This window comes from Nansenia antarctica (assembly GCF_963989245.1).
Source record: "Nansenia antarctica genome assembly, chromosome: 6".
NCBI lineage: Eukaryota > Metazoa > Chordata > Actinopteri > Argentiniformes > Microstomatidae > Nansenia > Nansenia antarctica.
In genome coordinates this window covers 19,671,425-19,743,513 of record NC_137676.1, presented here as the reverse complement: position 1 = coordinate 19,743,513, position 72,089 = coordinate 19,671,425, and the positions used below count along the sequence as shown (strand labels likewise).

Below are 72,089 nucleotides of genomic sequence, written 5' to 3'. Positions count from 1 at the left end.
GGGTCGAGCTGAAAATAATCCCGACGAGTACGCTCCAGCACTGGATGAAGACACAGTCCAGCCGGCAGACCCTGAGCCTCAAGGTCTCCGGCAGACCAGAACCAGGTCCAACATCAAGCCACCGGAGAAATATACCAAAGACTATGTGACTTAACAATAATATTCCCCCCCCCCCCAAAAAAAAAAAAAAGTTTAAAAAAAAGAAGAGGAATGATAATGGAATGTTTATTATCTTATTTACTGTTCATTGTTTATTGAGTGGCCACTGTAAGGACTAAATGTTTAAGTTCAGTACCTCTGAGAGAATCGCTTCATTGATTATGTGAAAGGAGATGTTACGAGAGTTGACCTGCAGGTGGCACCACCTGCAGTGAGTGTTACTTACCAGTGAGCTTGTTGATTCATTCATTACTATGCTAGCACAGACATAAGATGTACGTTCTGCATTGTCCTTGAACTGAGAGTAAAGACTTTGATTATAACCGTATCCGCATGAACATTTTAACAATGTCAAATGCCTTAAAGCTCATGGACTTATTCAAATTTAAATTGGCACAGTTAATGTATAAAGCAAAGACTCAAGAACTCCCAGGTAACATTAACAAATGATTTATAGAGAGGGATAAGGGATATCATTTGAGAGGTAACCACAACTTTAACAAGGGTTATGCTCGCACCCATCTCAGGAGCAGGTGCATATCATTCTACGGAGTTACCATATGGAATGGGCTAGAGGAAAATATGAAGGAAAGCAGAAATATTGCTCTATTTAAAAAAAGGTTTAAAGAAATTATTTTGGTTAAATACCAAAATGAGGAAAGGGAAGGTTGTTAATCTTCTGGAAACTAAGGTGTGGTTTTCTGTGTCTTTTTCTTCTGTATTACATTGTGGATACTGATGTTTGTTATTTATTTATTTTGTGTTGTTTCAGTATTAAGAATGGAAAAATTATGTTTATTTATTTATTTTGTGTCAATTTTAAGAATGAAAAAGTATTAGAACGGATGATACTGAAATATATGTATTAATTATTTGGATTATATAATGTAAGCATAATTGTTAAGTATAAACAGGGGTAGGACAGGCTTCTTCCTACTCCTTTTCGAACAATTGATAGGACTGTACTCTACATATTAGTTATTTGTTATTTATTATTTATTATTTTTAAATCATGTTCGAAATAAAGATTCATTCATTCATTCTTATTCATTATATGACTGTAACTTGTGTATGACTGTAACTAAGATGTTTTGGTAAACAGCTAAAATAACACAAATTCTGTCTGTGACCAAATATATATGGGCCTAACTGTAGAATCCATTGCTGGAAATGTGTTTATTTGGTTTGTTTTAAAAAACTAAGCATTAAGTGAATAGGACGAAAATTATCTGTCATATCCATAAATCCATTCCATTCCATTCCATTCCATAAATACTTGAAATACGAAAATTATCTATCTCATAAATGATCTATCTCATATCAAAATATCCATAAATACGATCGGTCATATCCATAAGTACTTGAAATACAAAAATGCATCTATCTCATATCGAAATGCATAAATACTTGAAATAGGAAAATTATCTATCTCATAAATGATCTATCTCATATCAAAATATCCATAAATACGATCGGTCATATCCATAAGTACTTGAAATACAAAAATGCATCTATCTCATATCGAAATGCATAGTAAGCGAATGATCTGCCATATCCTTACTTGAAATATGAGGCGATGACGTCGGCGGAACCAAATATGCAAATATGCAGGCGCGGTATGATGACGCGCTCGAACCAAATATGGTTCATCAAGCGTCCGGGTGGCGTCCTAACGATTCCCACCGGAGTTGGGGTAGACCACGCCCTCCGCCACGCCCGCCGCGCGCCCAGCGGGCTCGACTCGCCGCCCCCAGGCTGCGTCCCTATGGAAACCGTGCTCCATCTCTTTCCTCGCTGCAAGATGTCGATGCAAGACTGCCATACTTATGCTGCGCCCGCGTAGGTTTCATTTATCAACGTTTCTAAAGTTAAAATATGAACTCCATGTGCATTGTGAATGAACTTATCCTAGTTGGAGTCCAAAGTACATATTTGGGTCTTTCATTCATGATTTTGGTTATTTGATTAGATGCCTTGATGACTGAACGAGTTAGCTAGCCAGCTCGCTGTTGGTGAAGTTTAACGTTCGTTTACCTAAGGTCCGTTTTCCACAAATTACTAAATAGATGACTGAACGAGTTAGCTAGCCGCCTCGCTGTTGGTGAAGTTTAACGTTAGTTTACCTAAGGTCCGTTTTCCACAAATTACAAAATAGATCAGTCGTTCAAAGTGTAACTTAGGTTATAGGCTCCTACATTTTGAACCTAACACTTCTCCTTGGTAATTTACAGACCAGATCATGCTGAGGACCAAAGCGTTCAACCCTCCGCAGCTCTTTGATATGCTCACCTCCCGGCTGGAGACATACTATGTAGCCCACATCACTGATGTTGCCCTTGGCCACAGAGAGGCTTTCCAGCGTTCCCGCTTCTTGGCTCATGACAGCAGCATTGAAGCCAGCGACATTCAGCAGGTAACAGTTTTAAATACTACTACTACTACTACTACTACTACTACTACTACTACTACTACTACTACTACTACTACTACTACTACTACTACTACTACTACTACTACTACTATTAGATTCACAGAAACTTTCAACACTGAGTTAGTGTTTAAACAGAATCTTCTCTTTCTTAATGTCTGACAGATTGAGGAGAAGCTGTTCAAGGTCAAGGGGTCGACAGCAATGTATGAAGTGGACATGGAGTCTGAGCTATGCACCTGTCCAGCTGGACAGACAGGGGCACCATGCAGGCACCAAGAAGCAGTGGTGCAACACTACCACTGCTTGTCCAACAATTACATTCCCACTACTGCTGAGCAGAAAGCTGAGCTTCTGAAGCTCACATCAGGAGGTAATTTTGGGTTTTTATGATTTATAATGATAAAATAATAATAATTTATTGCATTTATAGAGCCCTTTTCCATCAAACAATGCTCAAAGTGCAGTGGGAGAGGAAGAAGGGGCACACCACATCACAACCAATGTGTAGCGCCCACCTAGGTGATGCTTAGGCTGCAGCTTGTGCACACTACAGCTCACCACACATCAGCTAGTGAAGAGGTGAAGAAGAGGGTAAAAAGGAGAAGGGGGACAAGGAAGGACTAGTACTAGATTATTTGTATGAAGATGTCAGCGGGTACGCAGGCAGGCAGGCATTGGACAGTACTAATGCCCGATCGTGGAGGCAAAGAACCTTAGCTAATTACTGCCCTAATAACACAGTTGCCTACCAAAAACAAAGAAATACTCCTACAGTAAAATATAAATTATTTGTGCTTTGCTATGTTTACGTAACCCAAACAACGTGCCTAGCAACAGGCATTAAGAATTATAACAATTATTATGCTTGGAGTGCTATCATCGCAAAGACCATGGTACAATCTACTGTAGTCTATTAGACTTGCTCATCTCAACATTGTTTTTGTATTTTCAAGCAACCGTATCTGTGGACTTCTTCCAACCTCTGAGACAGTTCAGTCTGCTGGAGGGAACGCCACATCAGTCACTCCTGGGTAGGTGATCACAGTCAGGTTAGGTCACACAATACACTGTGTCAAAGTAGCAACAGGTTCTAGTAGAAGAATACATTTTCGACTACAGCTGTGTTTGCTCTGTGTTCCCTAGTAGTGCACCATATAGTTTGTTTGTCATTCTGTGTGAAGCTGCAGGAGGTCCAGACCAGGATGTTCCCCCAGAGAGCGGAGGTGCAGAGGGGACTGCTGGACAACGGAACCCTGCTTTTGAGGAAACAGGTGTCCTTTTTAAACGGTGTGTGTGTGTGTGTGTGTGGGGGGGGGGGGGCAAATCTGCTCAATCATGTGTGTTGGGTATTCTTTGTGTTGAACCCTCACCTCAGAAATGAATAAAATGTTTTTGGACCTGTGAACTAAAAAAAAAAAAAAAAAAAAAAAGTTCATAATCAATCATGTGGGTGGGACAGACAGTAATACTTATGCACCTTTTTAAAAGCAGTGTGTGCAGACGTGAATGTCCTGCTGATGAGGGAGATTATTTTGGTCCAATGGAAGAGGACCCTGAAGTACATGTTCCTCTGCCTGGTCCGTATCATCCTGTATCATCATCATTGTTAACAGTGTTTGTTAATAGTGGTGAATGTGGTTCAGTGTGACTGCCATACAGACAGAGCACTGTAGTATTCAACGATTCTGCTGAGATTGGGATAGCATTGCGGATAATGGACTTTTTTAGAACTGTTCCTTCACTGTATGTAAATTAATTCAAACCTATTTTCTTCTTGGATATCACAGATTCTGGTGGTGCCTCCATCGTGGAAAACATGATGGAGGATCTGAAAAGAAGAGGCCAAGAGGATCCCCTCTTCTTCGCTGGGTTGGTGAAGATGGCCAAACAGCATCAGCTGCTGAAGAACAACCCAGCTGCACTACTGTCAGCTGTCCACACCTTTGGAAGGAGCAGTACTCTGACCAGCAGACGGGCAGTCACTTTGAGGCGGGCCGCCAAACGGCCAGGCCCAATGATTGGCTGCCAGCCCACAGCTGTGGCACGGAGGAAGCAGAGCTGCGGCTCAAAAAGGCGCTTGTCTGCTGGGCGACCAGTCAAGCGGCACAACTTGACTTCTGCAGTGGCCTCAAACACCAGCCTGGCCAAAAAGCACTGAGGAACTGCCCCTCATCCACTACAGAGGCAGGACGCTACCGTACAGTGCCCCTCATCCACTACAGAGGCAGGACGCTACCGTACAGTGCCCCTCATCCACTACAGAGGCAGGACGCTACCGTACAGTGCCCCTCATCCACTACAGAGGCAGGACGCTACCGTACAGTGCCCCTCATCCACTACAGAGGCAGGACGCTACCGTACAGTGCCCCTCATCCACTACAGAGGCAGGACGCTACCGTACAGTGCCCCTCATCCACTACAGAGGCAGGACGCTACCGTACAGTGCCCCTCATCCACTACAGAGGCAGGACACTACCGTACAGTGTCCCTCATCCACTACAGAGGCGCGACACAGTGGATTACAGTGCCCCTCTCTCATCGTTCCTTCGAGGCAGGACATAATATTTTGGTGCTCCTCTACCCCTTTGTATATATTGAAGACCCAAAGACGGCTCAAAAGGACAGTTTTGACTGCCATTGTATTTAATAGGCCTGCTATTGTCAATCTGTTCACTTCAATCTGTTCATATCAATAGGCCCTTTTCCATCAGTTCATATCAATCGTTTTTTTTCAATCAGTTCATTTCAGGTTCTAATGTTCATTTTTACAAATCTATACAAAACCTGATCTCACATGTTTTATCCTCAAGAGGATACATAGGCAGAACAACTGAACTGAACAACTGTTGCACTTTATGAGCCAGAGGATATGATTGATCTACTTGCCTGTGAATTGTGTGTTGTCTACACAATGCATTCGCTTACACCCCAACCACTGTCAATCTCTGATGTTGGCTTGTAAGCCTACCTTCTGCTAATGTAACATTTCAAAACTAACTGGTCAAATTAACACATTTGATTAGCAGGTGGCTACCTTGTCGATTCACTTAAAAACACAGAATGCCAGGCAATAATTGTAACGAATATGACAAGGACCTCATTTTATTACCTTGGAAATATTGTTAGATAAAACTTTCCTTTCCAATATTCCTTTTCATTGATACTGAAAGACTAATGCATGCTTTACTGGCAGGTTTGACAATTGTAAAGCTCTCCTGTCTGGTCTGGTCTTCCAAAAAAAGTGATTTTAAAAGTTATAGTCAACTCCAACTAATTCAAAATTCTGCAGCACGTGTCTTCACAATGACCAGAAGGGCGGCTCACACACAGGACTTGAGAATGTCTGAAACTATGGAAGTTTTGAAATAAGACCTTTAAACACTGACTTTACCACACAGCTTTATGTGCTTGATGCTCTCATATTTTACTTTGTTTTCCAGTGTTTTCTTATTTCTCACTGTGTGATGTTAGTGTAGTAGCGCAGCCCTAGGCTATATAGCATCTATGTTATCACTGTCTGCTTTACACATGTCTGGACATGCACTATATGACTGTGTGCATGCCGGTATATGTCTTGGTACATATACTGTGTTTTTGAATGGAGTTATAATATAATGACTGACAATTACACTTTGACAAAGATGACAGTAAGCCACACAGTCCTATTGAAGAAGTGGGCTTGCTTGCTGTTGATATCTGAGCTCAAACAGAATGGGGGAGGGGGGTCTGACTGGCTTATTATAACCCATCATATAGGATGGATAGGAGCATTATGAATGGTTGGGGTTGGGGGTCTGTGGTGGTTTAAATGAAACTTTAATCGACTCAAAAACTACTTAGCTGGTGGGATGGACTCACACTCATGGACGCACATTTGCCATGTCTCTCCTGTGATGTTTTTAGCTCTTGCTCTGAGATTGTAATTTAATGTAACTTACCACTCTCTAAATGCTGCTGTTAGACACAAGCTTTTAGACATAAGCTCCAAGAGCTTGTTCGATCGTCTCGTTAAGAGAGGTCAGGGAATATTTTTTTACAGCTCACTTTTCTGGCCCCCTGGTGAAACTTCTGGAATATGTAGGGGTGGGACCCGCATCCCTTGTTCTCTGTAAACGCATTGTGTTGCCTTTGGGTATGAAATGTGCTATACAAATAAAGCTTAGATTGATTGATTGATCTCTTTTAGTAAAGAAACTGCAGCTTCCTGCCTACGGTCCTTTAGAGATGGCACATGCTTACAATGTGTTAGAGCAAATTATTCAATAATGGCAGCCTGTTTCGTTTCAAGATGTATAAGAAAATATATTTAATATTCTTCTGCAGAAGGAGGAAGTTTACAGGTTCGTCAGACGCATCTGAACGATTCAAAGTTCCTCGTAAAGTCCAGATCATTCATTACATGTCAGCATATATGCTCTCAGCTCCCCTCACAAACAAGTCCGCCCCTAGGTGAGGTCCAAACCAATCATTCACAGGGGGTGTGGACCTGAACATTGAGGAAGATGATGGGGATGAAGGCCAGGGGGGAATCTGACCCTCCCTTCCCCACAGCACAACAAAAGTGAGGAGTGGTGACCACAGAGTGAACAATGCCGGGCAATCACTCTGGTGTGACTCAGCATTGTTCTGAGTTTCTATGTAAATGTATGGCACAGGAGAAAACAGGTTTCATTGTAATCATTTAAATGTGTCTGTTGTCTAGCCAATGTCAAGCTTCAAGTAGAGAAACTGGTTTTATTGTGTGACAACAGGAAATCATTTTCTACAGCTTGCTGTAGACATCCAACTTAAGATGATGGAGTTTGAATCTTAAATGTAGCTTATTACACATAATAATTTTCTCTCACAAATGCTTAAGATAATATTTTGCTTTTGGTATTATTGATAATGTTCATGCAAGGTTAAAAATGTCAGTAGGCCTAGTCTAGTAGCCTGCGTCTTATTCATTGCTGTAGCTTCAAGACTCCCCCCTTAAGTGTTAATCAGCCCCAGTCCCCAGACAGAGGAGCCTTGCTGGCGAAACTAGGGTTGCCACCCGTCCCTTAAAATACGGAATCGTTCCGTATCTGACAGTTAAAAGATGCGTCCCGTTTTGAACCAATACGGAACGCTGTTTGTTCCGTATTTTCAATCCACCCGCATTGCGTGATTCCTCCAATATTATCATACAGAGCTGCCTGCCAAGTCTTTTATTTTAGAAATTCCTTTAAATAAAGCTACCGGACACGAGTTTCGTGGCATCTTTCTGCACGCGCGTTAACTTGAGTCTGCAATCGAAGCGGGAGGCGCGCGCTGCTGGAAGAACCTGTGTTCACGCGAGCTGCATGTAAGTCTTAGAACGTAGCAAGCAGTGTTGCCAGATTGGACTACTTATGGTCACACTGGACGGGTGGATTCGGCAGATTTTAGACTGGTTGGGCTGGAAATGGTCAATTCCGTCTGGCAACCCTGGTTGCAAAATATGTGCATGTACGTATCTGGTAGCCTGGTTCTATATCGTGGAGCTCCGCCCCATAGGAGAGCTCTGCTCCTATTGGTTTACCCGCTACCTAAAGTAGCCAATGACTGAATTTTTCAATGCCTGCGCCCGCCTGGGGTGCTATATAAAGGGGTGTACTTCGCTACCTCATTCTCCCAAAAAGTTCAGCACGGGTTTATATCTGAAGACTGAGAAGGACGACTACTAAGACTGGAGAACCCGCCAGACTTTTCCCTTCAAGATATGGATCGTCCGCCGCCTATGGAGAAGTTCCTCCGGGACGCCTGCCGCTGCGACTTCCGAGCAGCGGAGGAGACTTTTCCCTTCAGCGATGGATCGTCCGCCGCCGACCACGAAGAAGTTCCTCCGGGACACCTGCCGCTGCGATTTCCTAGCAGCGGAGGACAAGCACGACTTCTGCCACGTCTGCCTCGGCCCCGAACATGCCGAGGCGGCGTTGGTCGCCTCCCCCAGCTGCCTCCCCTTCCACCTCCTTTCCGTCGCGGAAAGGCGAAAGGGGATGGCCTGGATCAAGGAGAGCGTTTTCCCCTGGCGGGCGCTATCTCGGGGATGCTATCCGACTCGAATAGCTCTGCCGATGATGCGTCCGGACAGGCCCCAGAGCGGCGTTCTGGGCAGGCACCTCCCCAAGTAGGGATGGTCCCGCCCGCTCAGCCGGCCCTGACACCACGCCGCCCTCACCCAGCTGAGTGGTCGGTGCCGGTGTCAGAATCAGAAAGCTCTGATGAGCTCGGTGCGCAGGCGGCGGCGAATAACATCGCCGTGTTTAACGCCGCCATTGCGAAGATCACCACAGACCGACCCAACGGTCTGTCTGCAGCGGAGGCGGAGTTTCTGAGCAAACTCAGTGCCGCGACGACACGAGGCGTTATTACATCAAAAACCCCTCCATGTCTATCAAGACCTGGCCCAGCTCATGAGCGTGCGGCCGGTTCTTTGATTATCAGGCATAATAAACCTGCGTCAATAAAGAGCATTGTTACACATAACAAACACTCTTTACAGACGGTAAGTCAGACGGTAAATCCCTAAGGAGGATTTCCCATGGTATCTACCGGAGCGGAGACCCACCTGCCTTGTCAGAGTGTGGTCGAATCGCTACCGGTTAGAAACGAAGCGGAGACTAGCCCAGCTTACCGGCGTGTGGCCAGCTCTCTGCCTAGCGGACTTACCCCTATCACGACACGAGGCGGTATTTACATCAAAAACCCCTCCATGTCTATTCAAGACCTGGCCCAGCTCATGAGCGTGCGGCCGGTGCTTTAATTATCAGGCATAATAGACCTGCGTCAATAAAGAGCATTGTTTCACATAACAAACACTCTTTACAGACGGTAAGTCAGACGGTAAATCCCTAAGGAGGTTTTTCCATGGTATCTACCGGAGCGGAGACCCACCTGCCTTGTCAGAGTGTGGTCGAATCGCTACCAGTTAGAAACGAAGCGGAGACTAGCCCAGCTTACCGGCGTGTGGCCAGCTCTCTGCCTAGCAGACTTACCCCTATCACGACACGAGGCGGTATTTACATCAAAAACCCCTCCATGTCTATTCAAGACCTGGCCCAGCTCATGAGCGTGCGGCCGGTTCTTTGATTATCAGGCATAATAAACCTGCGTCAATAAAGAGCATTGTTACACATAACAAACACTCTTTACAGACGGTAAGTCAGACGGTAAATCCCTAAGGAGGATTTTCCATGGTATCTACCGGAGCGGAGACCCACCTGCCTTGTCAGAGTGTGGTCGAATCGCTACCAGTTAGAAACGAAGCGGAGACTAGCCCAGCTTACCGGCGTGTGGCCAGCTCTCTGCCTAGCGGACTTACCCCTATCACGACACGAGGCGTTATTTACATCAAAAACCCCTCCATGTCTATCAAGACCTGGCCCAGCTCATGAGCGTGCGGCCGGTTCTTTGATTATCAGGCATAATAAACCTGCGTCAATAAAGAGCATTGTTACACATAACAAACACTCTTTACAGACGGCAGCCCATCCCTTTTCGAAATGACCCCACCTTGGGCTGTGCCATCTCCTCGGTGGGCAGCGGCGGCTGGGGTCATACAGAAATTCAAGCTTTTTCTGTCGACTGCTCCACAACAGACGGCCCAGCCGCTGTCGTTGCTTTATGCAGAATGACTAGAAGGGACAGGTAGTCTGTCGGGCTGGCTTGACAGGACATTGAGGAGGGGATATGCACTACAGTTCATTCAGCCTCCTCCGCCCTTCAGGGGCGTGAGAGAGACTGTTTTTTGTCCTGCCCGATAAAGACACGTGCGCTCCGGGAGGAGATTACGAATCTCCTAACAAAGGGCGCAGTGACATTGGTTCCGAGGGACCAGTGGGACATGAGATGGTACTCCCCGTATTTCCTTGTCCCAAAGAATTCGGGAGACATGAGACCCATACTAGATTTCAGGGTCCTCAAGGAGAGAGTGGCGAAACGCCCCTTTCGTAGATACCTGAGGGTCGCGTATTTCGTGTGCCAATCACAGAGTGGCACAGGAAATTCCTACGTTTTGTTTTCCAAGGGAAGGTTTACGAGTACACGCGCCTGCCCTTCGGGTACGCGCTTGCTCCTCGTTTTTTCTCCAAATGCGTGCAGACAGCACTCGAACCACTGAGGCGTAACGAGATACGCATAATATGCGGATCTCGACGACCTACTGGTCTTGGCCCAATGCCCAAATCGAGCCATTCGGGACGCAACCTCACTGGTGCAGCGCCTCACTCAGCTGGGGTTAGCTGTAAACTGGACAGAGAGTGCTCCGTGGCCGGCTCAACAGTTTTCCTATCTAGGCATTCAGTTGGATACTGCCGAGATGAGGGCCAGTTTATCGGCACCACGGAGAGCGACACTGACGTCAGCTCCCTGGGTGTGTCGAGTGACAAATACAATCACCGCTCTGTCAAGGATGTCCTTACTAGGACTGAGGTCTGCAGCCCATGTAGTGGTCCCCTTAGGCCTGTTACACATGCGCAGACTGCAGAGGCGGTTCGCACGACTGCGACGGGTTCCAGTGAGAACGCCGTCGCAAGTTGATTGTAATACAGAGATCGGTCAAAACCGACCTGAGCTACTGGAGAGACCCGCGCGTCATCGCGCGCGGAGTCGCCTGAGTTCGCTGAAAGCTCTCCACATTCCAGGTCTGCTCAACGAAGGAGCAGATCTGTTATCACGGGGAGGCCCGAGGGACGACGACTGGAGGTTAGCACCCTCCATTGTGTCGCTGATTTGGGCACGGTTCGGGCAAGCAGAAGTGGTTCTGTTTGCGTCACGGACGAATGCGCAGTGTCGCCTTTGGTTCTTCCTGCGCGAACAGGACAACCCGCCATTGGGAGTCGATACATTCGCACACCACCCATGGCCGAGGGTCCTGTTATACGCGTTCCCACCCCTGACATCTATCCTCCCACTGTTGGCACGAGTGAGGTCAGAGAGGCTAGAGTTAATTCTTGTAGCCCCGGACCGTCCCGGAGCCCCGTGGTTTCCGGAACTGATGGAGATGTTGGTAGAGGGCCCATGGCCCATACCTCATCGACAAGATGCACTCTCTCAAGCCAGAGGCTTGGTGAGGGGGCCGCCTATGATGGGGGGCCCCCTCATGGCCTGGTTACTGAGAGGGATTTGTTAGAACGCAGGGGTCTGACAGACGCGGTCATTCAGACCATTCAGAGTGCGCACGCGCAATCCACTGCAAAGGGATATGCGGCGCGCTGGCGAGTGTTTACACAGTGTGAGGGACAGGACGTTGACCCAGTCTGCTGTCGGGTCGAAACATTCTTGTGCTTCTTACAGTCGCTGTTTGACAAGGGATTGGCGGCGAGAACTATTAAAGTTTACGCGGCTGCCATCTCAGCTTGTCATGAGGGTTTTGCGACAACGACACTGTTCAGTCATTCGCTGGTTAAGCGTTTTTTGACTGGAGTGTGTAGGCTTAGACGCCCTCATAGGACTCTAATGCCAAAATGGGACCTGTCGATTGTGCTAGAGGCGCTGTGCGTGCCCCATTCGAACCCATTGACACTGTGTCGTTGCGTTTATTGTCTCTCAAGACGAGTCAGCTCCTCGCCTTGACTACGGCTAAGCGAGTGAGTGATTTATGTGCTCTCTCGACACGGGCAGATTGTTTGATCATATCTGATGACAAAACAAAAGCTGTGTTACGCCCTAACCCGGTTTTTATCCCTAAGGTTAATCGTGGGTTTAGGGTTCAGAGCTGTGCTCTGAGCGCCTTTTTTCCTCCTCCTCACGACGGAGAGAGGGAGAGGCGTTTACATTGTCTATGTCCGGTGCGCGCGTTGGCACAATATGTGAAGCGCACGGCAGGACTGAGATCTTCTCCCCAGCTTCTGATCTGCTACGGCGGACAGAAAGCCGGGGCACCACTCTCGAAGCAGAGGCTGTCCCATTGGATTTGCGAGGCTATTAGCCTCGCATACGAATCGAAGGGGCAGCCCGTGCCGACTGGCATTCGGGCTCATTCCACCAGGGGCATGGCCACATCAGTGGCCATTCTCAGGGGAGTGGGAGTGGAGGAGATATGTGAGGCGGCGTCTTGGTCGTCGCCATCACTTTTTGTACGGTATTACTTGAAAGATATTCTTCCTCATCCTTTTCTCATTCTGTCCTCAGTTTTGCTGATGACTGATGTAGTGGGAAGGCACTTGGATTACCCTGGTCATGGGGATTCTATTCAAGTGTTGTCAGGATGAATACGGATGTGCCTGGGGAGGGGACCCTCCTCCAGGACATGTTCCGTTAGATCAACAACCCTACGTGCTCACGTAAGGGTTAGATCAGTGATATTTCTTCCGCATCCTTTTCTCATTCTGTCCTCAGTTTTGCTGATGACTGATGTAGTGGGGAAAGCACTTGGATCACCCTGGTTGGGGATTCTATTCAAGTGCTGTCAGGATGATTACGGATGTGCCTGGGGAGGGGACCCTCCTCCAGGACATGTTCCGTTAGATCTACAACCCTACTATTCTTCCTCAATCCTTTCTCATTCTGTCCTCAGTTTTGCTGATGACTGATGTTGTGGGAAGGGCACTTGGATTACCCTGGTCATGGGGATTCTATTCAAGTGCTGTCAGGATGAATACGGATGTGCCTGGGGAGGGGACCCTCCTCCAGGACATGTCTGTTAGATCAACAACCCAACGTAAGGGTTAGGTAAGTGATATTTCTTCCTCATCCTTTTCTCACTCTGTCCTCAGTTTGCTGAGGACTGATGTAGTGGGGATGGCACTTGGATTACCCTGGTTGGGGATGCTATTCAAGTGCTGTCAGGATGATTACGGATGTGCCTGGGGAGGGGACCCTCCTCCAGGACATGTTCCGTTAGATCTACAACCCTGCGTGCTCACGTAAGGGCTAGATCAGTGGAGCAGACTCGTGTGGGTTGGGCCAACTTTTTAAGGTTGTCTTGAACCAACATCAGTGGTCAGCTCCGGGTGCCGCTGAGATTGTTTTACGGATTAATAGTCTCAGTGGGGGTACATTTGGCCTCGTTCGCTCCGCCTAAACCAATAGGAGCAGAGCTCCCCTATGGGGCGGAGCTCCACGATATAGAACGATAGTTATGGAGATAGACTCCAGTTCTATGAGTGGAGCGGAGCCCCATAGGGCTGCTGGCCCACTTCGACTCGTTCAAACCCGGCTGTTTTTGTATGTTTGGGAGAATGAGGTAGCGAAGTACACCCCTTTATATAGCACCCCAGGCGGGCGCAGGCATTGAAAAATTCAGTCATTGGCTACTTTAGGTAGCGGGTAAACCAATAGGAGCAGAGCTCCCCTATGGGGCTCCGCTCCACTCATAGAACTGGAGTCTATCTCCATAACTATCGTACTTTCAAATCGCAAGTTGTTTCATCGTCTGTTCTCTTTTTCGGGGTGATGGAGGAGAGATTGGCAGTGAAATATCCATGATGGGACTTTGCTCATCATCCTCCGTCCTCACACTCATGTTTTCCCTGCTCCATTAATCTTCTGTTATTCAACACGAGTGTGAAAACGGATTGTATCCTTTATCTCGAAGACACTATGGCATACCGTTTCTAAAATTCACTTAATATTCACTTAATTTGGGTGAGATGATAGGCCTACGTTGCAACTTTACAGTTTTGGTAACTGTTTTTTGTTTCTCTACTGTAACATAATATAACATTGTTATTATTATTATTATTATTAAATACAATGTACAATACAAATCCAACAATTGGGGGTCCCTCAAAAAAAATGCTGACCAAGGGGCCCTGTTGATGGGGCCCAATTTTCTTTTAGACTCTGTAGGCTACTGTATTTGTTTATTAAGACTTACATAAATATGATGTATTGTCTGAATTTGTCTTGTTTTATCAAATGTTACAATTATTTTTATAATTGTTATAGTTTATTATGAACAACATGTAAAATTGCAGGAAACTAGCACAAATAATTGTGTGGGAGAGAGGGGCACAGTTTTGGGGTTTTGAGGGGCACAGAGGGGCACACGTGCACAGTTTTGGGTCGCTCCACCGCCAAAAAATCTCACTCCAAACTGTTGGTGAAACTTGGCAGCCCTTAAGGCTTTATTGAAACAATGTTTAACTTATGATTTACTAGCACTGGCGCCCCCACCCCGCCCTTGGGCCCGTGGTGGTCGTGGTCCCGAGGAGCGGGGCCCCTACTACGAGGGGTGTCCCTTATTTCTCTGACTGAAAGGTGGCAACCCTAGGCGAAACCAACAAAAACTTTGTGTTGTGGATGCTATTATTTTAGCAATTTATTCTAAGTGTTGGTTAGCTAGCTAGCTATGCACTCGTTGGAGGGCTTTAAACGATTTTAGGTTAAAGAAGACGCTTGAACTAACGTTAGCTAGACTAGCTAAGGCTCACGTAGTCAATGGAGTTTAACATGGTCAGTTATGCTTAGCTAGCACGCTAACGCGTTAGCATAGGCTAACAAGAGAATAAATATCTGATTTGTGTTTCAAGTACATGGTGGACATTCGGAGTACGCTACAGTGACATATTACGTGGTTGATTGAAACGGTAATGTTTAAAATAGCCACGCAGTCCGCGAAAATGTATGCCAATGTATGCCGTTTCCATAGGGATGCAGCCTGCGGGGCGGGGCGGCGAGTCGAGCCCGCTGGGGGCGTGGCGGAGGGGCGAGGTCTACCCCAACTCGGGTGGGAATCGTTAGGACGCGTCCGGGTGATGCGCGTGATGCCTGCAGCTGGATATACTTGTGCTGCGCGGCAGATCAGCCGCATGAACGCGCTCTTGCGCACCAACAGCTGGAAGCGCTGGGAGAGGAATTTACTTCCTCAAAATCCAACTGCTGACTGCTGACTGCTGCATCACTGCAAGCCCCACTAAGTAACTATTTGCCGTCCCCTCAGCCCGAAGGCCCGACGAGTAATCCATCACAACAGTCGACCGACGACGACCACGGCGACTCCCCTCACGAAAACATTCGGAAAGTATCGTAACTCGTACTTTCATTCCGCGTATCGCGTATCGCACGGTTATCACGCCGACACGTGAAAATTCAGTCCCGAACGACTCGTGGCTAAAAGGAAAAACAACACCAAGGGACACGTTTCTTTTCTCTGAAGCTTTCAAACGTTCAGACGTTTGTTTTACAGCTTCATTATCGCACCTAGACCCCTGACCCAGGGAATATGGTTGGGAATTCTATAAAAAAAAAAAAAAAAAAGACTTCGTTGCACAATCAAAATAATGAGCAATTTAAAGTGATAGCCTACAACATCCTCTACCATGGTTGAAATTGAGGACAGTATTAACAGCAGTCAAGAGAGCAGTGATGATTAAGCTTGTAGCATAAATAAATGCTTAGGCTGTAACTTTTTGTTGAAAAGTTGATTTCAGTGTTTACAGAACAGAGCAGTGCTTAACCCTTGTGTGGTGTTCGGGTCAACCGGACCCGTTTTATATTTTTACTTGGTGAGAAATGGTACAAGAATACATTTGATCAATATGAAACTCCATGGCCTTGGCTTATTTTCTATGAAAAACATGTAAAAGTGAAAAAAATAAATTTTTACACATCCTACAATACCCCAACACATTTATGACCTTCATAAGATGTTCGGGTCATTTAGGCCCGGATGCACAGAGACACACAGAAACATACACACACTCACACTGACACTCACTCACTCACTCACACACCTCTGCTCTGGCTTTCCCGTGCCAAGAAGCCGTCTGCTCTCACACTTTTTACCCTTTGAAGTGCAACATTGTAAACATTTTTACATTTTCTTGCACTGTACAGAACGTATGCAGCAACTGCAAAAAGTACATTTGAGGTACACACTGTTACATTCTGTGCTTCATGTGTTGTGTAGACAGGCATACCCATGCACACACAATTGTAGCCAGTGGTATTTCAGAATTATTTGGGATTTTTCAGACATAATACTGTATTTCGACAGTGACAGTGAAAACAGTGTACATTCCGTTCGTGTTTTGTGATTCAGCATTTGCAGACATTTTTGAGAAATGTTTTTCATAGCTATTGGCAAAAACAATCTTAGTTTGGTTCTTTCATTTCTATTCTTGTTCATCACCTGTATTTTCTTTACAGCTTTGATTATAATTAGATAAATGTGAAATTCAATTGAGAATATAAATTCAAAATAATAAACAGCAATGAAAACATTGTTTCATTAACATTTTTCCTAGATAAGTATGATTTATGACACCCAGGTCTTTGTTATAGTGGATTTTGCATTTTCAAAGTTAGGGGCATCATGTGCGTAACAACGCTTCTACTCATCATGCTGTCGTTCGGCCCCACCTATTCCCAGGGGTCTGACACTTTGTGGGTTGTTACTAAGCATCCTCTGCTCCAGCTTCTCCAAAGGGCAGCCCCCTAGATCCACTAGAACAAAAGATTATGCACTTTTGAATGTGTACACAGTACCTATTGTGCATTATTGGGTACAGTACCTGTTTGTGCCCACAGGAGGCGCCCTTTAATATTATGGGCTATTTTGGGGCTTTCTTGCGCCCTGAGTATACCCCCTTGTATGGGTCACCCTTGGGACTAGGAGCACCGTGTCAGGACAAGTGCTTTTAAAACCCCAATGATGTCCCGGGTCAACTGGACCCGAACACTACGAAAGGGTCCAAAACGTGAACATCACACAAGGGTTAAAGAGATGTCAGTTGATTTCATTGTGTTTAAAGAACAGACATTCAGTTAGTGCTTAAAGAGATGTCAGTTGATTTCATTGTGTTTAAAGGAGTCTGACAGACTTTCATGCTTAAAGAGCAGTCATTTGATTTTGCATTTGTTTCTTTTGTTTTGCACACAATAATTAGTTTGTTCATCTTTATTTATGAATAAATGTAGTTTTGCTAATATAAGTTATCCATGTATCCCTTTTTTATCCATCCTGTGGGACGGGTCGTGACTCGCGAGCTCGGGGAGCACCAAGCAGCATCCCTAGGTGCTCCTCTGAGCACTGGCCCCAAAAAGTTATGTGCACCCCTGCTTAATATCCCCAATATTCATTCATCCCAACCACCAGGGGGGAATGACCACAAGGAACAATCTAAATAACATAAAATAGGGAATATAGGCTTAGAAGCAAATATTATCATAATTAAATTAAAGCAATCAATATCATAAATCAATAACTCAAAATTAATATTAGAAGATTAACGTGTAGGACTAAAATGGCTCCTACAGCGCTTTTCCTGCAAACGTTGCAGCTCAAAGTGCTTTAAGTTAGTTTGTAAACCTGCTCAGCCTTTTTTTATTCATTTAGCCTTTCAGAATGGCATATTATGCAAATTAGTTGATTACGTCATCTAGCTACTTTCGGGAGAGCCAACAGCTACTTCCATTACAGAGGAGTTGGCAACACTGCTTGGAGAGATTGTAGTGTCCATCTTATTGAGTCGACAGGCCGGCCAGGGCCCAATATACAGTGGCTGTCGAAAGTCAACACACCCCTTCACTTTTTCCACATTTTGTTGTGTTATAGACTAAATTTAAGGTTAAAGTTGATTAAATAAATAAGAATTGGCATCAATCGAAAAAGACAATACCCCCATAATGACAAAGTGAAAACAAGTTTTTCGAAATGTATTAAAATGTATTAAAATTGGAAAACAGAAATACCTCATGTCACATCTTTTGCTATGACGCTCTTAAAATAAGCAAAAAAAGTCATTAAAAAATCACTCAATAAATTGAATTGTGTCCATCGTAATGCAAGGATAATAGTTAATGTTACATTACATTACAAATTACAGTGTGTCCAGGGCCCAGTGTGTTCAGAACGTTTAATCTGGATCAGAATGATCCTGATTATTTTTTGCTATCCAGGATCAGATCTATCTGGCTGATTTTGAATCATGTAGAGGAAATCAGCCAGCTCCATCTGATCCTGGATCAGAGAAAAAAGAATCCGGATCTTTCTGATCCAGATGAAATGTTTTGAACAGCTGGGCCCAGATGTGTATGGTTGTGATGTATATGGTTGTGATGTGTATGGTTCTGACCCTGGGCCTGTCTCTCTGTCTCCCTCCAGGGCACAGCAGGACCGGACCCCACCACCGTGTACCTGGACATGAGAGCCCTGAGGCATGACAGGTAGGAGGCTCCACACCACTACCCCTGACCCAGGACCAGCTCTCTCTCTCTCTCTCTCTCTCTCTCTCTCTCTCTCTCTCTCTCTCTCTCTCTCTCTCTCTCTCTCTCTCTGCCTGTCTGTCTCTACCTCTGCCTGTCTGTCTCTTTGTCTGTCTGTCTCTCTCTCTGTCTGTCTGTCTCTTTGTCTGTCTCTCTGTCTGTCTCTCTCTCTCTCTCTCTCTCTCTCTCTCTGTGTCTATCTCTGTCACTCTCTCTGTCTCTCTCTGTCTCTCTCTGTCTGTCTCTTTGTCTGTCCTAACAAAAACAAAGACATTTGAACACATTACACCAATCCTGAGATCCCTGCACTGGCTACCAGTCTCTCAGAGAATTGAATTCAAAATCCTCCTAATTACATACAAATCACAAAATGGTCTTGGACCAAAATACATATCAGATCTCCTCCCACCCTATATTCCCGCAAGGTCCCTAAGGTCAGCTGAGACAAATCAGCTAATAATTCCAAGAGTAAAAACAAAACACGGTGCAGCAGCTTTCAGTCACGCTGCTGCATGCTCCTGGAACAAACTCCCTGAAGAAATCAAACAGGCCCAAACCCTTAAAATATTTAAATCTAAGCTAAAAACCTTCTTGTTTTGCACCAGTTATGATTAAACACAAACACTTCTATCAATGTCTTTTTTCCATTAACTATTGTCTTTTTAAATGTTTTATCTATTTACTTCTTATATTTGCTTTTATTCATTGTAATTTTTATTTTCTTATGCTCCTCTTGCGGTATTTTTAAATAATGCATGTAAAGCACTTTGAATTGCCCCTGTTGTATGAAATGTGCTATACAAATAAACTTGCCTTGCTCTCTCACTCTCTCTGTCTGTCTCTCTATCTGTCTCTGTCTCTCTTTCTCTCTCTGTCTCTCTCGCTCTCTGTCTGTCGCTCTGTCTGTCTGTCTCACTCTCTCTCTTTCTCTATTAATTTTAATTAATTAATTAAAATTAATTTTAATTGTAATTAATTTTGCCATTTAGCAGACGCTTTTAATCCAAAGCGACTTACAATTACGAATTACAGGGACATTCCCCCTGGAGTAACTGAGGGCTAAGTGCCTTACCCAAGGGCACACTAGTAGTGGTGTGGTTTCAGGCGGGATTTCAACTCACAACCTTCCGATCACAAATCCAACTCACTATCCACTAGACCACCACTACCCCTATCGCTCTCTCTCAGTCTCTCTCTGTCTGTCTCTCTCTGTCTCTGTTTCTCTCTCTGTCTCTCTCACTGTCTCTCTCTCTCTGTCTCTCTCTCTCTGTCTGTCTCTCTCTGTCTCTCTGTCTGTCTCTGTCTCTCTCTCTGTCTGTCTGTCTCTCTCTCTGTCTGTCTCTCTCTCTCTCTGTCTCTCTCTCTCTCTGTCTCTCTCTCTCTCTGTCTCACTCTCTCTCGCTAAAAGGTTCAGTTCGCAATGTGACTCAACTGGATTAAATCTCTTTTTACAAGAACGTCCTGGCCAAGATATAAAAAAACATATAACAGTTTACATGAAAATAAAGAATAAATTCACAGAATCCTAAAATATCAAACATATTAATTCAGAGTGGACCGATAAGACCCTAACCAGCGTGTGTTGTTCTGTTCCAGGGTGCGTCTGGTAGAGAGGGGCTCGCCACACAGCCTCCCGCTGATGGAGTCTGGGAAGGTAAGGAACCTTCTACCTCAGAGACCTTACTGGACCACAACGCTTTGTTTACCTGTCACAAGTTAGATGATGATCAGTCAGTTGTTACTGTGATGAACGCTTAGACGGTTTGTCCTCCCCGCTCCCAGATCCTGCCGGGTGTGAAGGTCATCATCGCCAACACAGAGACCAAAGGGCCCCTGGGAGATTCCCACCTGGGCGAGGTGAGTCGCAGGTGAGTCGCAGGATCAGATGGAGCTGGCTGATTTCCCCCCTAGACGACTCAAAAGCAGCCAGATAGATCTGATCCTGTACAGCCAAAAAATAATGAGGATCATTCTGATCCAGATTAAACGTTTTGAACAACTGAGCCCAGTAGGGGTCACTAGAGAGCAGGATCCTTTAACTCCCGCCCCTGGAGGAGCCAGTGGAGATGCAGACTTCTGTTCCAGCCTAGCACTAATGGGGCTTTTCCACTAGAGGGCTGACCCGGGTCAGCCCGGGCTGGCCTGCTTCTTTGGCGCTTTTTCATTTGTCGGCCTGGGTCGGTTCCGGTCGGTTCGGGTCGCTTCTTTAGCTACCCTTCGATACCAGGAACCAAATTGAGACCCGGAACCTTTTTGCCAGGCTGCGTGTGACGTGTGACGCTGCACACCGTTGATTGGTCAATGGAAATCGTCACAACATCGTCATCGTTTGTGTTCACTGTACACCTCTAACCACCATCTTTAAATACCACATTCGCTCTTGGAAAATGTCACTACAGTTTCTGTAATAGCTTATTAATAAAGATTCGAAAATGTATGCTGACCATCGTATTATCTTAGTTTAATGTCATTTCAATGCATCATAGAACTTTTATTTACAACAAGCATAACACAAAAATCGCTATTATGCACCGTCTTTGCCCGTGAATAACACCGGCTATGGAGGTGGTACAATCACAATACTCCTTTGCTAACTTCACCATCGGTATACGGTCATTTTGAGATCTTAACCACCGCGCTGACACCCCGAGAAGTTATGCTTTTAACCTTAAACTCAATGAACCGGGAGTTCACCCGCTGCTGCAAGCGTATCTATAACGAACGCGGAGATTGAATGAGCCCCGCGTCAGTCAGCCTTTCCGTAGAAATACATCGCTCCATTATATATCTAACGTTACATGTTTTAAGGCTGATCTGTGCATGATAGTGCTGCATTATGTTGATCTTTTTATATCGATCTATTCTTGCCAATTCCTTATTACCAGTGGAAAGGGGGAAGGCTAAAACACTTTGAATGGGATAGATAGGACTTTCCGTTCAATGAAGCATTGATACTCGCAAGTTCATCTCGCTTTTCCCCCCGTTGATGTATTAAACAATCTAAGCAATCTAATCAGAGCAGTTGTTATTATGGATATGACATTTTTGATGGACAGCAGTGAACAGATGACTTGATGTGAGCATGTATTTGACTAATGCCGATAGTAATAAATCAAGTAGAGATTCCGACCCGTGTTGAACATCCTATTTCCTTGTCAAATCGTGTATGCTGTGCACCTAATCTATCCTGAGATGACACAACGCATTTAAGATCACAATCCTCAATAGATTGATTCCATCGTTTTACCGACAAGAAGATTCTACAATCTATCAGCCTTTCCGTAGAAATACATCGCTCCCTGTATAACGATATATATATTATATATATAGCTTTATACCACAGTGTCTTTTTAACCTTTCTGCTTTTGATGTTTTTAGTGATCTTTATTGTGTTGTGCTGTTTTTGTTTCTTTTATTGACTGTAGCACTTTGAGATTCTTGAAATGTAAAGTGCTTTATAAATAAAATCCATTATTATTATTATTATTATTATTATATATATATAACGTTACATGTTTTAAGGCTGATCTGTGCATGATGGTGCTGCATTTTGACATAATTCTTATCGCATTTCCCCCGTTGTGCTGTGCTGTGCCGTTCCGTAGTCCAGAGCTTCATCATCCCCCTTCTAAAACTGCCATCACCCCTTTCCATCCCTGGCGTCATTTTATCAATGAACGTGGTATTATACATATTTACATATTACATATTTGTTGTTATTTATGGAAGTGTCCGGTTGCTGGAGGAACCAGGCCGCCGGCTACACTGCACAGTTTAGCCCGAAATAGAGAGAGTGCTTTACACCCCGGGAAGTTATGCTTTTAACCGTAAACTCAATGAACCCGCTGCTGCTCGCAGCACCGCGCCAGCTGGTTGAAACTCCCGTTGACAGCGGGGGGAGAGAAAAGTTTTAACAGGGAATTCGCTCCGCGCTGTGTCGACGGTGATAGCAGTGTCGTATCGACACCATTCAAATGGTTTTGGATTCCCTGTCCTCTCCCCTATCCGGACACGTTTGAATTGTTATCCTAACCCACGGTAAACCGAAGTTATTAACCCGCAAAGGGTGCCTCCGGGCACCGTGTTTGTCCGTGAATAACACGGCACACAATGATACTACAGTTCATAAAGCAGACAAGTGAAGGCAGTGGTTTTAAGGGTTCAAAAAACATGACTTTATTATGTGTACATAGCTTCCTCTCTCTCTTTCTCTTTCTCTCCAAAAAAATCACGGTTAATAATATACCACATGCCGAGGAAAAAGTATACGATAGCTTCAAGTTCCTCCATGTCGCTGTTGTTGTGGCTGTGTTGTGTCTCGTGAAAATATACGTCACCACCATGGCGCGCTTTTATGACGCGTAACTCCGCCTACTATCGCCTACTCCTCCTACTCGTTCCTGGTCTGTTGTGTAAAGTGGAAAACCAGAACTGTTCAAAAGCGTGCCGAAGCGTGCCGACCCGAACCGAGCCGAAGCATTCTGGCCCGCTGGTGGAAAAGCGCCATATCACACCCTGCTGCACAGATTTGAAGAGCCTGATTATTTGCTATTCTTTTAATGAAGGCTATTAATTGACTGATTGATATTTAACAAAACAAACAAACAAAAATGTAACATGACTGTTCACCTCTCCCTGCCTCTCTGATGACACATGACTTTATTATTATTATTATTATTATTATTATTATTATTATTATTATTAGTTAATGCTATATATGTATATGCCTTGTCCTGTCAGGTGTGGGTGAGCATCCCCCACAATGCATCAGGCTACTACACGGTGTAATACAGGGGTGCCCAATACGTCGATCGCGATCGACCGGTCGATCGCAAAGGTAGTATGGGTAGATCGCATGGCATTGAACAAAACGAGAAAAAAAAAAAAAAAGTTCGCCTATCATCCATCCTCACTATGGCTTTTGCCACTTGATTGACGTACAGGTAAGCCAGTCTGAGATCTGATCTTTTCACCTACACCTAACACGCGGTTCACCACGCATGCACAGTCAACAGCACCAACTACAAAATACAAAATACCGGCGAGACTAATTACCTAGTTAGCCTTCCAATTTCTATTTTACTATTTACTATATAATACTAAATAAAGGCTATACAAATGAGTGGGGAAGCTGGACCAAGTAAGAAAACCAATAACGTATAACTTCCATCCAGAATGGGAGGAGGACTTTTTTACACGATGTGATATTGGAAATGCGTCTGTCTGATCTGCAAATCTACAATGGCTATTTCGAAGAAGGGAAATGTGGCAAAAGAGCGAAAACGTACGGCTGCAACGATAGCTTCTTATCGCGTCAGACACGTTCTTGTTAAACACAAGAAGTCATTCAAAGACGGCGAAATTGTGAAAAAAGTTTCTCGAGGCTGCAGATTGCCTTTTCGATGACAGATCCACAGTGGCTGATGACACCTTGCGACCAGCTCCGACAGCCCTGACTACTAGAAACTAGCTGCCTCCTCCCAGTGCCAGGTCTCCCACTAAGGTAGAGAAATGCATTTATTTCCTCCTTTCAAACTAGGGAACTACCTGTTTTGTATCTGGTTTACTTTTCTGTTTGTTGGATCAGTAGTTGGCTATGGTACTGCAGACTGGCTGTCAGTGTGTGAGTGAGAGAAAGTGAGTGTGTGTGTGTGTGTGTGTGTGTGTGTGTGTGTGTGTGTGTGTGTGTGTGTGTGTGTGTGTGTAAGAGAGTGAGAGAGAGAGAGGGAGAGAGAGGGGGAGAGAGAGGGAGGGTTTGTGCTATGGCTCCCTATGCAGACTGGCAAATGTGTGTGTGTGTGTGTGTGTGTGTGTGTGTGTGTGTGTGTGTGTGTGTGTGTGTGAATGTGTGTGAGCGAGAATAGCAAAGAGGGAGGGTTTGTGATGGTCTTCTCCTGTGGCTGTGTGACAGAGAGAGGGAAAGTGTATTGTGAGTTTACTATGCAGACTGGGAACTGTGTGTGTGTGTGTGTTTGTAGTACGTGCATGTACGTTTGCGATGTTGAAACTAGACTGGTAGATCTTGGCAGACTGGCTACTTGAAAAGTAGATCTTGGTTCCAAAAAGTGTGAGCACCCCTGGTGCAGTGGCGTAGCGGACGGGCCCGCAAGCGACGCACCGCGGGGGGGCCCCAGCCACTAGGGGGCCCCCTAACATTGGATCCATTTTTTTTTTTTTTTTTTTTTATAATTTAAAAAAATATAAAATAAAGAAAATAAGTGGCCCTTCATTGTGTCAACCTTAATTTTAATATATAGGCCTATATTAAAATATATATACATAGTTAGCCGTATCCAATAGCAACATGACTTTGACGTCACACGTAGGCAGCGAGACACAAGGAAAATGAGCAAGCGAAAATACAATACAAAGTACAATAAGCATTCTTTAGGTGGTGGTAGATTCTCTATTCGGACATTATAGCCGCTATATGTGGGACTGTCGGTCCGATATTGTAAAAAAATCAAATAAAAAATGTATGTTTACGGAAGTACATGTCTCAAGTATTATCTCGGCGGTTAGTCGAGTGAAAGAAAAACAACATACAGATGATAATTCACACAATATAATACCACGAAAGCGTACAGCACTAAACAATAACATTTATTTGGGCAGCATCATACTCAAACTCAGGCAGAAGGGCAGGGTCCGGCCAGGTTCACAGTCACAGGCTGTCAGTGCATCATACAGGTACATACTGTAATTCAGCATGGTTAGGCTATATATAGCTGTTTCTTTTTTCTATTCTACTATTCTAATCTACTTCTGCTGTCTGCGTCTCCCTGGGTATTCCTAGACCAGATGGCAAACAGTAAAGAAATGCCACAATATACCAATATACGAGATGTCCAACAAAGGATTTGACTAACCCTGGCCAATTTTACACAACAAGTAGACTCTGATGCAGCGGAGACAGGGTTGCCAGATGGGCTGGTTTTTGGTGGATTTTAGGTCGATTTAGTTTAAGTTTTTAGATTGGTTAGGTTGGAAATTCTCAATCCCATCTGGCAACCCTTAGCGGAGAGTCTACAGATATGTTTACAGATATCACACTGCTGTGCACACCACACTTTGTTAAAAGAAATAAAGCTTGTACTATTCTACTTATAATACATTCTACTGATGTAGTGTAGTCTACCATTTGGTTTTAGTTATAGGCTATTGCTCTCACTTGTTTGTGAGGGGGGTGGGGGGGGGGTTGGGTTATACTAGGCCACTCTAGAGAGACAGAGAGGTAGAGAGGTAGAGAGTTAGAGAGATAGAGAGATAGAGAGACAGAGAGGTAGAGAGACAGAGAGGTAGAGAGGTAGAGAGATAGAGAGATAGAGAGACAGAGAGACAGAGAGATAGAGAGGTAGAGAGATAGAGAGACAGTGAGATAGAGAGATAGAGAGACAGAGAGAGAGAGATAGAAAGACAGAGAGGTAGAGAGACAGAGAGATAGAGAGACAGAGAGGTAGAGAGGTAGACAGATAGAGAGACAGAGAGAGAGATAGAGAGATAGAGAGATAGAGAGACAGAGAGACAGAGGTAGGGAGATAGACAGAGAGGTAGAGAGACAGAGAGGTAGAGAGACAGAGAGGTAGAGAGACAGAGAGATAGATAGAGAGGTAGGGAGGTAGAGAGGTAGAGAGGTGGAGAGATAGAGAGATAGAGAGACAGAGAAGTAGAGAGGTAGGGAGGTAGAGAGACAGAGAGGTAGGGAGGTAGAGACAGAGAGGTAGAGAGACAGAGAGACAGAGATAGAGATAGGGAGATAGAGAGGTAGAGAGGTAGAGATAGAGAGATAGGGAGATAGAGAGACAGAGAGGTAGAGAGACAGAGAGACAGAGAGACAGAGGTAGGGAGATAGACAGAGAGGTAGAGAGACAGAGAGACAGAGGTAGGGAGATAGACAGAGAGGTAGAGAGACAGAGAGACAGAGGTAGGGAGATAGACAGAGAGACAGAGAGACAGAGGTAGGGAGATAGACAGAGAGGTAGAGAGACAGAGAGACAGAGAGACAGAGGTAGGGAGATAGACAGAGAGGTAGAGAGACAGAGAGGTAGAGAGATAGAGAGATATATAGAGAGGTAGGGAGGTAGAGAGACAGAAGTAAAGAGATAGAGAGGTAGAGAGATAGACCACACTACTGATGGTTACCATCTCAATCCACATTAAAAGCTGACTTGAATGTTGAAAAAGTACAGACTTACATGTTGCCAATACCTGTCTGCCTGTGTGTGTGTGTGTGTGTGTGTGTGTGTGTGTGTGCGTGTGCGTGTGTGTGTGTGCGTGTGCGTGTGCGCGTGTGCGTGTGTGCTCGTGTGTGTGTGTGTGTGTGTCTCGGAGCGCCATGATGCTCTGTACGTGGTGGGTTCTCTGGACGAGACCTTGGAGCTTCGGGGGATGCGCTATCATCCCATCGACATCGAGACGTCCGTCATCCGCTCTCACAAGAGCATCGCTGAATGGTGAGGCACTGACACACTACTGACACACACCCTGGCCCTGCTACTGACACACCCTGGCCCTGCTACTGACACACTACTGTCCATTATTATAGCTGCTACTGACATTACACCCTCCCTCCCCCATCTGACCCTCCCCCTCCCCCCTCCCTCTCCCCTGTGTGACCCTCCCTCCCTCCCCCAGTGCCGTGTTCACGTGGACCAACCTGCTGGTGGTGGTGGTGGAGCTGGAGGGCTCGCAGCAGGAAGCTCTGGACCTGGTGGCTCTGGGCACCAACGTGGTCCTGGAGGAGCACTACCTGATCGTGGGGGTGGTGGTGGTGGTGGTGGACCCCGGGGTCATCCCCATCAACTCCCGGGGGGAGAAGCAGAGGATGCACCTTCGCGACGTTTTCCTGGCAGACCAGCTGGACCCGATCTATGTGGCTTATAACATGTGAACAACAGAGGAGAGTGGGGGTACCCCATCTATGTGGCTTATAACATGTGAACAGTGGAGGAGAGAGGGGGTACCCCCATCTATGTGGCTTATAACATGTGAACAACAGAGGAGAGAGGGGGTACCCCCATCTATGTGGCTTATAACATGTGAACAACAGAGGAGAGAGGGGGTACCCCCATCTATGTGGCTTATAACATGTGAACAACAGAGGAGAGAGGGGGTACCCCCATCTATGTGGCTTATAACATGTGAACAACAGAGGAGAGAGGGGGGACCCCCATCTATGTGGCTTATAACATGTGAACAACAGAGGAGAGAGGGGGGACCCCCATCTATGTGGCTTATAACATGTGAACAACAGAGGAGAGAGGGGGGACCCCCATCTATGTGGCTTATAACATGTGAACAACAGAGGAGAGAGGGGGGACCCCCATCTATGTGGCTTATAACATGTGAACAACAGAGGAGAGAGGGGGGACCCCCATCTATGTGGCTTATAACATGTGAACAACAGAGAAGAGAGGGGGGACCCCCATCTATGTGGCTTATAACATGTGAACAACAGAGGAGAGAGGGGGATGAGTGCTGCTCAGTGACAGTGGAATGGAGAGAACATGCAAGAGAGAGAAATACAGGGATGGAGAGAGTGGACCCTCCTTCAGCGTCTCTCTCCCTGTTTTGTTTGTTCTTCAGAGAATATGAAGAGTTCAGGATGGGGGACTATGCAGTCAGTGTGTTTGTTTATTTTTGTATCTTAAACTGTCAGAGTGAGTATATGGAGACATGATTGCATCGGCCCCCGCAACCAAGCAAGTGGATATATAGTACAATATTTTGTGCGCTTATTTTAGTTTGTTTTGTAATCCTGCCATCTGAACGTCAGCTGTGTTTGTCTTGCACTTGTGCCATAAACAACATTTCCCCCGTGCCAGATGCCCTGGGTATGGCTGTGCTGTCGGGGGGGGGGGGGTGTATGCCTGTTGACCTGCAGGTAGGGATGTTACGCTCGACGCAGTAGTCACGACACGGCGTCTATCTTCCGACGCAATGTGCGTCGATACAAATGTATCGATGCTTGTGTCAAATTGGCAAAAACCACGTGACTACTCGAAGAAAGATTCATACGTCACACACACACATCTGACGTGTGTGTCAATCGTTCCGCAGACGAGGCAGTGTTCCAAGTTTGGTAGTTGCATAAAATGACGTGAAACTCTCTCATATTCGAGGGTTGTAGACAGAGTGGAGACATACGGAAGCTAGACAGAATGTATTGACAGAGATAGAGATAGAAATAGACAGGAGATTGCTAGATATTGATAGATAGATATAGAACATACAAAGATAGTCGTAGATTCATAATTGCAACACATAGGCTAACCAGATAGATACACATACATACATAAAATCTGTGGAGAAAATCGTTTTCCTGAATAAAAATGTGTAGACTAATCTGTCCCACACAACCATGTCCCACAGAACCATGTCCCACACAACCATGTCCCTCCCACACTTCGCCTGTTCATGTACACAAGCAATACATCTTTTATTGTTCACATAAGCACATGTCTGTCCGGTTCCCACAATATAGCCTTGTTTTGCACTCTTTCCCTGTTCCACAAGCACATCCCAACACTGTGGCCCCTGTTATGCCATGTTGACCATCTATATCTGCCCCAATTATCAAACAGCCATGTCCCACACATGCCTAAATGTTGTTCAGATTTGTATCTTTACATAGAAATCAGAAATGGACACAACATTTGCATTTATTTATTCATTCATATATATTTATTATAGTCTACTAGACACATCAACATTTAAGATCGTATATGGCCACATACACATTGACACAGTTTATCACAGCACCTTTATTGAACAAGATATCACAGATGACTTGACTTGTGAATCAGTCGATACAGCCGCCATACCATGACCTGACCAGCAGATGTCATTGTGGAGCTGCTGTACCACGACCTGACCAGCAGATGGCAGTATAGGCAGTACCATGACCTGACCAGCAGATGGCAGTATGGAGTTGCTGTATCGACTGCATCGATAGATCGACACTTTTTCCGACACAATTGTATCGACCTGTCAATTGCGTCGAAAGCTTCGTTTCCCCCATCACTACCTGCAGGTGACCTGTTTTTCAAATGTCTGGTTTCAGCTGGGTCCTGACAATACTATTATAGCCATGTACCTGTACAGAGATTCAGGGTAATTATGGAGTACTTTATTATCGCTATAACAGCATTTCATTACAATGGTAGTTGTTGAAACTGTCATGAACTGAGAAAGAAAAATAAATAATTTCTCATTTAAATTAATATACCCGTTTCATGTATGGAATATGGAATATTAACTTTACAATGTTATTCCAACACGGAAAAAATGCAATATGATTGAAAACCTGTTGCTCTAAATGACAGCAGACCTGCGATGTTCACGTCGTTATTTGAACTTGAACTTGACATGGAGCATAAACATCATTTAGCGTTAGCAACCTGACAAATGTTTTAAATTAAGCCTTAAATATTTCCAGATGCCTGTTCTTAGCTCGTTTTCCTTGACGTAGTTTAGTTAATCAGCTGTGTGGCTGGTGAGGAGGGGGCAGGTGAGGAGGGGGCAGGTGAGGCCATGATGACTACCCCTTCCCTGTGTTTTCACCCAAAGTCCATTTGTCAAGATGAGTATACTTGATCTGAATCACACACAGGGAGGGGGGGGGAGCAAGATGTGTATACTTGATCTGAATATCAGCCATCTTAACACAAGCATCTTACTTATTCCCTGAACTGTTTTTTTGTTTTGTTTTGTTTTGTTTTGTATTTGGGAGAGGGTTATGGTATTTTTGTTAAAGATATCAGATATTAATTTTAGTCCATGTGGGACTGATCCAGAACATTGGTTTTGGGATACCCTGAAAGGAATGACTGGTTGCAGAGGTCTTGTATTGCATGTATGAGGCAAGTCAAGTGTGTTTTGCTGACCCATTCACCACATCTGATATATAAAGACCACTTCTGTCGATGGTTGCACTCTTGTATTTGTGCACACCACTTGGAAACAGGCAGCAAGCCTGCTGTAATATTATGTACAGTTTTTGTGTAAGTTATTATTGGATTTGGTGCTCACTCCAGTGGTGGTTTCAGCGGGAACATATGAAAAAGACTGAAACTGTAAACTTAAATCCCCCCCCAGAATAACCTGTTAAGTTGAAGACAACAGGACAAGCCGAATGCGTAAATGAAAAGCAGCCGTGGGACATTTTGTATAGTAAAAACACTGGGGACCGGCTACTTCAAAGATCTAACGAAGCACACACTTCATAACAAAAGATGATGACTGTTCTGTTCTGGTGAAAGTTTAAATCTTTCATCCTCAAGATATTTTCAGAGCATATTCTGTTTGTTGACATGTGGAAAGATGAATGTGTCTGATATGGTTCATTGTCATTATTTTCATAACATGGTTTCTTAATAAATACAATGCTTTTATTTGATGGTTGCGTCATGTCTTTAATTTGTCTAGAGTAATACACCAATAATATGAAGGTTAGGTTTGACCTGAGCCATACAGAAGGTCATACTGACCTGGGGCCTGATTTAAAATCCTGTAAATGTAAATAAGTGTATATGTCACATTTCAGTGCACACGATGGCACTTGACCTGCTTATCACCATGAACATGACTCTATTTACTGCTGCCTCCACCCACGTGAGCGCAGCGAGACGGCGTTACGGTGCTGTGGGATTTTCATTGTTACCGTATGTCTGCGTTTTGACTTGCACTGGCTGAAAATAGAGCCCTAAATATTTGCATATTCGTTCTTTTCAAAGAAGGCACATAAAGTATATACTCATGTACTTATACTCACTGTAATACCGTACACCACACACTGTCCATACATTCATGTCTTTTTCACTATTTGCATCTGGTTAGATGCAGAACTGCGTTTCGTTGTCTTGTACTCAATGACGATAAAGTTTAATCTAATCTAATGAAGAGTTTCCTGGAGTGCACACATAAAAACATGATTTAGGATAATAAATACAAACAGAGATATCTGTTTTTGCAAAACAGCCCCTCAAATATGTTATACATATTTAATCTGGAATCATATTTGACCCTACCACTTTGCCTCTGGAGTACAGATGGTCAGAAGTGAGGAAACCGTTGATTGTGATTATCAATTTATTTTGTAATAGAGGTTTAAAAGGAAATAAACAACAGAAAGTAGCAATTCTGGTAGATATTTGGCCAAATGTGTCTCTGCAGTGGTTCCTTTTTGAAGCACTACTATTGGAGTATCAGAGAGGACAATGAACAGAGAATAACACATTTTTACTTTTACTCAATTAATTTTTAATTTTACTCCATATTACCTTTTCTTTTAACACACAATGACAAACATGTCAAATCTTCTAATTAACATATGCCTCTACTTTACGCAGAAGCTCTGAAGCCATGTTCAGCACTTGAGTTTCATCGACAGACTTGAACTCCCCATTGGGAATGCAGGGTGACGGGTGGCAGTTGGGATATTGAGTCTTCTTAGCGTCCACTCCCAGCAGTTTCAGTCTCTCCACCATGTTGGGTACAGTACTCAACTGGGGGCTGAAGTGTGACACTTGCTCAGCCAGGCTTGAGATAGAGCTGTTGGCAGAATGTTTTCCCAGTCTTTTGTACTCCGCTGCATTGAGGGCCTTTTCCACAGCCTGGTGGACCTTGAACAGACACCACTCGGTGCTCTTGCCGCCAGTGTCATTGTGAGCTGCAGTCAGATCACACCAGGCTTGTCTTAACCAACGCTGAGCCTCTGCTCTATCCGGCTGTGGTACGTTTTCATGAAATGTCCAGAAGTTATATCTACCTCTATAGGAGTTGTGTGCCCTGTAAAACCTCTCACGGCCACGGCGGTGGCGTTTGGCTTCTTGGTCCCACTGTTGGTAGAAGCCACTGAAATTTGTATTCCAATGTGGGCGTGAGTTATGCCCAGTCCTGCAGTTCTTGGGATCCTCAATTCTATTCATTAAGTACTTGAATGCCTCTGTGGCGAGCTCTATGTCGTCTGGGTTTTTGTCAGGGTGCCATCTTAAGTAGAGGCGTCGGAGGGCCTTAGGCCACTCCTCCTCAGGTAGAGCCCAGATTTCTGTCAGACATTCGTCGATTTCCTTTTTGATTTCTTCCAAGGACTGTGGTAAGACCCTTGTGGGTGTGTGTGTGGCACGAGATTCTGCATGTTCCAGTTCCATGCATGTTGTTTGTTTGGAAGAGGAAGGCTTCTTTTCCCGTTTGAACTTATAAAGATCAAGGCCACTGACTTCAATGACTTCCTCTTTCCCGATTTGTATTTTGTATTTGCATGAATATTGTCCTGTTTGGCCTGATGGTACACAGAGCTGTTCCACTATGACTGCAAAACAAAGTTCGTCCTCTGGTGACTTTTTAAAGCCAACATACTCCCCTTCTTCAAAGTTGTTGAGAAAGTTCATATCAAGGAAGTCTTGCCATTCTTCAGGGATGAGCCTTCCAGGGGTTGGAGGGCCATGGTCAGAGTCCTCTGTACTGGCACTGTCATGAATTTCTTTTTCCTCCAGTGTTTTCTTGACCTCCTGCAGATCATCACACAAGAGAAGTTTTCCAAGAACTAATAGTAGATTTGAACTAAGTGTGTTATCCAGAAGGGCATTGATCTCTTTAGTCAGTGTCATGTTGATGTCATACATCACTTTAAAGTCCATGTTATCATTGTGTCTTACATAGAAGGTACAACCTTGATGCCCCTTTTTGATGTACACCTGAGCTGTAGAAATGGTATCACTCAGTTGCTCTTGACCAAGAAAAAGCACAGTTTCAAGGCTCTTGCAGCAGGTGATCTGAATACTGCCAAATGTTTCCTCACACATGTCAGTAGCATCGTCTTGTGAAATCTTGCCTTCAAGCTGCTCCCTGATAAGACGGACGAGACCGTACCTCAAGGCATCTGAGGAGAGATGTTTCTCAAACCATCCACTAAACTCACAGCCAGTCCCATACTCACAAGGCTGCATGTTCGATTCCACCACATTTTCTATGATCTTGTGAGAGAGCATTTTGGGCTGTAATTCTGGAGGCAACAACCGTAGCAGTCTTTGATGCTCATACATGTCTTTCCCGAGATGGCAGTGGCTGAGTTTCGCAAGGAGTTGCAATTTTTCTCCCAGGGATTCCCGTAATCCTCTAACCTGGAATACTGTGTCATCAAAATACAGTGTGCTAGACATATATAATCTGCCGTCAGTTGACGGTAGATACAAGGCCTTTGGTAACTCTCTGGTCATTTTTTCTGCTTGCATGTCGTTGATCAGGTGAAATAACTGTCCCACTGCACGGTTGACAGCTGTCTGCTGATTTGGGTTCAGTGTGTGTTTGTTTGCAGCATCTTCATGAATTTCTTTTAGCACATTGGAGTACTGTTTTGCTGTAGGCCTCTCTTTAACACCAACCTTCTCAAAGAACTCTTTATATATGGCATCCTTTGACTGAATTTCATACAAATAGGGCCTAAAGTCCAGATTATGAGATAGTACCAGAGCTGTTTGTTTAATCTTTACAACTTGCCGGTCGTTTTCAACGAGCACCACAGGGAGGTCAGTCAATGGACCGGCATCAAAGTCCGTTGTTTGAAGATGAGCGTAAGAATGCCGAAATACTTCAGCTCGAGTTTGAATCAAGTTCAAATCAACAGTTTGGCATGATGACTGACAGATATTCTTCAGGTTCTCAGTTATGCATTCAGGTGGTGGTTGTTCAACAGCTCCTGCATCATTCATCTTTTGTATGTTTTCCAAAGAGCAGTTTGGTAAGTGCAAGATTGGCATAGAGGTCCAAATAAGATGTTGGTGGAGAGGATCCCTTCCAATTAAAGAACCTTTGATTGCAACAGTACTCCTCTCTGCCGCAAATGGTTGATGATAGTGGCACAACTTCTCTTGAATTCCCACTGGAAATAAAAACTTGATATCTGCAATCCTTGTCAGAATGTGTGGTGCTTGATTTTGATTTTTGATTTTTTTGGGGGGGGTGTTCTTATTCAAAACAGTTTCAAACAACGTTGAAGACTTCTGTTTCAGCTCTTCAAGGGCAACCACGGTGCCTTTAGCATCCAATTGAATTTGCTGTGCAAATTCAATAATCTCCTCACCTGACACAGAATGCTTCATTCCAAGCTCATTGAGCAATGTTTTAGCAGCATGTTTTTTCAATTTGAATTTGTTCCAAAAGCTGTCAGGCACAAATCGATCTTGGGGCAGCATGATCTTGTACAACTCTACACTCTTGTCAAAGAAGTATGAGGCCATCTGCAGATCACCATGAGTGTTGCTAATTAATTTGACATTACTCATTGTTGAGATTATAGAACTTTGGTGTTTCTGATACCCGTCATAAAGTTGTAGTGACAACAGCAGCTGGACAGAGAGAAGCTTTTGTCCCTCAGTGAGATTGTGTATGACTGGCAGAATGAATTGAACAAAGTACTCCAAATCACTTAGGATTTTAATGCCTACATTTTCTGACAGTCTTGCATTCTCTAGATTGTATTTGAGGAAAATGCTGTTGACTTCTGCATTGTACAAATCTGGAAATGTTCCCATGAAGTGTGTATTGAGAATGAATACATTCCTGTGTCCATCAATCCGCTGCCGACTTCCCTGAATGGTTTCAAATATCGGTAACGACTTGAGCTTTCTCTGACACTCTTGTTTAGTTTTAGATGAGGTTATTCCAGACTGTAGGAAGCATTGAAGTTTATTTAATTCATCTTTGGAAAGAAGCAGAAACTCTGAATGGCTCAGCTGGCAGACTTGGTCTAACACAGCACTGCTGTCATTTGTGTTTAATAGTCTGGGGTGTAAATGTTGATGAATCTGTGTATTGACATTGTCGAAGAATGAAAAGCGACACTTCAAAATACCAAGTTTGAGAAGAATTGTTGGCAACTCCCCAGTTGAATCCCGAATCACACTTGACATTTTCCTCATTGTTTGGAGAAGAGGTTTGTCGCTTTGCCTTTGACAAACAACAGGCAAAATGGGACAGTCAGAAAAAAGCTCCACGATGACACTCAGAGCTTTACCTCCATCCTCCAAAAATGTTACATCATTGCAAAAGAATTTCCAACGTTTTTTCAGCCATGTGATTATTTTCTTATCTGGATTGTGCAACCTGCTGTGTGGATCAATTTCACAGTTTTGAAGAAGGAGCTGGAGTGTGGGTTTCAAATACTTTACTGCAACAGGAATTGTCAACTTGCTAATAAAATTACCATCTCGTAGAACATGATGACGGTGGTTGGTGCGGTAATCCGCAAAGTCCTCCTCATGTCCATGGAACAAGTGGGTAAATCTTGAAAGACTTTTGGGAGCGTTATGGTTGAACTCCCTGAGAATCTGATCTTGAGTGAGGAGGAGTGGAAGTCCATTGACTGAACTGGAATTCTCTTTCTTCACATCTTGTAAGCAGTAGGACAGGAGCTGGGAGCATCTGGATTTGTCTCTGATCAAGGTTTGGCCAATAGGAAGGGGTAAACCCATTTCAGTTTGGGTTGCATCATGTAATGGTTTCCTCCTCAGGTAGTCCCCAACTGTCAGCGGGTTGACTTCTCGCACACAAACTCCAGCTGTTTTAAAACTTGTCCATATTTTTTGCATTTTTGTGGATGAAGGAACCAACTTCATTCCGAGGTCCTCTAAAATGGAAATAAATGTCTGATTGTCTGAGTTAATCAAATGCGGTGCATCATTTGGTTCACGCTTGCTCACACTAGACCAGTCAACAGTGTACTCCTGAAACTCCAGAGTTGCAACTTGGCAGCGTGAGCTCTTAATTACTGGGATAACACTGAACTTCTTTTCATTGACTGATCTGTATACTTCATGGATCATTTCATGCCAGTCTTGGCCAATGTCCTTTGAAACACATGGGAAAAAACCAAAGTAAAAGTTCTCAAGATTGGATTTAAGAGAGTGAATGGAAAGCACTTTTACTTTCTTGAAGTTACAGTGGATGTAATTAAGAAGGTCAGCATACAATGGTGCGATGATGTTCAGTTTTAGGGACTCATTCCAATCAGTCTTCAAACTTTTACCATCCTCTTTCCAGAGGTCTCTCCTTGAAGAATCTACCTCAAAATGTCCATGTACATGGATTGGAAGTCCAGTTGTAACTGGCAATGGCAGGGAGCAGAACGCTCTTCCAGTGAGGCCTTCCTTTGCAGTCTTAGAGCTCACACGAGCTGCCAATGCTGCCTGGGGAACTTTGTCAGAATGCTTTCTTTCGATGTCAGTGTTTCTTTTAAAGGAGCCAAACTGTTCTGCAATGATCCACTTGCTTTGTCTTTTATCGGATGATGAGATCTCGACATTGTAAATGGTTTTCAGTGGTGTTATTGGACTGTCAGACAGCAGGGAGTTTTGAACATGGTTTTGGAAAGAAGCGATATCCAGAATGCTCTGCTCAGGGAGTTTTTTCTCAACGGAGAAGGTCATTTCGAGCTTTTTTGTGTCTGAGTTGATTTCATGGAACTTTATTTTTTGTATGTTCCTCAGGAAGAGAATCAATCCCTCAGGATCTTCAGACAAGGCTGTGAAAAGCTCTGTCATGTCATTGTCAGTGACGCACTGCGTTGATATTTTTGAGCTGTTTGCCATGGTACCCATCCTGATAGGCAACCTGAACATAGTGCCCTCTTCAAGTTTGAATGTTTCCGGAAGAAATGTTTGGTAAACATCACTGAATGACTTCTTGAACTGCTCCTCTAGTGAATACTTGCAGCCAGGTAATTGTCCGCTTTCGACATATTTCAAATTGGGATCAGATATGCAGAGATATTTATCCCCAGTTAAGATTGCAGGACAATCTGTTAGATGATAAACTGAGTTGAATCCAAGTCCATATTTTCCGGTTTTCCCTGGAATGTTGTGTTTTCCACCTTCTCCTAACTGTTGAATGCCTTCCAGGTCTGCGTCAGAAAAAACCTTGTTGTTGTACACACATAGTGCGGGGCCTTGCAATGGATTCCATTTCTTTCCAAATGTTCTTTCTGTTCTGTGCTGTCTTTTGTCCCAGACAAAGTGAATTTCTGTTGCTTCTGCATCATCTGCATTTTGTATGAGCTCTTTCAGGATATCCTTCTTTGACGGATAAGCGGAAATTATGTTTTTAATGCGAACTGTCAATTTTTCATGTTGTCCAAACTCTGTGGCAAAAGGTGAAAATGTTTCAACCAAATTATTTTGTAGTGTGTTATGTCTTGTTGTCGTCACTCCGAAATGACATGCCATGACACGTGGTATGTATTCATGACATAAATGAACCCCTGACACTTGCATCCAGGGGGTGTCATTGAAATGAAGCCGGCTTGCTGGTTGCAAAACACCACTTTCATCAGGTATGAGGCAGTCATCTTCTTTCCCAGATTTGGCCTCAAATAATCCCCTTAGTATTGCGAGACAAATGCAGAGGTCAGAATTGGAAACGGGTCTGGATCCATAGGCATTACTCAGTTTCTGAAGTACAGCAAAAAACTGCTCTGATGTGAATTTCTCCTTGATGCCTACACATTCCCAAACCTCTTTGAAACCATGGAAGGTTTCTGGAAGTACATGAAGATATGGTTTAGCCTCAAAATCCTGATTTTTTGCCACTGTCTCCAAATCCACAAACTTGCCTTCAACAAGAATAGAGGGGAATGAGTGTGCCCACTCAGAAAAGGATATACGAAAGGATTCTTCCTGATCATGCAGCAAATCATTGAAAAAGCTGTAGCATTTAGAGGCTACATTGGAGAGCTCTTGTTTGTTACAGGTCTCAGAGTGCTTATAGGCTTCCTGCAGCTGTTGAAGCACTGTCTCAGGTTGTGGCTTTTCATGGACTCCCAACATGCGTAGGACTGGATCGTCACAATGTATTTTCAGATTTGAATGGTCAAGCACAGACTGTGTCATGTTCACTAGATGGCGACAGTTACCACTGTAAATATCAATGGGCCTCCGAAGCATGGCCTTTTCATCCCTCTTTTTACATGGAATGAACGCTGTGTTCCTCAATGTGTCCCAGTAGGGAGAGTCTTCATCTTTTAAGGAGACCCTCATCAACTCCAGGATGCGCTGGATATGCTTGTATGCTTTCCCCTCGTCTTTTAGCCAAAGACGGTCAATTGTCTCCACTCTCTCTGTGATGTCCTGCAATGGGAGATGGTCATTCATTATTCCCAGCTCTGACAGGCGTTGAATCCTTCTGGGAGAACAAAAGTCATTTGTGGTCCCTTCAAGAAAGCGCCCCTCCTCTTGTTCAAATAAACAGGCCACTTTGCCTGATGGATTCACAAGTCTTTTGATGAACTGTAGCTGTCCTCCTGTCTGTGTAGGAATGCATCGGTATGTCCTCAGTAGATTGTCAATATCATTGTCATTCAGATCAATAGCATGCAGGACGAGAGCATTCCTACTCTTGGGGTCCATAGTGTTTAGATTGTTGAATACAACTTCCCTGTAAAAGTCGATCCAGTGTAATGTTCTCTTCTGTAGAGCCTCATCAAAGCCAGCCTGCAGGAAGCTGTTTCTCACCCACTGTGGGAGAGGGACAACATGATATGGTGTGTCCGAGTTGCTTTGGCAGCACACCCTCTTAGCAAGCTCTCCAACGGCTTTGTCCGTTTCAATACTTGGGTGCAGAAATCTTGCCTTGTCCATTGAGCACCAGTTTTCCCCATCACTAAAGAGCTCAAGTTGCTTGCCAGAGAGGGGCTGAACAATGGCGGAGTAAAATGCATCCACCAAGGGTTTGAAGGGTTTGCTCACTTTCTCTGTATTGGGCCAACATGTGAAGTAATGGTAGCTGTGCAGTTGTCGATTTCTTGAGAACGTTTTCAGCACTTGAAGAGTAGTGACATATGCTGTTGTAACAGCATCCTGAAGAAGGGCTCTGTTCCAGTCACTTTTCACTCCACTTTCCCAGAGACCTCTTCGATTAGAGGTCACTGCAAATGATCCATTCACATTCACTGGGAGACCTGTGTCTATCGCGAGAGGAAGAAAGCAAAAGGCTTGACCAACCAGTTTGGTTTCTTTAATGACCCATTTCCCTGTTTGTGATTCTTTGTGTAAAGGTACAGCAACACCTCCAATCGGCAAAGAGAAAGCGGTCTGTTTATTTTCTGTCTGAGCCATTTGTAAAGACTGTTGCGTCCCAAAGCAGTTATACAGAAGCCAAAACTGGACATCAGGTCCATCACAATGTTGTTGCGTTACTTCAGTAATATTGACTGTATGACAATCTATGACCTCTTTGCATTTTGGATCAAGTTTCATCAAAGTTTTCAAAGATTCACATTGCATTGCTTGAAATGGGTGCTCTTTTGGAATTTTGATTGTGCTCACAACTTTTCTGGAGACTGTGAAGAGTGTCACTATGTGGTGGTCTTCTGGAGGAGTGGGAGCATCATCTGCGAGGTTTTGAAGAGACACTGTGTCAATGTTCTTCAGAAAGAGAAGATGAGTTTGTGAATTCTTGATGAAGTCCTGTTGAAAAGTCATTATGTCATCTTTGCCATAAACCTTTCTGCTGATTTCTGAATTGAGAGCTTCGTCTTGTGTGCGGAAAGGTAGTTTAATGAGTGTGCCAGGGTAGGATTTCTGAGTACTCCCTCTTGAAAGATTACAATCAAAAATGCGCTCATAAGGTCTGAATTGTCCTGGAAACCTGTTGAAAAGCTGCTGCCTTGAAAGGTCAAGTTTAATTCCAGGATTTACTTTGCTTTGAATGTGCTTTTCTAGGTGGGTTACATTTGGATCAAGTATTAGAAGGCCTTTGCCACTGAGGATTGAGGGAATATCAGTGACATGATACACTGAATTAAACCCAAGTCCAAACTTCCCAATCTTCTCTACACTGTTTTCCTTTGAAGCAGACCCAACTTTTACTATGTTTTTCCAGTCATCTTCTGTGAAGAGCTCATTATTGAATGCCCAGAGACAAGGGCCTTGACAGAGAGTCATTCCAGGGTCTATGAGGCTATCAGGGGGGTCTGTGTGCCTCCGGAAATCCACCACAAACTTACAGGTGTTCGCTCCAGCATCCTCTGCGTTCTGAATAAGCTCTTTGAAAATGTCATTTTCTTCATCATATTCCTTTAGAATGTTTTTAATCCTCAGTGTTATCGGCTCTGACTGCCCACACTGCTCTATTCCAATAAACTCTGGACAGAGGATCCTGGTACTGAGGAGCGGAATCTTCAGCCACTCTGCAGTCACAAGGGGGATCTCCTCATGGATGACATGGAACTCTTCTTGGTCATTCTTTAGATCTTCCAAACCATCCCTGCCAATGTCACAGAACACAGTCTTGGATAACGGTTGCAGGGTAAACCTTTGACTCCCTGCCATGACTGGCACTGGGATATCATCCCTGATAGTCTTCTTCTCTCTCCACATCCAGTTAAGAATAGCTAGTGACACTTTAAGCTCGGAGGGGTTTCCAAACAGCTCCTGCCTTTCTTCAATGGTTTGTTGGATATCATGAAGGATGTCCTTTATTTCTTCTTCTGAAAGTGAGGCCTTCACTCCAAACTCTGTGAGTAACTTCTTGTATGGTAAAAATTCCTCTGGAACTCTCTGAATGTAAGATTTTAGATCTAAATCTCGTGGATAGGCCAAGACCACATCAGAAGGAGCAACAAAATCATTGTGAATCCATAGCCAAGGAATGCGCTGCTCCTTCATAATTTTTTTGAACTCAGGAAGATTATCTTGCATGAATTTGTAAGTGCTATGCAACTGTGTTTTGAATTGCACGTTTTCATCTGGATCACTCATTCCCTGTGCCATTGATTTCAGCACTAACAAATTCTTAATTACTTTTTCTGCAGGAGGGAGGCGTAGGAGACCAAGTGTTTCGCTTACTTTCTCACTGAGCTCTCCAGTAAGGGGCATAGCATGCCCTACAATGTCCAAGTAACGGTTATGTCTCATCTCCTCTGGCTTGTTGAGACTTTTCTCCATGACCCTGGAATTCAAAGACGGAATCCACTGTAGCTGTGAAAGGTGTTCCAGCTCCTGTCTTGAGAATTTTGAAAGCAAGTCGTTGCTGTTCAGTAGTTTTACTAGTGCTTCTGCTTTTTTTAAAGCCTCCCTTTTTGAGTGAACATGTAATTTCTCAACATTAGTGGCAACATGCAACACATTGTCTGAGGTTATGTCAATTTCCTTTGTCTGCATTCCAAGACGCGTTAAGCTCTCAAACATCTGCGGTGTCTGTGTGTACTCAGGTGGAGGGAAGAAATCTGTCTCAAAAAGGCTTTTGAAGGTTTCACTTCTTGGATCGAATAAGCTTGAGGTCTTTTTCTGCTCTCCGCTTTCTATTTCAAAGAAGCTCAGATCCTTACATCTTCTGAACAAGGTCTCATTTTGTGAAAAGAGGATGCTGCCATGCTGTAGTATCCAGGTCATTATTCTCTCACTCTCTTCTTTCCTGAAAGACCAACTCTCAACACCGTCAATCAGGTGAATGGCTGCCGTAGCTGTATCCAAGAGATCAACCCTGAGCAACAGTAGGAGCCTGCGTTCGGCCTCATTGGTGCACTGTACAACTGAATTGGGCATGGCCAGCTCTGCCGGGATAGCTGGTACTACGTTTACAACTACAGCCTGCTTTGATCGAGCAGCAACATATTCTCCAGCCATTAATCGGAAGAGAGGCAAGTCTGAGAGCAGGTCTCGCTCATGAGCCGTGAGGGAATCCAGAGAAGAGAGGTAGTTTTTAAGTTCTTCTTTTTCATGGTGAGATGCAGACTTTATTCCATCAATGACCTGATGGGCCTGTACATTCATGAAAACCTGTAGAATGCTTTTTGGGCATGGTGGTAGTACATACAAGTCCAAATCTTGGTGCTTAAGACATTCATCTCTGTTTACAACTGTACCCCCAACCTTCCTCACCACTCTCTCCACTTTGTCTGGCAAGGTGGCTTGCATGCTTTTTCGAAAGACCAGGGTTGACTTTCGCTGTAGTCTTGCAAGTAACATAGAAAACTGACCCTCTTGAAGGGGCTCAATTGGTATTAACGGCATGCCATTGAAATCACTTAACTCTCCCCAGTGAGTATTGAGAAATTTCCAGAATTCCGGAAGCCACCTTAAGGGTGGGTGCTGATCACTCCCCATCTTCCAGGTAACAGGACCATCAGTCTCTTCCCAATCTCTTGGAAGATTCTTCTTGGCAAATGCAACCACAATTTTTGCATCCATGTTGATTACTTTGAATGTATCTAAAATAATGGAGATAATATGAAAATAACAACCATGTTAAAAATGATTGTGCCATTATACATGGTATCCAATACATTTCATACATGTACATACATATTATATTTAAATTCTTACTTGTTGCAGCAAGTCTCTTCAAATGGTGAATGCTGGCAGTGCTGAGGTCGTCGGGTATGAACAGGTTTTTGGAACCTGGCAGCAGATCTCTGAATCAGGAGAAAGATTAACAAATATTTAGTAATATGTTGAAACGAAAAAGCATGGGTCATCCATATGAAAAATCCTGTACTGTGCCAAGATAACTTAAACTTACCTTGGAAATGCCTCGTTGTCAATCAAAGCAATGTCCTCCTCTTTGTTTGTGAATGACTTGAAAGTCCCATCACTGAGTGGCAGCAGCTGAAGATCCCTAAGATCATGGTAGTTCTCATCGCTCAAGATGTACTCCAACAGATAGAGTTTGTCCTCTTTGGAAAGATTGGACACTGCACCTCGGCGGAGGACATTCCTTACGAAGGCTGGAGTCACCCATTGTAGTGTGTCAGGCTGTTCAAAAGCCTGCTGGATAGCTTCTGATACATGATCTGGAAGGGTGATAAGCTTTTCTCCACCAGCAATTAAAGCCTTTTTCACAGCAGCCATCACTTCCAAACTCTCAGTATCATTGGATGGGCACACTGCCTCTGACGGAGATACAAACATTCTCCCATCCTCAGCTAGAGAAAGGACTGCGATATCCTGTTCAAACAGACGTTGTAGAACATCCAAAGCAATCCCATGCCATTTTTCTTTGTGTTTCGTCTGAGTGACATCTGGCCAGATATTATACACAGAGGAGACAGGGAGTGCAGAGCTTTTGGACAAGTTGATGGAATCCTGAAGGATCTTAAGATATGAGTGAGGGAGGACCTCTTTAACCAGCAACTCATTCCACATAGCAGCTTCATCGTGCTTCTGGTCTTCCTCTTGCCACTTGATGTGTCTTCTGTTGTCTGTGAGGCCAAAGCATGCATTCACGTGAACAGGGAGTCCAGTCTTATTGGATTCGTTGTTTGGAAGTGGCAGAAAGCAGCTCAGTCTGCCATCAGTCGGGACATTCTCCTGACCACATGGGAATGCTATGTCAACTTGAGGGCGATAACATAGCTTCTTAGCTAGCAGATCTAGCTCTGGTACATTTCCCTCTTTCATGTAGCAGGTTGTCACAAGCCATGTGGTCTTTGTTTCCACAAGGTCTTTTGATATAGAGGATATGACTTTAAAGCAGGTTGACCCCTCGGTGGTTGACTCCTCTCTAGACTCCAAATCTAGATCAGGTGATGGGCTTGATGAAGTCACCTGAAGCCTGACATTGACTGAGCCATCTATGCTGACGTGCATCAAGGACACTGCTGACACATTTCTTAGGAACAAAGTGCTTATGTCTGCATCTGCGATAAAGCTTTCAAAAAGCTGACCCACTTTGTCAGAGTCATACAAGTTATCTGAAATCTCCGAGGCCTTGTTGCGCAAGGGAAATCTAAAGAGAGTCCCATCAAAGTGCTGATCTTTCCTGACGACTTGCTCCCATCGCTGTTCACTGACTAGCTCGACGATGTCTTGAAATGGTTGAAATTGATCTTGTAAATTTGTTAGAGTTTCCTTGTCTTCCTCATCATCTAGAGACCACTGAATGCCTCCAAGTCGCTCTCCAAACAGCTTCTCTTGGGGGTCCATAAAACCAAGGTATTTGGAACTGAATATGCATGGTACATCTAGAAATGCAAGTTGACAGCAAAAGAGTACATATGAACAGTTGGTTATGGAGGGCAATTAAAACTGTACTGCAGTTGCATCATTCATAGTGATAATAATACTTGGGCTCTAACCTGTTATGTGGTAGACAGAGTTGAATCCAATCCCAAATCTCCCAACTTTGTTTGGATCATCGCGCTTCACACTTCTGCCTGAAAGCTGAATGCCTTTCCAGTCCTTTTCAGTGAACACAGCATTGTTGAAAGTGTAAAGGGCAGGACCTGGTAAGAAAAAGGAGTTTCGATTAGTCACTATAACAATGCAATTCAATAATTTCTACATTACAGTGTATTCATGGGCCAACAAGATAATGTATTGAGATCAATGTGAGCACTTGTATTCCTGCATTCCAGAATGCTTGCAACAAAGCTAATATAATAATAAAATGTATATTATCTCCAACATCTAATGTCACTGTATGCTTTTTGATATTTTATTATGAAAACCTACCAATTTGCACCAATGCCAATGTCTACAAATGGCGTATACATCTTTATACATGCCTATAAGGGTGAATAGTTCCAACTTTAGATTAGGGACCGCAAAACTCGAACGTGTGAGCATGTGAAAACAGCTTCAAAATAAACTTGGAAAAAAAAGGTTAGAATTTGTGTTTGGTCGATTAATTCTCTGTTGTTACAATGCCAATTGGTATATATATATATATATATATATATATATATATATATATATATATATATAGTATTTTATATAGTTGGAAAGCCTGTTTATTTACCTTTACAATGATGTCCAACTTGTAAGGATCATGCATTTGTGGGATGAGCAGCACAGCTGATTATGTGGGTAGCGCCCAAGTAAAATTTGACAAAATTCTCTGCCAATGCTAAACAGTGTATTCTCCTGTTGGTATTCACTAGTTTTGAGCTCCAGGTGCCTGATTAGCACCTGATTGCCAGCAGCTGTGTGCATGGGGCCTTCTGGGTGGTGCGCCCTACTGAAGTGATCATTTGGTGTCTGCTCCAAGCATCAGCATGCCACCGTTGTCTAATTTGGGCCCATGCGATAAGTTGAAGTTGGTGTTCTGCAAAACCAAATTGCAGCATTATTTGGAGTCAGCCCTGGTATCATCTCCAAACTGATGACTGAAGTTCTGTGAAACCGGTGATGTCAAAGACAGACCGCGCAGTGGGCGTCCCAGGAAGACAACACCCCAAGAAGCCCGGTTCATCACCCTTACAGCACTGAGGAACCTAGGCTGTCTTCTAGAGATTTGCAGGACGTTATGGCATACAGACTCTCTGATCAGACGGTTAGGAACAGACTGCACACAGACAATCTCCGCCCTCATGAGGCTACCAGGAAGTTTGCAATGACTGGAATGGAACCTGAACATGTGGGGAATGTCATGTTCAGTGATGAGTCCAGGTTCTGTCTGTGGAAGTTGGATGGCAGGGTCAAAGAATGGAGCCGACGTGGAGAACTCTATGCTGATTGTTGCACCGATCGTGTAACTGCTTTTGGTGGGGGCAGTGTCACGGCGGTATCTCCATCACTGGCAAAACAAGGCTTGTCGTCATTGAACACCATCTCAATGCAGTGAGATATCGGGATGAGATTCTGCAGCCAGTGGCGATCCCATATCTCCACAATTTGGGACCTAACTCCATCCTCCAAGATGACAACACTCGCCCCCACAGAGCCAGGATCATCACAGACTACCTCCAGAATGTGGAAGTAGCGAGAATGGAATGGCCTGCCAAGAGTCCAGACCTCAACCCAATTGAACACTTGTGGGATCAGCTTGGGCGTGCTATACGTGTTAGAGTGATATATATATATATACATATAAAGCAAGGCAACCATACCTTGGTACTTTCCCAGATCATCACTCCAAAGGCTCTGCCTCCCATAGCTCCTCTCATCATGGATGAAGACCACCTCTGAGGCTCTAGCATCATCTGCATTCTGGATCAGCTCCTGTTCAAACCAAGGCACGGATAGAGAGATCAAATGGTAAATGGACTGCACTTATATAGAGCCTTTATCCAAAGCCCTTTACAACGGCCTCTCATTCACCCATTCACACACCAATGGCGGCAAGCTACCATGCAAGCCGCCAGCCCGCTCACTGGGAGCAATTTGGGGTTCCCAAGGACACTTCGACATGTGGCCAGCCGGGGCTCGAACAGCCGAACTGCCAACCTTGCGATCATTAGACGGCGGCTCTACCTCCTGCGCCACAGCCGCCCCATGATCATCATCTGTCATCATTTAGCACCGTTTACGCAAAGGGATAGTGTGACATTTTGGAATTCAATACAATTTTTCTTTCTACTTAACTTAACTGACCCAGAATCAGACAAACTCATAGATACCATTTGTACGTCTGTGCGTGCAGTCTGAAGTCTGTTGCTAAGCCGATGCTAAACTCGTTGGTGCAAAGACTGGAGGTCTTCAGGAACAGCTAGCCTCATGTATTTATGAGATTGTGATATTTCAATTATAGTGGTTTTAGAAGCAGTTAGTAATGCCAAGTTGAAAGAATCTTATGATTGTTATGTTTGTTATGATTATCAGTAAAATGAACACATTTGTAAAACATTGATGTATAGCTTTCAGTGTTTCCTCCAGGATTTTTCACATTAGTTGCGGAGTGGTCCTTTTTCGCATTTTTTTCCACGTGCACGCGCATGAAACACGCACTGGCGCTCAAAACAAAGACGTAATTTCACCGAAAACTAGAGGGTGGCAACATAAAAAAAATTAAAATAGTGGTTAAGCCATTAAAGCCGAACAGGTGATTTTATATAGAAGGTGATCAAATACCAAGATATCCTACAGCTGCAGCAGAACATGCGGAACGCGCATACAGCACTGAACATATAGCCTACATGTGACTGACAGGCTAAGACACACACACACACACACACAGAAAGATCATAGAATATGAAGTACACGAGAGATAATCAGCTCATCGAATATGAAGTTCACAAGAGTAGAGTACACAGGGAACCGGGAACGCGCATACAGCACTGAAAAACATCCGTAGAATATAAACTTGTGACTGACAGTCACATACACACACACACACACACACACACACACACACACACACACACACACACACACAATGAAAGATCATCAGCTCATCAATACGAAGTAGGCCTACATGAGAGTACACGCACAAAACAGGCTAACGTTACTCATTAACTGTTTACTAGGGCTGCAACTAACGATTATTTTGATAATCGATTAATCTACCGATAATTTTGGCGATTAATCGATTCATCGGATATTTAAAAACGGGGGGAAAAGATTACAAAAAAGTTTTTTTTTTTTTTTTTTTTTATATTTCTTTTGCAAATTGTATTTTATGTTTTCTAAATCAGCCAGGCCTATACATATACATGTGCAAAATGAATAAGTATTAATAAAAAATAAAAAAATAATATAAATAAAAAAGGCTTAGCTACATCAAATAGGTTTAACAACAGGCCATGGACTATGGCGGTAGATTGTTTCAATAAAGTAGTTGAACTCTAGCTCAATACATGCATTGTTTTAGGTCATAACTTTGCTTAATGTAAAGGTCAGTAACCCAAAGTGCAATATAGGCTACAGACAAGACACTAATGTTTTTATATAACAGATATGCTCCAAAACAATGCAATGTGTCCTCTCACTCCATACAATAGGCTAGGCGACAGTCAGTGCCTCACTCTAACTCACGGGTAGCTTGGTAGGCTACCACTAGCTAGCCTTTAGCTTATCACCTCTGCTCTACCACTGACGTTAGCCAGCTAGCTAAATACACTTGTCATGCAATATTGAATTCATGAATGCGGGCAAACACTCACTGGCTATCGCATTACATTACAGTCATTTAGCTGACGCTTCGCCAGAACTCACACTAACGCATTTGCATGGAGAGCAGGAGACCATGGAAGGGCTGAGCCCAGCAGGACTTATATAATAAAACAATAGGAAGTTAGCTGTAACCCTCCTCTATAGAAACATAGTTAGTGTAACCCTCCTCTATAGAAACATAGTTAGTGTAACCCTCCTCTATAGAAACATAGTTAGTGCTCTGGTTCTCAGCACAGCTACGCAGACTACAGCTGGACAAGCAGCGTAGTGACAGTCAGCTAGCGGCAGCAGCGAGCTAACCCTGCTAGCTAACTCACTAGCATGTCCTGACAGCAGACAGCAGACAGCTTCACTCTCAAGGCTTCTGAGTAGCATGATTTAAATGTAGCCGCCGCGCCGGTGTAGGTACCGGATTTTCCCACTTTTCCGGTTCCGGTCATAGGTTCTGCCCTTTCCGGCCATAGGTAGCGCTATGATTCGCTATGATTCGCGATGCCTACACCGGCCGCAAGACAGCGTGGCGTGCGTCAACAGGAAGTAGGTTTGTTATGGAAACAAAACCCGAAAAAAAAGAAAAAAAAAAGAAACGACGAATCGATAATGGCATTCGTCGCCAACGAATTTCGTTAGCGATTATTATCGATTTAATCGATTCGTTGTTGCAGCCATGGGCGTCAGCAGCTTTTTGAATGTGGGGGGGACACTTATTTTTCGGGGGGTCTGGGGGTCCCCCCCCCGAATTTTTTTAAATAGTAGATTCATTTTCCTGCATTCTGGTGCGTTTTACACCCAAAATAATCTCCCTCTTTCTTTGTTTTTCCTTGGAGCTGGCATGGTCTGCAATTACTGACTACTATTATGTTTTGGTTTAACTCACAGAGGCCTGACACTGACACGTGGCACTTTTTAGGTACTTTATTAAATATGAAGATTAAAAAAGAATCAAAGAGTGAATTAGAAAAGAATGAGGTAACTTTGAGTCAACAAATTGAATAAAAAGTTATGAGGAAACATAAAATATGTACCTAGGCTACTCAGAGCCTATTACAATCAAACTTAGCCCTCTTCAGTGCATTGCAGATCATACAACTATAACAAACAAACAAAATCAAAGAGTGAATTAGAGCTGTCTCCACTGCCCCTGCCTGCTGCCCCTGCCTCTGACTCACTCTCATTCTCAACCACCTATATCAGGAGAAATGGGGATGCATTGAGCACTTGTTCATATTGTTTTTCTCTAATAGAACATTTGACATAGAAATACAATCATCAATACAAAAAATACAATCACATGCATTTTAGAAATAGAAAAATAAATGGAACAGGTGTTTTCTTCTTATTTTTTAACCCTAGCTCAAGCAATCAGATGCAAAATTGATTCTTTGGGTGGGTGCAATGGCCAAATTAAATTGTGCAAATGCTCAGGGCAATGAACACGGGCAGGAGATGCAATAATGACAGGACAGGTAAGCACTGTGAGGTGTTTGTCGCCATTCTGTGCTTTTGATGACATTTCGCCTGTGTCTGTTCTGCATTTAAACATGTCTAACCGCACTAGTAATGCCTAACAAAACTGCTAGTGCCATATAGCTGATCTAGCTCGTATTTGGTTGCTAGTAGGCTATGCTAATTCTATTGCTAATACAGAGAATGTCTCATAAGGTGCTAACATTCTTATCAGAAAAGCTGGCTGTGTTTGACCTTGGGAGAACGCAATGTTGCTGTTTGGCCACTCACGGGAAAACTTGGATGACTTTGACTTACTTTTCTCTTCTTAGAATTTTTTTTCCTTATATCCATCTTGGTGGATGATCTAAATATCGTCTTGCCTCAGTCTGAATGTTTTGAATCTGCGTGCGTGTCTGATTCTGCTGCTGCCGTGTTAAAAACAGAAGTAAAACGCGGAGTGGACTTCTGGATATGGGCAATCCCCTACTCATAAAGTGGAACGGATTTGATTGTGAAGCAATGAAAATAACGCTGACCAGTCATGCAACATATTTTTGATGGCAAATGTGGGGGGGTCCAAACGACCTTGTTTCAAAGGTGGGGGGGACACGTCCCCCCCCAAATATATGGTGGTGACGCCCATGGTTGCAGCCCTACTGTTTACACAAGTAAAATCACAGTTTGACAGTCAGATGGAGCATTCGGTAAACAACCAACAGCAAGGTAATGCATCAGCTGAGTTATAGAAAACCAACTCTTACCTTTGATGACACCGACATGAGCCCTGTTTACCCGTACCTCCGCCGTTCTGTTCGTGGTGATTTTAGAGGCAATAAATTATTTTTGCCCTGCGCATATTGCCCTGTAGTTAGACCACGCGACCACAGCTCCGTTGTGTCTCTTATTGTCCAAATGTTCCCTGAATTTTAGCTGCATGTTTTTCCAGCATGTAAATCCGTTGTCAATAAAAATTCAACTCCCCTTCTTTCCCCCTGCCAATACTGTGTCGTTTGTGACATTTACCAACGTTTATGCTATCAATAGTTCGAAGCTAGCGTTAGATGCGAGGCTGCTCGGGAACATTATTTGTTTAACAAAATAGTCTGATTTAGTTGACCATGAACATCAGAGACTAGACTACATTACGAATGTTCATTTAAAATACTCTATACTGAGCACTGGTATAAGAACATGAACCCGAGAACAGCAGTAAATGCAAGAACCCACAGTAGTCGCTGATGATGTTGGCATACGGGATTAAAGGGACTGGCGACGGGCGAAGAGAGAGGGAAGGGATTTCCAGAAATCCAAATGTCCCGCTAAATTCGGACCAATCACAAAACTGTTTTGCAAGCGCGTCGCCGACGAGGTTAATTGCAACATTGTAACATATTGTAACTTACTACACCCGAAAAACTAGCTCTAAAGTGGACTGAATCAATTAGTGGAAACACTGGCTTTTGTAAGACAATAATGACGCAGCTTTGGCTTAGTTATGAGGTCCTTTCCATGCTTTTGTGAGAAGCTGGCTAGCTGTTCCTGTAGACTCAGCTCAGCAACAAACATCTGACGCTCTCTGGAATTTACAGGGTTCCTACACGTTTCAACAAGTCAAATTTAAGACCTTTTTTTAGACCTCTTTGAATATGGTTTTAGACCTATTTGCGACACCATATGATAGCTTTTTGTCATCCTCGAGGTGATGAAATTAGGGATTTCACTGCCATACAGACATACTGCATATTTTTGGCTTGATTCATTTCTGTGGAAATAGATGTGGTTGGACTGATTTCCTTGCAGGATCTAATTTTTAAGACCTATGTGTTGTCCGGCAACACTTTCTTTATTTTCTTAATATTTGACGTAGTGACACCACTTCCGGTTTACCGCAAATCTACTTCCGGTTAATCTACTTCCGGTTTGGGAGTTCGTTCTTTGCCAGAGAGAGACCGAGACGTTACGTTTGTTCATCATTCAACATCCATGTTCAGTTTTACACAAAGCAATGTTGTAAGTACGAAATATCAAGTGTTGGATTGTTAGCTTTATATATTAGTCATCATTTGTTGGGAATATTATGTTTTTAGTTATTATTTTGTAACATCCTGTTGAAACATGTTTTTTGCTGTTTGTCTTGCAGTTTTTACCAGTTCAATACACCTGATTTGAAAAGCCACTCTACGCCTCTTTCTTTGATTAACTTTATTGACAAGGTTTAGCTAGATGCAGTGGTGTGCCGTCAGGGCCAGCAAGGCCTTCTCTGCTGGCCTAAACATCATCAGAATATACATTTTATTTTAATATATTTTTTCCACAAATATGTATTAATGATTCCCCATAGTCTATTCTCTTCATTTCATAGCTTTCCTCTTGGTTGCGCTGCTTCCAGTCCAGGCTGGCCTTTATGTTAGAGCTTTTATCCAATCAAAATGTGTTGCCAGGGGGCTCCAAAATCTGCCCGCCTGCACAATAAACCGTGCCGCGAATACGACCTGTAACTTAACGTTGAACGAGAAAACCTGTGGCGTACCTAGTGGAAACCTACGTAGATTTCGAGTTGGCGAACAATAGCAACAACGGCGCCTGCTGTAAGGCTCAATGATGTCAGCACCCAGCACGTCTTTTGATTGGATACGCACTATTGATATTCACTATTGAGATGCGTAACTATGCTGGTAGATGTGGGACTATTGAACACCTTTGGGGACACCCGAGTGGATTTACAGCTCAACGAACAAGTGCGCAGGGAAACGGATCTCCACAACGAAAGGGTGAGTTTTGCTCACCCTTTCGTTGACTGATCGATAATACTGATCGATTGTGTCCTGTTTTTGGGTAAACAATAACTTTCATTTAGGGGACACAATGAAAGCGCCGAGTCCACAAACAGAGGAAACTACGTTGAGCTTCTTTCTTTTCTTGCTGAAAACAACCCAGATTTACATTACCACCTGTCCACAAACAAAGTGTTTACTGGGACGTCAGGCAAAATACAAAACGACCTGATTTTTGCTATTGCTGAAGTGATGGGAGAAGAGATCAAAATGGAGATTAAAAAGGCACCCTTTGTCGCTATTATGGTGGACGAGACAACAGACGTGGATAATGTAGCGATCTTAAAGATGTTAGTTTAACACTCTTCATTGTAAATGCGGATTTATTGATTAAAAATGCTTCGGAAATATTAATATAACTCTGTTGTACTTGTCTGACTATGTTAAGGTGATGCAACGCCCGGTTATACTGTGTTTCTGTCTAGTTTCTAGAGCCATGGCGTCATAACAATGGTATTAAGAGGTAGAATAATTCAGGTAGGAATGTGTCGGACATCACTGAAGGCCTAGGTGTGAAATGCACCGCCCGCCACTGGCTAGATGTTACCAGAGAACATCATAGTAAAAATTACAACTTTCACCATCTGATTTGGATAAGATGTCATCCCACGGAAGCAAGAGGTCGGTGGGGAGCAAAGATACAGCGACCTCCGGAAGCGTGGCCCGGGCCCGGGCCAAAGCAGAGGCGTTAAAGGTGAGAGCTGCATACGCAGCCCAGGAAGCAAAATTAAAAATGGAAAAGACCAGGATGGAGAGTGAAATAAAGTTGGAAACTACTAGACTTGATACCGAGTTGGAAGTGCTTACATCCCAAAGAGAAGCAGAGGTAGCCATGGTAGAAGCACAAACCTTGGAAAATGCACAATCAATGTTACTAATGTCTGAAGTCAGGGAAGAAAAATCGGAAAAATCTGTATCTGAGAGGACAAAAATGGAACGCACACATATCTATGTTCAAGATCAAATCGAGCTAAGGAGTACTTCTCCCTCACAACACTCACAGCCTGTCGTTCACTCACTTGATAACAGTTCACTCGACAGCTTTGTGACAGGGACATTACCAAGTAACCTACCTGTGGGACGCGTCACACAACAGTCTCAGCTCAACTACAATAAGCCAAATCCTGAGACACAATACACACATCCTGAAAGAATGTACTTACCTCCACCAAACCTACCTGATCCTCCTAAAGTCGAATTCAGGTCTGAGTTTGTAAAACCAACACCTACCTTAAATGTAAATACGCCATCATACGTTCCCCGACACACTCAGCCAGCTAGCACACCAAATCCAATAGAGACTCTAGCACAGTATTTGGTACGACGAGACCTTGTTAACTCAGGTCTGTACCAGTTTGACGATAAACCAGAAAATTATTGCGCATGGTACTCATCATTCATCAGCGCAACCAGTGAAGCTAGCCTGACAGCAATACAAGAGTTGGATCTCATGACCAGATGGCTCGGAAAGGAATCTGGAGAACAGGCGAAACGCATAAGGTCAGTACATGTTAACAACCCCAGTCTCGCTTTAAGCAAAGCATGGGAGAGACTACGTGAGTGCTATGCAGCCCCCGAAATCATAGAGAAGTCCTTATTCCAGAGACTAGACGGCTTCCCCAGGATTTCATCCAAAGACCCCATAAAGCTACGCCAACTTGGGGACCTGCTTCAGGAGATCCAAGGAGCGAAGGAAGATGGATATCTCACCGGCCTTACTTATCTAGATACTTCCCGCGGAATTGGACCAATCGTGGAAAAGCTTCCATACCAGCTACAGGAGAAATGGTTGACATCGGGAACGCGGTACAAAGAGCAAAACAACGGCCGCTTCCCCCCCTTTCACTATTTCTGCAACTTTGTGAGCCAAGAAGCCAAAAGGCGAAACAACCCAAGCTTCATATACCAAAGCTGTTCCACCACCCAGACAAAACAGGACAGATACAACGGGAAGAACGGCAACAAACCCATCCACGTGAACAAGACGGATGTCTCATCTCAAGTTGACCCCAACAAGAACTGTCCATTGCATGGCAATAGACCTCACCCTCTCAAGAAGTGCAAAACCTTCAGGAACAAATCCCTCGATGATCGAAAGGCCTTTCTCAAGGAGAAAGGAATATGCTTCAAATGCTGCTCTACAACTTCCCATCTTGCCAAAGACTGCGAGAGCGACGTAAAATGCTCGGAGTGCGACAGCACTAGACACGATGCGGCCATGCACCCCGGCCCATCGCCTCAAACAAACAACAAGGCTCCTCCACCGTCACAAGAGAACCGTGGGGAGGAAGAAGTGCAACCTAAAAAAACTGAAGTGGATGAAGCTGAGGTCAGCGACACTGAAGTCAGCGACATAAAGGTCAACACAAGCTGCACAGAAATATGCGGTCCAGGACAGTGTGTTCATGCTCAAAGATTTGCTTAGCAAGGATCTATCCCAAAGGATCAAAGGATAAAGCTATAAAAGCTTATGTAATGATGGACGACCAGAGCAACCGCTCTTTAGCCAGACCAGAGCTCTTTGAACTTTTCGGCATGGAGAGTGAAACCTTCCCATACCGTCTCAGAACATGCTCTGGCATCATAGAAACATCAGGAAAGAAGGCAGAAGGACTTCAGATGGAGTCACTGGATGGAAAAGTCCACATCTCTCTCCCAACACTCACTGAGTGTCCTGACATTCCAAACAATCGGAGTGAGATTCCGACCCCAAACGCAGTTCAGCACCAGCCTCATCTCCGTCATCTTACTCAACAAATTCCAGAACTGGACCCCAAAGCGGAGATACTCATCTTACTCGGCAGAGATGTTCTTCGTGTTCACAAGGTCAGGCAGCAAGTGAACGGACCACATGACTCTCCCTTTGCCCAACGTCTAGACCAGGGTTTCCGTTAACCGGTAATTACCGGTCTTTGTCCGGTAAAATTTGTTGAAGTCCGACAAATTTAAAACTCGGTCATATTGTCCGGTGAAAATAATTCCCTCTAAGCACAATTTGAATACAATTCGCTAAAGTTCACATTCTGATTCCTTCTATTTTAAAAAAGACGAATATATAGGCTATGTATTTCTTTTATTATTATATGATTTGACGCCGGCATGATGATGACTCCTAATGTGTATGCTAGCGGCTGCCTATGCGAAACAGCGGCGGCAGGGTTGCCAGATGGGATTGACAATACAGCCTAACCAGTCTATTACCGCTAAACCCAGTAGCCCATTCGGCGGTAACCCGGCCCATCTGGCAACCATGCGCAGCGGGCCACCACGCAAACGTTGCAGCTCAAAGTGCACCATAGCGAGCGATTAAATTAATGTAAACATGGCAAAACAAAGTAAGCTTAGCAATTACTTCATGAAACCAAGCAACAATGAGTCTGAGGAGAAGTCTGGCTCTGAAGAGATGGAGGCGGCTGACGCCGTCGCACCGGTTGCGCGAACAATTGCAGGCCCTCCGCCGGGAGTTCCTCCGGGACAACGCGTGCGTGTCCGATGCCCGGCTGGAGGAGCTGCTGGCCCGGGCGCTGGAGGAGTTGCTGGCCCGGGCGCTGGAGGTAGGTAACCAGTAACTACGGCGTGCCCGTGCTGGGGAACTCCAGCGAACCCAACTGGGATTTCATCTCCTCCCTGTTTTTCACCAACACCGTGCTGACCACCACGGGTGAGTGCGTGTGTGTGTGTGTGTGTGTGTGTGTGTGTGTGTGTGTGTGAGAGAGAGACAGCGAGTGAGAGAGAGAGAAAAAACCTAATTAAAATCCCAACCTGCCTATCAATTGTTTATCAATAAACAGTTATGTTCTCCTCATTGTCATACTCCCGAGTCCGATTAAGTATGATTTGACAGGCAGCTAAACTAAATGCCTTCCCAACCAGCGAGACCTGGTTATAGAAATGACGTTGTTTTATTGATTAAAAAAGGGTAAAACTGGAAAGAGAAAATAGAAAACTCACATTAATCCCAAACAATTTAACAAACTTCAGTTAACGTAATGTGGAGTCCGTTCATTGATCGATGCAGTCTGTTCAGTTCCCAGTGTGGCGCGCGTTCAGCGCTGGACATATGGCATAGCGCGCATGCGAATCATGTTATATTATTATATATTATATAATAATAATAATAATAATACATTCAATTTATATAGCGCTTTTCCGAGGCTCAAAGACGCTGACAATATGGGCAAAACGGAAAACACAGAAACAACAGGCAACAGATAACATGAGCACATAGAACATAGAGGTAACGAACGGGGAAGGGGAGGTTGTATGCATGTCCATGGGGGGAGGGGGGTGGCAGGGTGAGGGGAGATGGTTAGGGATAGGGGAGGTTGTATGCATGTCCAGGGGGGGGGCGGGGGTGGCAGGGATGGGGGAGATGGCTAGGGGTAGGGGAGGCTGTAGGCGTGGGAGAACAGGTAGGTTTTGAGGTGGGATTTAAAAGTGAGGAGTGAGGGTGAGTCTCTGAGTGGTTGAGGGAGAGAGTTCCAGAGGCGGGGTGCGGCTCGTGAAAAGGCACGGTGACCGAAGCCTTTGAGTTTTGAGGGTGGGACAGTGAGGGGAACAATGGATGAGGATCGGAGGGTACGGGTAGGGCGGTGGGGGAGAAGGAGGTCAGTCAGGTAAGGGGGGGCCAGGCTGTGGAGGGCTTTGTATGTGAGGATGAGGACTTTGAATTGTATACGTTCTTTGATGGGGAGCCAGTGGAGAGAGTGGAGGACAGGAGTGATGTGGTCACGGGAGCGGGTGTTTGAGAGGAGGCGTGCAGCAGAGTTTTGGACCATCTGGAGTCTATGGAGGGAGCGGGAGGTGATGCCGGTGAGTAGGGAGTTGCAGTAGTCGAGGCGGGAGGAGATGAAGGCGTGGATGAGGGATTCAGCAGCGGGGGGGGAGAGGCAGTGTCTGATTTTTGCAATGTTTCGGAGGTGGAAGTAGGATGTCTTGACAATGGAACTGACGTGGGGATCGAATGAGAGGGTGGGGTCCAGAATGAAGCCGAGGTTGCGAGCCAGGGGGGAGGGGGTGATGGTAGTATCGTCAATGGTGAGTGTGATGGGTCCGGTTTTATTGAGGGTGGATTTGGTGCCGATGAGGATGACTTCGGTCTTTTCACTGTTCAGTTTGAGGAAGTTGTGTGTGAGCCAGGTTTTTATTGCGGAGATGCAGGTTTCGATGTGAGTGAGGGGTGGGTTCTGGATGGAGTTTGTGGTGATGTAAATCTGTGTGTCATCAGCGTAGCAGTGGAAGTCCAGGTTGAATTGGCGGATGATGTGACCGAGGGGGAGTGTGTAGCAGAGGAAGAGCAGGGGGCCGAGGACTGAGCCTTGTGGGACCCCCTGTGTGACAGAGGAGGAGGAGGAGGTGTGACCGGAGAGGGAGATGAACTGGTGTCTGTTGGTGAGGTAGGAGGTGAGCCAGTCCAGGGCGGTGCCCTCAACACCCAGTTGACGCAGCCTTTGAAGGAGGATGGAGTGGGACACTGTGTCGAAGGCTGCGCTCAGGTCTAGTAGAACTAGGATGTTGAGGGCACCTGAGTCTGCAGAGGTGAGGAGATCGTTGATTACTTTGACCAGGGCTGTTTCAGTGCTGTGATGTGGGCGGAATCCAGATTGAAGGGGTTCATACAGTTTGTTGGATTGGAGGTGGGAGTGAAGTTGGGCAGCGACAACGCGCTCTAGGGTTTTGGAAAGGAATGGTAGGTTGGAGATGGGGCGGTAGTTGGAGAGATTGGCTGGGTCAAGAGTGGGCTTTTTGAGAATGGGGGTGACAGCGGCAAGTTTGTAGGTTGAGGGAACGTGGCCTTGGGATAGTGACTGACTGAAGAGGGCAGTGAGGTGGGGGATGAGGGCAGGGAGGCAGGCCTTGGTCAGGGTTGTAGGGAGGGGGTCGAGGGAGCAGGTGGTTGTTTTGGAGGCGGTGATGATAGTAGTGATGAGGGAGGAGTCAATAGGGGAGAAAGTAGTGAGAGGAGTAGGGGGGGGGTAGTCAGGAGGGGGGGAAGATGACAGCAGGGGGGGCGGGGGTGGTGGAGTTGGAGATGGAGGCAGTCAGTGAGCTATTGATGTGGGAGATCTTGCTGTTGAAGGCGTGGAGAAAGGAGTTGCAGAGGTCAGAGGAGGAAGTTGTGTTGTTGTCCGGGGGTTGGAGTAGTGTCTTGACAGTGGAGAAGAGGGTGCGGGGGTTTCGATTGGAGGTGTTGATGAGGGTGGAGTAGTAGGCAGATTTGGCAGCTTGGAGTGCGTCACGGTAGGAGGAGATATGTTGCTTGTAGACTTCGGCATGGACAGTGAGGTGGGTTCTATTGTGTAGTCGTTCAAGTTGGCGGCCGGTCTGTTTCATGGTGCGTAGTTCAGGGGTGTACCAGGGGGAGGAGGTGGTGAAGGAGACAGTGATGGTTTTCAAGGGGGCCAGTGAGTCAAGGGAGTCAGAGAGAATGGAGTTGAGTAAGGTGGCATAGTCTTCCGGGTTGGTGGGAGTGGAGTCAGTGGGGAGGGCAGAAGATATGGACTGGGATAGAGTGAGTGGGTTGACAGATTTTATGTTACGGAAGGAGATGGTGCGTTTGATGGGGTGGCGCGGTAGGGGCAGGGGGGCAGAGAAGAGGATGCAGTGGTGGTCAGAGAGTGGGAAAGGAAAATATATATACTATATAGCTCGCATCTAATCGTATCGGATGAGAAATAGACATTAAATGGCATATATAGGCCGCTACACAACAGTAATCACCGCGACAAACAGCTATATTATATTTTAATATGATGACCGGAATATGTCACGTTTGTCCGGTAAATCGAAATCTTCCCGGACACGTTGTCCGACGAAAAAAAAATCTAACGGAAACCCTGGTCTAGACTTAGGGTGGGTGGTAATCGGAGAGGTCTGCCTAGGGAGCATGCATAAACCTACAGTCAATGCATACAAGACACATGTGCTCGACAGCGGACGGCCTTCAATCTTCTAGCCCTGCCCAAGCTTCATGCACATCAAGGACACACATCAAGGCTTCAATAAGCCTGACAAAACTTCTGAGAGGATGCTGGGACAGACAGTGTTCAACCGAACTGAGCACGACAACAAGCCTGCTCCTTCAGTGGAAGACACCATCTTCTTAGAAATCATGGACAGACACGTCTTCAGAGACAACGAGAACAGTTGGGTCGCCCCACTGCCGTTCAGAGAGCCACGCCAGCCTCTGCCAAACAACAAAGAGCAAGTTGTCAAGCGGTTCTCATCCCTGCAACGGACTCTGAAGAAAAGGCCTGAAATGCAGGATCAATATGTGAAATTCATGGGGAAAATCTTTGCCAATGGACACGCCGAGGTAGCACCGCCTTTGAAACCAGATCAAGAGTGCTGGTTGTGTTGTTATTATAATACATAATATTGGTTCCGCCCTATGTTGTTGTACCCGGACCGGGGGACCGGGGTTATAGCTAGAGAGTGTCTGGAAGACGGATGTGCAACGTGTTATTAAAAGCCAGTTAAGAAACCCCAGCCTGTTTATTCCTAGTTAGGAATACTGGAAATAACAAACATAACACTGGTATCTTCCTACATTTGGCGTCTACCACCCACAGAAACCCAATCAATCAGGGTGGTTTGCACAAGTTTGTGTCGAACCGGAAGACAGTCATGGAGTCATTCTCACCAGAAGACTGTGCTCAGGTGATCAAAGATTTGGATCTCAGTGGAGAAAACTCACCTACTGTCTCTACAGAGGACCAGAGACTCATCTACTGTCTCTACAGAGGACCAGAGACTCATCTACTGTCTCTACAGAGGACCAGAGACTCATCTACTGTCTCTACAGAGAACCAGAGACTCACCTACTGTCTCTACAGAGGATCAGAGACTCATCTACTGTCTCTACAGAGGACCAGAGACTCCTCATCTACTGTCTCTACAGAGGACCAGAGACTCATCTACTGTCTCTACAGAGGACCAGAGACTCACCTACTGTCTCTATAGAGAACCAGCAGAACTCATTCTACTTCTGCTAAAGATTGATCAAGAGACTTTGATATTACTCACCCTTAATTCCATAGTGACCATCAACAGGTCAGGCGGGGAGTGTGTTGTCCGGCAACACTTTCTTTATTTTCTTAATATTTGATGTAGTGACACTACTTCCGGTTTACCGCAAATCTACTTCCGGTTAATCTACTTCCGGTTTGGGAGTTCGTTCTTTGCCAGAGAGAGACCGAGACGTTACGTTTGTCCATCATTCAACATCCATGTTCAGTTTTACACAAAGCAATGTTGTAAGTACGAAATATCAAGTGTTGGATTGTTAGCTTTATATATTAGTCATCATTTGTTGGGAATATTATGTTTTTAGTTATTATTTTGTAACATCCTGTTGAAACATGTTTTGTGCTGTTTGTCTTGCAGTTTTTACCAGTTCAATACACCTGATTTGAAAAGCCACTACGCCTCTTTCTTTGATTAACTTTATTGACAAGGTTTAGCTAGATGTTACCAGAGAACATCATAACCTAGCACCTCATTTTTAAGACCTAACACTAATCCCAGATTTGCCCCTTTGAGTGAATAACACTTAATGTTGTTCTATACATTTAACACTTTAAAAGCGATTGTAAAAACATTGTATTCATGTGGTTACCAAGCCATTGAATAGCTTTGTAATTACGTAGCCATGCAGTTCAACATTTGTGTTATGGAAAAAGGGAACAATCATTATTCATTCAATTTGGGTAATTAGAACTACTCAACTCCATTACTAAAATTACACTTAAACAATTATTGCAAACATTTTACAGCACGATGTCAAATATGTATTTACTTGGAAAATACTGGGTAAAACTGTTACCTGATAATTGCATATTCATTAAACTCAACATTTTAGATCACCACTATGTGCCATTTAGTACTACCTACATTCATTGTTGTTTTCTAAATACAATAGCAGGTAGTACCCAATTATTACATTACAGTGTAATAACATGTTTATATATAATTATATATAGATAGATACACCTTCAGTATCTGTCTGTCTAGCTAGACTAGTTAACCTAACCTTGAGTATCTGTCTGTCTAGCTAGACTAGTTAACCTAACCTTGAGTATCTGTCTGTCTAGTTAGACTAGTTAACCTCACCTTCAGTATCTGTCTAGTTAGACTAGTTAACCTCACCTTCAGTATCTGTCCTCCGTCGGGGTATCTCCTCAGGATGTCCTTCAGGTAGTCAATAAAGGGTGGTGCTGTGGCACCAAAGGCATTTCTATACCAAAACAACAACAACATACAACAAGTCATCTAGCAGCCATCATCATTAAGTAGGACTAGCTTTCAGAGTATTTTTTATTTTATACCTAACCAAGGTTTTTAAAAATAATAATAATAATAAATATTTAGGGCAATTAACATATTAGCATACAGGGTTCGACAGTAACGCTTGCCCGCTTGCCCGGAGCAAGTAAAAAATTCGCCGGGTTTGTTTGCGCAAGCCCGACGACGCTGCTGGATCCTGGATATTTTTACCTGTGTGCAGGAAGAACAACAGACGGCACAGACGCCAGACCAGACTAGATGATCGTGGAGTGAAGATATTATTAAAGCTTACGCGCCTGTCGATCACCCGTCGCATCGCGTAACGCTTTAATAATATATTCACTCCACAATCATCTAGTCTGGTCTGGCGCCTGCGCCGTCTGTTGCTCCAGGCAAGCGTAAAGGCCGGTTTAAAGTTCTGTGTAAAGTCGACGCCGTAGGCTACGCGTAAGCTTACGTAGTCCCGCGTGACCGTGCGTAGCCTTGACGCGCTCCTCTCAAAAAATCTAACCACGCGTCAGAGCGTACGCGTACGCGTCAGCTCTGTGATTGGTCCGCTTGGTTGCACAAGATTCCGACTCTCTCGTCGGCCAAAATGCGGAAGCCATGGCAGAAATGTCATTTACTTTTTCTGTAATTACTTATTAATAAAGATTTGAAAAATTATGATAACCATCGTATTATCTTAGTTTAGTGTCATTTCAATGCATCATAGAACTTTTATTTACAACAAGCATAACAACAAAAAGATCGCTATTATGCCGCTTTGAGCTTTGAGCTCCGTTGAGTTCTTAACCGGAAGAGGCACAGCACAGGGGCATAGAAAACACACTGCCACCTAGCGATGTGACGGTGTAATTGCAGCGCGGCCTACGCAGAAGTGTAAAGCGCAAGAGCCCTTACGTAGGGAACGTAAGCTACTCACGTAAATTCGACGCAGAACTTTAAATCGGCCTTTACTGTCAAACCCTGGCATACATACACAGATGGCGTTTACAACACGCAGCACGTGGCATGTCCTCATTATAACCCTGGCATACATACACAGATGGCATTGACAACACGCAGCACGTGGCAGACAGACAGACAGACAGACAGACAGACAGACAGACAGCACGTGGCACGCTGCCCTCATTATCGCTAATGCTGCTGCTCAGTCAAAGAATACACAACTTTGAAAATCAATTTTCTGCAATTCGACACATTTTGACATGACAGTAAATGTAGGGCCTGTTTACACTATAATCCATTCAATAAAACTGGGCAAAATTGGGCCTATTAAAAAGGACATTTCATGCGATATTGTTTACATGCAGGGCTCGACAGTGCGACTGTTTTGGTCGCATTTGCGAGTGAATATATTTCTGTGCGACTTGGAAATACATTCAATCGCACCAGTGCGACTAACTGCTGAACTACTGTCATGCGCAGTCAAACCTATGTGTATAAGCGATGAGGGAATGAAAACAGTGAACAGAAACGCGTGTCGCAGAAATGCTTCACGCGAGTCCTATATGCTTAAAATGCGCATAATGGGTATATGGGATACAGCTCTCATAGTTCGTAGCGCTGTGTTTTGTTAGCCGCTAGCTGCTAGCAGCGGTTGCTTCCGGTTTCATTACAAAGAGGTTAACCCTATATGTGCCTGATGTCTAACATTCAAATGACTCTAACTTCATCTTTTTTCGGATTTCAATGTATGACACATCATTTGAAAGTTTATGATCCGTAGTTCCAATCCACAACACGTCACATTTGAAAGTGTTTCTGTAATTTTTTTACATTTGAAAGTGTTTGGTTTATATATATTTATATTATACAATTTACCAGTCATATTCTGGAATGTGTCTAAATGTTAAAGTTCCATAAGTATAAGCAAAATAAAGTAACAGTTTGTAAATAAATAGTAGCATTTGAAACAAACAAAAAAAACGAACCGTGAACCGTGACCCAAAAACCGAGGTTCATACCGAACCGTGGGCCAACTGAAATTAAGATTCTTACTTCCCCTTTACATTGTGTGAGTCTCCATTTTTATTACGGCCAAGAGCCGGTTATGATCATTTTGATATGTTATGATTATGATAATTTGTTGTCGTTGTTGACGAAAATTGCGCAATTTTCATTGTGCTACTGAAATTCTTGGTGTGCTACTAAATTTTTCAACATGGTAGCACAGTGCTACCTGGGGAAAAGGTAAGCGTCAAGCCCTGACATGACTATTTGTTCTAACAGATTTGAACCATCTGCACCCCTACACCCCTATTTAGGAAATATTCACTATTACCCACCAACAAACAGATTTTTTTTTTCCAAACATGCTTATTCATGCACAAATTCATTAACAATAAGCAAGATCTTCCTTCTACCTTCCATTGTTTCTTTATTTTTTCATCAGACATTCACTCATATCCAACAATATACAGTAATCATCTCCACTTACCTCTCTGTTGAACATCTAGCCACCAATTCAGCATGCCACGTCTTTGACCCAATAATCTATCTGTGCATAGGTTGAAGCAATGCGATGCACTGAACATATGAACATCTGTATTTACACATCACCTGACATTCATTAAGGTTCGCTATGCCATGGCCACCCCACACTAGCTCTCTGTCCATCTTAGCCACCCTACACTAGCTCTGTCCATCTTAGCCACCCTACACTAGCTCTGTCCATCTTAGCCACCCTACACTAGCTCTGTCCATCTTAGCCACCACGCACTAGCTCTGTCCCATCTTAACCACCCTACACTAGCTCTGTCCATCTTAGCCACCCCACACTAGCTCTGTCCATCTTAGCCACCCTACACTAGCTCTGTCCATCTTAGCCACCCCACACTAGCTCTCTGTCCATCTTAACCACCCCACACTAGCTCTGTCCATCTTAGCCACCCTACACTAGCTCTGTCCATCTTAGCCACCCCACACTAGCTCTCTGTCCATCTTAGCCACCCCACACTAGCTCTGTCCATCTTAGCCACCACGCACTAGCTCTCTGTCCCATCTTAACCACCCCACACTAGCTCTGTCCCATCTTAACCACCCCACACTAGCTCTCTGTCCATCTTAACCACCCCACACTAGCTCTCTGTCTCATCTTAACCACCCTACACTAGCTCTGTCCATCTTAACCACCCCACACTAGCTCTCTGTCCATCTTAACCACCCCACACTAGCTCTGTCCATCTTAACCACCCCACACTAGCTCTGTCCATCTTAACCACCCCACACTAGCTCTCTGTCCCATCTTAACCACCCCACACTAGCTCTGTCCCATCTTAACCACCCCACACTAGCTCTCTGTCCCATCTTAACCACCCCACACTAGCTCTGTCCCATCTTAGCCACCCCACACTAGCTCTCTGTCTCATCTTAGCCACCATGCACTAGCTCTGTCCCATCTTAACCACCCCACACTAGCTCTCTGTCCCATCTTAACCACCCTACACTAGCTCTCTGTCCATCTTAGCCACCCCACACTAGCTCTCTGTCTCATCTTAACCACCCTACACTAGCTCCGTCCCATCTTAGCCACCCAAAACTAGCTCTCTGTCCCATCTTAGCCACCCCACACTAGCTCTGTCCATCTTAGCCACCCCACACTAGCTCTGTCCATCTTAGCCACCACACTCTAGCTCTGTCCATCTTAGCCACCACACTCTAGCTCTGTCCATCTTAGCCACCCCACACTACATTTACATTTATGGCATTTAGCAGACGCCTTATTCCAAAGCGACTTACAATCAATACATTTGAATACTAAGCATGTGAATCAGCAGTCCACCATTCGTTGCAGGAAGAGTACTCTAGCTCGGGCCGGGGGCCACTGATAGAAGGAAAAACCTTCTCCCTATTATCGCCTTCTACTAAAACCTTTTATTTTTTTTATTTTTTTTTTTACTGGAGAAACTGAGAAACAGTACAAGGGGGGCAATAGAAGTTCTAGGGACACAGTAGAGGGGAAAGCGGGTGTCTTTAGGAGACGTAGAGGTGAGGGTCGGAAGATGTCTCAGGAGGAGCAGTTAAGATGTAACCTGAAGAGATGGGTCTTCAGTCTACGACGGAAGATGGGTAGTGACTCTGCCGTTCTGACAGCCGTGGGGAGCTCATTCCACCAGCGGGGAGCCAGTGTTGGTTGTGAAGAGACGTGATCGGGCAGCCCGACTGCTGTGTAGAGGAGGAGGGGCCAGTCGGCCAGCCGAGGTGGAGGAGCAGAGTGAGCGGGCAGGGGTTTGGAGGGTTACCATTTCCTTCAGGTAGGCAGGGGCTGTCCCTTTAGCTGCCTGGTATGCAAGCACCAGGGTCTTGAATCTGATGCGAGCTGCTATCGGGAGCCAGTGCAGGGTGCGAAGGAGAGGGGTGACATGCGAGTATTTGGGGAGGTTGAATACCAGCCGGGCAGCAGCATTCTGGATGAGCTGCAGAGGTCTAATGGCTGAAGCGGGGAGCCCCGCCAGGAGTGCATTGCAGTAATCCAGGCGGGAGATGACCAGTGCCTGGATCAAGAGTTGCGCTGCCTCTCTGGTAAGGAATGGTCGTATCCTTCTGATGTTGTAGAGGAGGAATCTGCATGAGCGAGCCGTTGCTGCAATGTTCTCCGCACAGGATAGTCGGTTATCCAGGATCACTCCAAGGTTCTTGGCTGTCAGGGAGGGGGTTACAGTAGAGTTCTCCACTGTGATGGAGAAGTCTTGGAGAGGGCAGGCTTTCCCGGGGATGAAGAGGAGCTCAGTCTTGTTAAGATTGAGCTTGAGATGGTGGTCAGCCATCCAAGTTGAAATGTCAGCGAGACATGCTGAGATACGGGTTGCCACGTGTACATCAGACGGGGGGAAGGACAGGAAGAGTTGAGTGTCGTCTGCGTAGCTGTGGTAGGAGAGCCCATGTGAAGAGATTACCGAGCCAAGAGACTTGGTGTAGAGGGAGAAGAGTAGGGGCCCTAGGACGGAACCCTGGGGAACTCCAGTGGAATGGGTTCGTGGAGAAGATAGCGATTCTCTCCAGGTCACCTGGTAGGAGCGGCCCGCCAGGTAGGAAGAAAACCAGGAGTGTGCGGTGCCAGAGATGCCCAGGTCTGAGAGGATGGAGAGAAGGATCTGGTGATTGACTGTGTCGAAGGCAGCAGACAGGTCAAGGAGAATGAGAACAGAGGAGAGGGAGAAAGCTTGGGCAGAGTGGAGGGCTTCCGTGACAGCAAGGAGCGCAGTCTCAGTGGAATGCCCAGCCTTGAAACCGGATTGGTGGGGGTCTAAGTGATCCATCTTCCGGAGATAGTCAATCAGTTGTTTAGATGCCGCGCGTTCAAGGGTTTTGGAAGGGAAGGAGAGAAGGGATACCGGTCTGTAATTGTGGACAGATGATGGGTCAAGGGTAGGTTTCTTGAGGAGAGGCTTGACTCTGGCTATTTTGAAGGCCGCTGGGACAGATCCAGTGGATAGGGAGGAGTTGATTAGGGTGGTAAGGTAAGGAAGGATGTCGGCGGAAATTGATTGGAAATGGATTAGCCACCCTACACTAGCTCATACCCTTTATAGGGCACTCATTGAAATACTTTGAAATTCTACATTTCAACCCTAGAGTGTTATTGGAGGACATAAGACATTTTTACTTGAGTGAAATTGTAAAAAAATATTATTTTTCATCTTCAAAATCAAGGTCAGCGAAGTTACCATATATGGTTCCTTGCCCGTTTGTGGTAAAAAAAATCATCAATCAACACATCTGAACTCTCATTTAACCACCCCACACTAGCTCTCTGTCCCATCTTAGCCACCCCACACTAGCTCTGTCCATCTTAGCCACCCCACACTAGCTCTCTGTCTCATCTTAGCCACCTCACACTAGCTGTCTGTCTCATCTTAGCCACCCTACACTAGCTCTCTGTCTCATCTTAGCCACCCTACACAAGCTGTCTAGGACACTAGTAGCCACCCCAGCCACGCCCAGCCACGCCCTGTTCTCTGCCCCCAGCCAGGCCCTGTGAAGCTTTTTTTGCTAAGCATTTCATTGCACTATCTACGGCTGTAGTCTGTGTATTCTGATAAATAAACTTTGATGACAGTTGTTTTTTCAGAGGGTTTTCCATCTAGTCTCCAGCTAATGCCCTACGTCTGTCATATTGTCAGACTGTCAACTCTGTCAGAGTTGCTGGTTTGTTTGTCGTTGAGGAATGCCTCCTGAGCAACGACTCCAGGCGGATGTGGCAGGGGGTTCAGCAGATGACAAACTTCAGAGCCAACAGGCTCACAGCCGCAGAGGACGACCCCCTGCTGGCGGGAAAGCTGAACACCTTCTACGCCCGGTTCCACGAGGGGCGAACGGAGGTAACCGCAACACAAACACCACTCTCTCCAGCTCTCAGCAGCCTCACCCTCACAGAGCATGAAGTGAGACGCGTACTGAAGGCGGTGGACCCCAGGAAAGCCTCGGGGCCGGATGGCGTCCTGGGACGGGTGCTGAGAGACTGCGCCGACCAGCTGGCCGGGGTTTTCACCAACATCTTTAACCAGTCCCTGTCCCAGGCCATCATCCCACCCTGCCTGAAAACCTCAACTATCATCCCAGTCCCGAAGAAAAGCACGGTGAGCTGCCTAAACGACTACCGCCCGGTGGCACTCACACCAATCATCATGAAGTGCTTCGAGAAACTAGTCCGGGCCCACATACTCACACGCCTCCCGCCCAACCTGGATCCATACCAGTTCGCCTACAGAGCCCACAGGTCCACAGAGGACGCCATCGCGACGACTCTCCACGCCACTCTATCCCACCTGGAGAGGGGAAACAGCTACGCGAGACTGCTCTTCGTGGACTTCAGCTCCGCCTTCAACACCATCCTTCCAGACAGGCTAGTGACCAAACTACTAGACCTGGGTCTATCACACTCTATATGTGCGTGGATCAAGGACTTCCTGACCGACCGCCCCCAGAGGGTGCGGGTGGGCCCCCACACCTCCACAGCCCTCAGACTCAGCACTGGGTCCCCCCAGGGCTGTGTGCTAAGCCCCATCCTCTACAACCTCTACACCTACGACTTCACCCCCGTCCACCCCAGCAACTCCATCGTAAAGTTTGCAGACGACACCACCGTGGTGGGATGCATCTCGGGGGGGGACGAGGCGGCGTACAGGGATGAGGTAGAGCAACTGAGCAAGCTGTGCAAGGTTGACAACCTGCTGCTGAACAAGTCAAAGACCCAGGAAATCATCGTAGACTTCAGGAGGAAAAAGTCAGAGATCCAGCCCCTGCTCATCGACGGAGAGAGCGTGGAGAGTCTCAACCCTCCCATTCCTGGGGATGCACATGCGGGATGAGCTGACCTGGAAGGACAACACAAAAGGCACCATCAAGAGGGCACAACAGCGGCTATACACCCTGAGAGTCCTCAGGAAGGAACACAGCAAGCAGGAGATACTGGTGACCTTCTACCGCGGCGCAGTGGAGAGCATCCTCACCTACGGCATCTGCAACTGGTTCTCCAGCTGCACAACAGCGGAGAGAAATGCGCTACAGAGAGTCGTGAGAACAGCACAGAAGATCACCGGCGCCCCCCTCCCCTCTCTGGAAGAGCTGTACAACACACGCTGTCTCAGGAAGGCCTCCAAGATCTCCAGGGACCCGACCCACCCTGGGTACGAACACTTTACCAGGCTGCCCTCGAAAAGGCGGTTCAGGACCCTGGCCGCAAAGACAAACAGACTGAAGAACAGCTTCTACCACAGGGCCGTCCAGGCCCTGAACACAGCAAAGACCTAAGTTCTGGGCCCTGGACAGTCTGGACGGATTGTATGGCAGCTGCTGGACTGAAAAAAATCAGGTGTAGTGCTGAGGCACAAACATGTACATTTCAAGCCTGCAAACTGTGACACTTTAAATAAATGTGAAACAATACTATTGTGCAATATGACAACCCTAGTCGTCTATCTGTACAGTATAGTACAGTGGATAGTGTACATAGCCTTTATTTATGTAAACCAGCTCCTTCCCTTCTTGTGATTTTTTTTTAAAGTTTTTTTTTTCCCCTTTCCTAACACCAGGGGAGCCACCCCTCCTAAATGTCGTTGTTTGGTACCTGTACTGTAGCAATGACAATAAAGTCCATTCATTCATTAATTCATTCATTAATTAAGCGTCAGTCGAATGATGTGGAAGGTTATTGTTGTTGTTTGGTGTTTTTGTTTGAAAAACAAATGAGGCAGATTGTGAATTGTTGCTTTCCTCCATCAGATATTTCGGGTCCACAGGTGAATTATTACTCTGTTCTTCCTCCATTTCTCTTTTCATTTCTCTTGTCATCTCAAATTGACTAACCAATCTATAGCGGACAAGTTTGGACACAATTAAATAGCAAAATGTAACCCTAACTATTAACCCTAACTATTTATTATCAATATAAGTTACTGTGACTGACGGTGGAAATGCGTGTTTAAGACATTTACTATACAAGAGGCTTTTATGAGAGCATCTTGCTGCTGATTTCTTTCTTTAATATCCAGAAATTGTTTTTGGCAGATGATTTTTCCCATTTGATGTATTTGGACTGTTGCTAATTCTATCATCTATGTACCGTTTCCTTTACTATTACCGTATTTATTCTTCATTGCCTTAAATGACTAAATAATTAAATTATGATTATATAATGATTGGAGCACTTTGAGCTGCAACGTTTGCATGAAAAGCGCTATACAAATCAAGTTAATTATTATTATTATTATTATTATTAAAAAGTGGCATGCACTTCCCTTCTGACTCAGCAGTTACTTATTTCCTGCTCCTGAATCTATCTGTTAGATTTAAAGGCCCTTGCACACCAATGCGTTTTTTAGGTCCGTTAAAAAAATTAATTAGAACCCATGTTGTGTCAACCACGCTTGCACACCAATCCGTAATAATTCGTCCGTCAAAAAAAAAACGCAACAGGTTCGATTTTCTGTGTTTTTCGCGTCCGTCAAAAGCGTTTTGAGAGTCGTTTTTTTTTAAACTCTGGCCACCTTACGAATGTACACTGAGGTAAACAGTGAGACACCACTGAGGTAAAGTAAAGTGAGACTAGATAAGAGAAAGAGATAGCTAAAATAAGAGAAAGTGATGGCCTCCGAGAAGCTAATCCTACTTGTGTCAGAGCACAAAGCTCTTTATGAAAAACAGAGTCGTGATTACAAAGATTCAGAGTACAAAGACAGAATATGGCAGAGTATTGGAGAGCAGACTGGAATCGGGAATGGTATGTATTGATTACGAAAGATTAGACTAGTGGTCATTATTAGTTTTTCGTTTTTATTTTTAAATCATGTTCGAAATAAAAGATTCATTCATTCATTCATTCATTCATTCGTAGACTAGTGATTGTGTTCTGGGTAGCTAGCTAGTTAGGTATGAATTAGGGATGGACGGTTTTTCGGTTATAAAATAGAATAAGAATAAAACTGGAACATGTCACATGTTTGTCGTGTGTGAAAATAACAATGATACAGTCTGAATCTGCCGCGCAATGAGTGAGAGGTTTGGTCAGTTGTGAAGAATAACTGAGGATTAATATCTAATTGGGATTATATTTAAGGGTAACGAATCACTCTATGGGAAAGATAGTTGCCTTCAGTTATTGGTAGATAGGAAAGGTTTTTTACAATTACTCGCTTACATTTAATAAGGTCATTTTCGCTGCTCTCTGTAAAGCGCATTGGGTCACTTTTGTGAGAAATGCTCTATAGAAATCAAATGTGATTTGATTTGATATCAATCAATCAATCAAACTTTATTTATGTTCTATAGCACAAATCATGCATTGAATGTAACTCCAAGTGCAGTATTTACTAAACCACAATATAATAAAACAAGAGCTATACGGATCAAGAGTGTTTGTGCACAGCGCCACTGTGTGTGAAGGCGCTACTGAAAGTGATGACAGAACGCATGTCTCAGAAGATGGAGTTCTGTATTTATCTCTATCTGTAT

General features: G+C 44.7%; 1 protein-coding gene across 1 annotated transcript; it reads right to left on the bottom strand.

Annotated features, from left to right (window-relative positions):
- Positions 1-32,061: 32,061 nt before the first annotated feature.
- LOC308160370 (sacsin-like) lies at positions 32,062-63,267 on the bottom strand (the record flags this gene model as incomplete). The annotated part of the gene is made up of 7 exons (XM_080534285.1): positions 32,062-42,944; positions 43,060-43,148; positions 43,256-44,696; positions 44,811-44,957; positions 46,563-46,674; positions 61,995-62,082; positions 63,245-63,267. 7 exons carry the CDS (start codon positions 63,265-63,267, stop codon positions 32,062-32,064), a joined length of 12,783 nt encoding a protein of 4,260 aa, XP_080390411.1.
- Between the last annotated feature and the right edge of the window lie 8,822 nt (positions 63,268-72,089).